At 43.4% G+C, this 72,089-nt stretch overlaps 1 protein-coding gene across 3 annotated transcripts; it reads left to right on the top strand.

Moving 5' to 3' along the window:
• The first annotated feature begins 17,567 nt into the window (after positions 1-17,567).
• On the top strand, positions 17,568-62,847 carry LOC124149365 (ribosome biogenesis protein BMS1 homolog). Of its 3 annotated transcripts, none has more exons than XM_048392715.1 (24): positions 17,568-17,701; positions 20,994-21,165; positions 21,984-22,174; positions 22,949-23,028; positions 25,489-25,677; positions 26,193-26,335; positions 28,439-28,560; positions 30,038-30,237; positions 30,997-31,169; positions 33,542-33,677; positions 35,694-36,633; positions 36,990-37,088; positions 39,632-39,801; positions 40,115-40,196; positions 47,798-47,914; positions 48,560-48,726; positions 49,481-49,669; positions 50,097-50,277; positions 50,804-50,862; positions 51,291-51,413; positions 52,107-52,254; positions 52,803-52,978; positions 54,145-54,297; positions 61,840-62,847. In XM_048392715.1, exons 2-24 carry the CDS (start codon positions 20,999-21,001, stop codon positions 62,047-62,049), a joined length of 4,215 nt encoding a protein of 1,404 aa, XP_048248672.1. In that variant the 5' UTR covers positions 17,568-17,701; positions 20,994-20,998; the 3' UTR covers positions 62,050-62,847. The 3 variants fall into 3 exon arrangements, with proteins under 3 accessions (XP_048248672.1, XP_048248673.1, XP_048248671.1); XM_048392716.1 differs by having other exon boundaries at positions 17,597-17,701; positions 20,997-21,165; positions 47,798-47,893; XM_048392714.1 differs by having other exon boundaries at positions 17,597-17,701; positions 20,997-21,165.
• Positions 62,848-72,089: the final 9,242 nt, after the last annotated feature.

Here is a 72,089-nt window from a genome sequence, read left to right as displayed (position 1 = left end):
TGTCAAAGTATTATTGATGAGAGTATTTCAGCACTGTGTGGCACTTGTGACAACGACATGTCTACAACAGTTTCCGATTCATAGAAAGTCCTGGCCTGGAAAACACTATCGGTGCAATCCAAGACACACAGTCTCCCTTCTCGGCAGAATAGATTGCTGGTCCAGACGTCATCAGTGGTCCAATCCTGGGGTACATTGAAATATATTCAAAGGACAAATAAATATGACATTATCTAGATGAGAGTGTTCAATCCGTGGTAACTATGTGTCTATTAGATGTCAAATCAGTGATACTGAGTTTAAATTATTCTATTACTTCTATCTATTCTTCTATTGATCAGCAGAGTCACTGTTGTCTTTGTACACACTACAAACACAGTCCACACTACCGTCCACGATTTTGGTTTTCAATTTTTTCATAACCCTTTGTGATCCAAGTCGCCTACTACTACTACTACTACTACTACTACTACTACTACTACTACTACTACTACTACTACGGCACCTTAGACGAGTGGGCAACCCGTGCGCCCACATCCCTCCGCCCCCAGCTCTATAGGTGCGTTTTCTGCTGACACTTAAAATGCAGAGGACATACTGAGTGGAACATGGACTATAGAAATGCAGTTTAGTTTAACGCATGGACAGACAAAGGCCAAAACATAGTCGTATAACATAAAACAGGTTGATCTAATACAACTCCACCCCTTTAAAACAGGTCAATATCACAGGAGAAAAGCAAGGGCAATTAGTCCAAATTAATTAATTATGAAAAGTCAACGACCGAGAACAATTTGCCTCGATTATTTGCGGAAGCATATTGCATTGGGCGTAAAAGGCAAAATATTGGTGAAAGTTGTATGAATGGATCATTGATGACACGAGGAGTTCGCGACAAGGGTAAGCATGTCCAGCTCTACCAGTAGTAAAGAAATGTGTGTTCGGAGGTAAATATTGTGACAAACGCCATATTTCCGGTAAGTTATGGAATATGAGCACTTGGATATTTACCCCAGGTAGAACAAATAAGACGAATTAGTCATGTCTGGTGGGCATGGGGACCCCCGCCGTGCAAGTACATCAGCAGCGTGAATCAATTTCTTCCCCACAGCATCCACACCTTTAGTGGATGTATGCCAACCACAAGGGGCGAAGCCCTCTTTGTCGGTATATTGAATTAAAAGTCGGTAACATAGTTAATACTGGTTTACAGCACATCTCTTACAAATATATTTTAGATTCCTCTCTGGCATAAAATTATTATAACATCGCACAGACAAAAGTGAATAGAGTACTACATTATATGAAGATGAGTAAAATGCTGAGATAAGAGCAGATTGATAGAAAGTTTATGTTAATCAACCTAATATTTCTTTTGAAATGTCTACAGATATTACAATTGTTAAATATACATTCGACAAACAAACAAAACCTGTGAAGTGATACAGTAGGCTTCTGTTTGCTGCTTAGGACCAGTCACTTTCCACTCGAAACCGCCAATGTGTGAGTTTGCATCAAAATGTAAATATGAAATGTAGATTATGTACTGAATTTAAGCGACATGATGGAGTGGCTCGAACATTTTATTACCGTCTTCGCCATACTTGTGGTTTTGACTCAGAGGTCCATCCATGCTAAGACGCAGCATATGTAGAGGGCGTCAAGGAATATGACAATTATAAAATTCTTTGGAATAGGCCCGTATACAGCCTCCGACCAATCCAGGCCAAAAAACCCTGATCTTATCCCTTTTGATAAATTAAATAAAATCATTTATATCATTGAAGGTTCTGTTTCCTTTTATCACTAATGTGATTGACAAGATTCAGGAAAAGCAAGGCAAACCTCGCTAACGAAATGTCAGGCTTACATTTCAAGTACCAGGTTGTCCCCATTGTTCTCGATACCTTAGGTTTGGTCCCTCCCAATCTGTTGACTGACATTGGGAGAGTACCGGGTTTGCTGCCAGTAATACAGCCCTTCTGACAATGTGGGTAATGCAGAAGTCTTCAGTGTTGGGGGTCCTTCCCATTCTCCGAAACCTTCTGGGTGGGTTCGACTAGAGAGCGCTTCCTGGGGAGAAGTCCCTTCTCGCTGTCTGCGCTGCGTGTAGAGGGGGCAATGCCCCTGAACTGACCAGCCTGAATGTCGTGAGCCAACTCATATCATTTGATGGCTGCTGCATATTGAAAAGAAATCTTTGCAAATGTGGAGGGTTTTATATGTTTCAACGATTTAGCAGCAGAATCAGTGCTGACAGGATCATACTCCATTTGTCTGAGTAGTTTCTGGTAGTCGATGATGTCAAAAGCAGCTGAAAGAACCAATACGACCAGAGAAGATATTTGTCCTTTGTCAGCATCCAGCAGGAAGTCGTTTCTGACTTGTTGATACAGTTTCTGTGCTTTGGCATTGTCTTATGCAGACTAATGCTTTTCCTGATGAATATTTTTCTTCCAGATGTTTCTATTGAGGTACCACTACCTTCTCAAGTACTTTTGACAAGAAGGAAACTGTGCACTGACTAAGGCTTGTCTGAAAAATGCAGGGACTATCCCACAGTTCTTTGTAGAATTGGTGACTTGCAATTTATTGCGTGTTATCGGTAAAATGATAACAACAAACACTACTACTTTAAAATATGCATTATGAAAGCCATGAACACATAACAAGAATGACAAAGGATACGTCCTGTAATAAGAAAGATATAGATGGAAAGCTGACTTATATTTGTACTTCACATTCCCATCACATATCTATAAAAGCGTAGTACAGTATGTGCCGTTGAAAATTAGAAACAAGGAACGTGATATATGAATCCTTTGACTGCCTTTGTTGAAACTTTGGAGCCATTGCTTCGTGATAGGTACTCAAGACAACTAAACAGGAAATTCCCACTAGACCCATTTGATGAGGGTTCCTCCAGAAGAAAACAATCCTTGGATAAGAAATAACATTTCCCCACAAGACAAAAATTCGTTCCATAGTGCATTGCGCCGGTCATCATACTCATCAAAGCGTGTTCACTATAAAAAATAAGGGATTGTTTTTATGAGAGACGATATGACACCTGAAATTACTTTCCGCCTTGAAAATAGTGTTTTCAAGTAGCTGAGAGAGTGAGTTGGGCTTAACGTCGCTTTGAACAGTATTCCAGTTATATCACGTAGAAGAAATATATTAGATCATGATTTTGAAAACAGGTCAAAATGGCGGCCATCTTGAAATTCAAGATTGGCCACCGTAGATGTTCAGAGAAAAACTTGAAACATCATTTTTATTTTGAGTTTACTATTTTGGTGTTTTTAAGCATTGTTGCAATTATCCCACTCATCCACTACATCAACATAATCTACCACCATATCTCAATAAGCAATTTTCGTCAAAATTGTGTTTTTTGGGGGAGGTGGGGTAACATTGTATACAATATCTCAGCCCCAATGAAATACATTTTTTTATTTTTTTCTGTATAGGATAGTACAATGGTTCAGGCAGATTTTAATACCAGTTATAGTGGTTTTATTGTCACAACTCAATGGAATTAGTGTTTTACCTACTCAAAAGATTTGAAAATGAATTAAAACATGTTTATCAATGTTTCCACGGAGAATTAGAATAACAGTTATCTGAAACAAATATTTGCCTAATTTAGATAACCGAACACATTACCTGTAATCAAAGACATAATTTAGATAGTTTTATGACTTAATAAAAATGTTACAGCATATTTTGTCAAATTATGCATTTTTCCTTCAATTTATGCAATTTCGACCCCCTGAAATTCAAGCACACACTTGCAAGCTTACTACCCAATGAAAATTGTGTACAGATACCTCCTTTATGCAATAGAAAAGGTTTAAGGTGTACAGGAAAATGTGGGAACGAAAATCTAAACTAAGCCTCTTTTCCGCTGGTGGCCAACTGACTAGTACCCGAATAAATGTGACATTTCAGACAACACCCAGCTCTTCAAATATTCAATGCCACCAATATTTGAGCATTGTCATATAGACAGGGTTTCTTTATCCTTGGCGAAAAAAAACTATTTTTAATTTGTTTAGTTAGCTGTTAGGATCGACACAACGCTCAGTGCTAACGATCCATCTGATAGAGTTTGACTTATTCCCTAATCCCGGGGTGACAATGTTTCCAGGCAAACCACAGAAGCATTGATTGCCCGTATTAGATGCTGCCAAAACGTGCATTTGCCATGATATTCAATCAGGTGGAATGGTGATGGTTTGGACAACACACGTTTAAGTAGCAAAAAGGTTTAAATCGACTATCACGTGACACCAAACAGGCATCCTTTGCGTATTGAATGCCTCTTAAGTCTCTACCTCCTTATTTAGAGAGAAAATATTTCGATAGAAATGTTTTGTCTTCCTATTTATGTTTCTTTCATGGCTTGATTTTATCTTAAGGCCATCAAATCCATCTTTGTCAGGGCAGTTATTGCAACAGATATCGATTATTCATGGATGAAGATTACAGCCCTATTCAAAGGATGGACCAGATAACATGGAGGATCCTATACTTCCATGCGACTCCTTAGCCATGTGCATACTCAAACATCAGTCAAATAATGAAATGTCAAAGAACAGGTATACATAGTCGACTAGAAACGATTGCAATACTTTCTAACCGAAATTGCAATCCACACAATTGCGACATTTATTTTATATATATTTGGAAAAACATGCAAGAAAAGTTTTGGCTGTTCGTAAACTAGCAAGAAAAAGTAACTGATATAAGTTTATTACGTTTTTGGTTATAAAATACTGTTGTGTTTATTTGAACAATATAAAAATAATATTTCATTCTATTTATATGACACTTTATGCTGGCACAACCTACAGTCTGCCTCAATGATACTATGATCTTATGAAAAATAACATCAGTAAGATAAAACATTATTAAAAGAACATTTGACTTCTGGGGTGAAGTTGACACCTTCACTGGTAGTGTGTCACTCCTGAATACATCAACTTACTTCAGGTCACGGGATGAGGTAAGACCCGTACATGACATGAGTAGGAAAAAGGTAATGTATTGATGACCTGAAATATAGTCATGTAAAGATTGATTGATAGACTACTCCAACAAGTAAAATAAAAGCGACAAAGCCTTTCCATATTTATAAGAAATACAGTGTTACTGCCGATTCCAAAATTGAAACAATATGTTAACCCAGAAATTTGACGTAAAAGAAGTTAGTGTGAAAACAACAAATGGTCTACACTCAACACTTGTAGTACAAAATTAACAAGGTTTACAGATCAATATTAATTACTGCACAGCAATTACAATGCTTGACCAGTCCATTGTCAGGGCATCATCACAGAATATTCCACATGTTTCTACAATGCTTAACATCCATCCATGCCATGCCGGAAGTTAATTACAGATCATTCGAGCATCTAAATATAATAACTTCCTCACCCCTGCTTACATTAATTAATACTACATTCCTGACAACTAATCATTGTCCAAATACAATGCAATGAGCCTCTACTGAATCTCAATGTAATACAGCTACAATCAATGTTTAACAATAAATTACACTGCCAGATAACATATGAAAAGATAGGATGTTCTTTGACTTCTTCTGGGTACTTTTTATCAACTATGTAAACAACAATCCGCTGGACCAAAAGAAACTTGATCTCTTTTCTTTTCATGTATATTTGGATAATATGGATAATCAAACTCCGTTATCTTCTGTCAACTATAACAGAACACCGCGTGACAAGGAACAGTTATGCGTGACACAAGACAGTGGATTTGCATGATCAAAAATACATTGGACAAATCTCTACACAATTAAGATATCTACAAAGAGCTTCTCCAACACAGCAACCAATGAAACCTAAAACCTTTACATGTACGAGGAGTAATGAAACCGTGTAACACGATATAATAATAAATCACTTAGTATTTTGTCGAGTTATCCAAATCAATGTATACACATTTCATAAATCATAAATATATACGAATGTATACTCTGAGAAATGTGATTCGCATTGTTCAAATAACAGTGCGTGTTCCGCATAATTACGTTTTATATTGACACCCATGATGCAAAATACGCTGACAAATACCTCAGTGGACTCATTTCGGATCCGACATTCCAAAACAACTTTTTCACAAGAACCATGATGGTCCCATGGAAGAAGCTGTATATCTTCCCCTTTGAAAAATCTCAATTGTGTAATTGGCTTCTAGGTTTGGTCACTTGGGAAGCCATGAACTTGATAGGATCATTGGCGGGGATGAACATTTTCAATATCGCACCCTATAATTATGTTATCTGACTGGGTCGGTTTTTCTCGATCTGACTTTTGTGGAGTTGAGAGAAACAAATTGTTCTCCAAAGATGTTTAAACCATGAATTGAATTCTATTTACAGACGTTATAACATTGATATTATATGTCAAAGTTAGTATTAAACACTCAAAGACGCCTCCTTTTTGCTTGAAGCATGTACGCAATTTTCAGCTTACAACTTTTAATCATCCTTAGTGATGGCTCATTGCTTTCGTAGTAAATCAGTTGGACCATTGTAATTTCCAGATCAGCTGTACGTTCACATCAATAACTCATCACTATGCTTGGACACATAACAATAGCGGGTAGGCTAAAATCAGATTTTGTAAAATAAGGATCTGAAATATTGCTTCCGGAAAGAAAAAAAGCTTTGCCCGGAATGAAAAGAAAATGTCTGCCGACAAACATATCAGTTCGTAATCATACTCCAATAAATCATATCCATGCTTTTCGACACACTTCATTTTTCATTTCAGTTACCCGTACCAGTTACAAAATGAAGTATTCATTGATGCCATCTCTGAGCTGACGTTCGCAGTGAATATTCAGTGGTGAGTGTTATTGGCGGTTGTCAGTTTATCACCATTGCCCAACGACGACAGGAAGCAGGCAGCTTGTGATGCATTGGCTTGTAACCAGAGATGAAAGTTGGTAGCAGTTTTTTTATTGGTGAGCAGATTTATTACGCTGAGCACGGTAAAACGATAGCGCTGTGCAAGATTGTTAATAGTATTACAGATCTGTTGGGAAAAATATTGTAACAACATTACTGGTCCTGACGCGGCATGACAGATACATCAGAGTAATATGAAAGAATCATGGCCCTAAACTCTTTTTGAGTAGCATATATGTTATGTCTGAGCTATGATGAAAAAGCAAATTGAGTTCAGGTATGTTTTCTATTTATTAACTTTATGAGAACTCATTATTTTATCATACAATATAGGTATTAGATGTGGACACACAAAATAACCCTATCATGTGTGTGCCACAACATTGTATAAGATAAATTGGTCGTTATTTCAATAGATAAAGGCGACATAACACTTTCTATAAACACGATGTACGCCGACACATTCCATTTGGCGTAATCGACAAAATAGCTGTGGAATTTATATGAATGGCACCACTGAAATCTGTGATGACAAAAGGGGTTCGCGAAAAGAGATCTCTCGAAATACCATGAGATTAAGAATAGGCCTGTGATATGACAATACAAGATATATACCAGTAATTGATAATATCAGGACATTGTTAGCGGGTCCCATCGACAAGGGTCTTTCAAAGGAACTGTATTAAGCCTCTGGTTATCTCATACTGTTGTAATCAGCTGTGGTCTGGTTATCTCACATTCTGTTGTAATCAGCTAGTGGTCTGGATATCTCACGTTCTGTTGTAATATGGTAGTGGTCTGGATATCTCACGTTCAGTTGTAATATGGTAGTGGTCTGGTTATCTCACATTCTGTTGTAATCAGCTGTGGTCTGGTTATCTCACATTCTGTTGTAATCAGCTGTGGTCTGGTTGTCTCACATTCTGTTGTAATCAGCTGTGGCCTGGTTATCTCACATTCTGTTGTAATCAGCTGTGGTGTGGTTATCTCACATTCTGTTGTAATCAGCTGTGGTCTGGTAATCTCACATTCTGTTGCAATCAGCTGTGGTCTGGTTATCTCACATTCTGTTGCAATCAGCTGTGGTCTGGTTGTCTCACATTCTGTTGCAATCAGCTGTGGTCTGGTTATCTCACATTCTGTTGTAATCAGCTGTGGTCTGGTTGTCTCACATTCTGTTGCAATCAGCTGTGGTCTGGTTATCAGCTGAACGTGTTGAGTTTGTGTCAGCCTCCGTTGTTGGAGCATTCATTGTATAGAGGTGCTGAAGCTGCCATTATTCCAACATGTTGTTTTCCAAAAATGATTTGTTTTAAATCTGGCAATCTAATTCGCGGAAATCGATTCCTTGTCGGTGACGTTGATCCATGTTTACCCATCACTCTCCTTTGACGTGTCATCTATTATCTACTGAACTTTTAGGGGCACGCTAAATCTCATCATCATTTCAAGTAAGGCAATGATAGCTGTGCGAAGTAAATACTCCTAAGGCATTTGGGTCACAAACTCTATTTTTAAAAAATTAAATCCTTAGTCCTTTCTCATTAGTCAAGAATTGTTTTAAAATATTACAAAAATAAAAAACATATATATTTTAATATGACATATTCGGACGTATGTCATCTGTGAAATCAATCATTCATAACACAGGTCTTATTCCCATTTAATCATCAATATTTGATAGCCTTACCCTCCTAAACAAAACTGTGCCAATATTTCATCTATTCAATGTTACCTATCGTTATATATGACTCGTGGCCGCTTGACAAAGTCAATGCTATCACAAATGGGATCTCCATATCTCAGACGGTGAAACAGACAACAGAATAGAGACTGGGCCGTCACTTCTATCACGTACATCACTTAAACCGAGGGCTATTGACAAAGTCCGTTGTCTGACAATGATAATAATATAGGTATCGCGTCTCACATCTACGCTGTCTTTTGGGAAAGAGAAATTTTAAAAAGGTTGAATGGCTTTTGTTATCGAGCATGCAAAAACAACATGGAACTGAATACCACGTTGCTTTGGGGGACTTCGCGAAGGTCAAGCGGAAATCAAAGTGATTATTTTCACATTTGTTGTCATTTCAGATAAGAGATTAGACTATTTCGCTTTTGTGCGCCGTTGTGTTGAAGTAAATGCATTAGAAAAGATTACATTTATTTTTAATTGGATAGGATGATGAATTGATTGGATCCGAAAACAACGATGCACAAGAGAAAGAAATAGTTTGTAGCTAAAACGTGTCCAGAAGCACTTGAAGTCAGATCTCTTGGAGCTCGAAGACAGATTACTTCAAACATGATATTTTAAAAGATCTTTTTTTAAATAAGATAAGAATCCACCCAAGACAAAAACACTATTTGAAACCAGTTGTGAAAATAAACCGAGAAATATAAAATTCTCTCTCACATGATCGCGTGGAACTGGTCATCCCATAAAAGCATTATCTTCTTATTGAACTCGTACCAGCACACTAAGAGGCAAATATATCTTTGCGGTTGTTAACCAATAACCTAGGATTGCTAACATTGCACATGACACACGTAAATTGGGATACATATGAAGATCCGGGTGGAGAATAGGTCTTCAGCAAACCACCCGGGCCGAAAGAGGTGACTATGCTTGTCGTAAGAGGCGACTAACAGGATCGGGTGGTCAGGCTCGCTGACTTGGTTGATGCATGTCATCGTATTCCAAATGTGTAGGTCATTGCTCATGATGTCAATCACTGGATTGTCTGGTCCAGATTCAGTTATTTGCAGATCTTCGTCATTTAGCTGGAATACTGCTGTGTGCGGCGTTAAACAACAAACAAACAAACGTATGAATGCACCACAATACTACAACTGACGGGTAGCTGGTACACACGTACATCGGGTCACGGGGAAACCTAGTGGGAGACTACCACACTCACTGTACTCTTATAGGCAGGTATTAATTCCTTTTCTCCTTTTATTAAAATGACTTCGTATACCTTGGGAACTGACCCAGTCGTTCAAGACGCTTTAATTCGCTATGTGAAGTTGCATTCCTTAGTCATGCCAAAAAAGCTAAGATCGTAGGTTCGAATCCTAGAATCACCCTGATTATGTTCCTAGGTTTGTCAGCACCATACCCATATTCGTACGTTTCACCAAAGTGGAACAGACCTGCATCAATTCGGGATTTCCCCAACGTCAAACTAACACGCCGTGCTATAACGAGAATGCTGTTCAAAGCAGCGTACGCCAATGCCCCGCCACACTCCAGCACATGAGGACGAGTGAAGATACTTAAACAGCCGAGTCTGACAGGCAGGTGATACGCATTAGAACTCAACACGTTCTGGACAGATAACTAGGTCAGTAGATCAGGTGTTCCCTTGTCAGGCTAAGTCCTACTTGTTCAGTCCTGTAATTGGACATTTCTGATAGCGAAGTGAGCGAATATTCACTTCAGCATCGCATCCGGCTCCCGAGGACAAATGTAGAGATGCGGGCCAATGCGAGGATGTCGATATCAGAATTCCTCAAACCGTTATCCATGATTACAATCAAGGATCAAATGATGTAATCGATTCACTTGTCTATTCCTTTTGACGTTTTATCAATAAACTATGTTTATATCAATGTAGTCAAGCGAAGATGATCGTTTTACTCTGAAGGTTATCCTTATTCTAACAAACGCTAATCCCCGAACCGATCCCTCTTAATAAGGGCATGTGTAATAACTTCAGGTTACGCAATTAATCCACAGAAACCGAACGCGTTTTCTATTTGCCAAATAATATTACAAGATCTCGAATGACATAACAGCATTAGTCATATTGCAGTTCCCCAATCATTAGATTAAAATGGCAATTGATTAATCCCACCCTCCTGAATATAAACCCGAGAGTACAACGGACGAAGTAAAATGAAATCACTTAAGGCTTATAAGTTGAGTCAATATGGCGTCAGACTCTGGCTGCTTGATTTCAACATTGATCTTCTGTGCCAGTAGCATGTGCTCGGCAGACCCACCAGGAAGATGTTCTCGAAACTCTTTTCCTTTTTATCGATCAAACTTCGTATATTACTTATTATTTCATTAATGTGTATGCATACCACTTTTCCAGTCTAGACCTTTGGCGGCCATGATAGCCAAGTTGCCATATTCAGCGATTAAACCAGGCACGATGTCAGCTGATTAAGGTTTGAGCGGCCAAATGTGAACACGCTTATGAAGGTTGTCTAGTACACCGCGTTTTTTGTAAATATTTCGTAGTTTGGACGATGATTTATGGCAGAACATATGGAAAGTCGTGTTCATAAACACGTCACTTGGGCCTCAGGGTTTAATGTAAATTGATAAATATGACTGCATGCTTCTCGCTGGAGGCTCAACTGTACAGAGAATTAGAAATCCTCCATAGTCGATATGCCTTCTGATTGCGATACAGCTTCCTTTCGAAGAACGTAATCCCATTAACGGGTATTGAAACGATCCTGGTCTTTGGGGACTGGAATCATTTCACTTTCTTAAATTATAGTATTATAACAATATTACATATTTGACTGGTACACAATGAGTTTTGGGAAAAGAATACGTCCCAAAGCTCCAAAATTAGAATCGAGAACTTGGAAAGTACGCGCCGTCGTTATTCCATATCCCCACCAGAACGCTCTGCTATTCCATACCCCCACCAGAACATTTCAGTTATTCCATGACCTCAAAGGGCGTCCTTCCCATGGCAAGCTGCACCTGACACATGCGAGGAAACTGAACTACTGACTGATCAGAGCGGCATTAAACCCAACTCACTTCCTCAACAATGACTCCTTCAGAACAGTTGCTACAATTCATGGCAACATCAAAACGTCTCTGCTATCATGCGTTCCAACCAATCATCCTGGCCAATCTTCATGCCATCAGGGTTTGACTTCATTTACTCCATAAGGATATTTTCCAACCCACAAGGTCATTACCTTCAACATAAGCCTGTTTGTTTGTATGTTTGTTGGTTGGTTAACCCGCACTCAGTAATATTCCAGCTATATGACGACAGTCCGGAAAATAATCAAATCTGGACCAGACAATCCAGTGATTGACATCATGGGCATCGGTCCAGGCAATTGGGATACGATGACATGCATAAACCAAGTCAGCGAGCCTGATCACTCGATCCCGTTAGTCGCCTCTTACGACAAGTATAGTCGCCTTTTACGGCAAGCATGGGTTGCTGAAGACCTATTCTTTCCCGGATATTCACATAAACCTGTATAACAGTTATAATCGCACAACAACACTTTATTATCACATGCTCTTTTGTCAACATCCTTTAATCCCCTCGGGTCTGACTTTTAAGGCCATATGCTCCTAACAGATGGACACGCGTTGACGGAGAAGTTGTTTTTTTCTACTTGTGCAAAACAACAGTCACACGTCATCAGTAAGTGAGTGAGTATGGTTTTACGCCGCTTTAGCAATGTCACGGGGATGGGGGAGGGGGTTGGGGGGCACCAGAAATGAGCTTCACACATTGTACCCATGTTGGGAATCGTACCCGGCGTGAGGAGCGAACACTTTATCCACTAGGCTTCCCCACTGCCCCTAATCAGGACAAACATAAAAAATGACATATTTTCACCAACTTCCCAAGACATACTGACAGGAACATAAAATACGCCATCATGTTAGAGCCGTTCGAAGACATCCGATGTATCCATAGACACGTGTGAATAATTGATACAACAGCGTGTCGCCTTGGCGAAACAAAAACATTTCTTTCCAAGTATAAATATTCCCAAAGTGGCAGATTGCCAAAGAACATTTCTAATTCCATTTAAAAGTTAAAAACTACTCATAATTATCCAGTTGGTACAATTATCCGTAGGATAATGGTTCCTGGTTACTGATGTTTCCCAGCATCCACTGTCCTGTTCCAGACAGTCATTCCTTGAATTCATTCACAGTCGGACATTGTTTCCTCTGATTAGTATTCAAGGTCGGCTGAATGTAGATGGGTTCAAGGAATCTGATATGCTCACACATTAGGCACCATGTCTCAGTGTCTGGTGCTAATCTTGGGATACACTGTGTCAGTAGTGTTCTGGAAGCATAGACGTCAGTATGTTACCCAGGTTCATTGTCTCACAAGTCTACTTGCCGTTTGTTGGTTAAAACACGGCTGTATATCATTGTACCTTGCATGTGGCAGTCAGCTTGTAGCAGTTAAATAAAATAATTTTCTTCTTTCTTCTTCTTTCTGCTTCTTCCTTCTTTTTCCATCTTCCTTTTTCTCCTTCTTCTACTACTTCTGTTATGTTTAGTCGCCGTGATGATGCGGGTTATAATTGATCTTCACAAACCCATGCTTGTCATAGGAGGGGACTATAGGGATCGGAGGGTCAGGCTCGCTGACTTGGTTGATGCATATCATTGTATCTCAGTTGCGAAGATCGATGCTCATGATGTCAATCACTGGGTTGTCTGGTCCAGACTCTATTATTTACAGCTGGAATATTATACAGCTATTATATAGCTGGAATATTTCTTATGTAGAGCGTTAAACAACAAACAAAGTGTTATGTTTAGTCAACGTATGACAGGAGTGGTGGAGTGGCCGAATGCTCGCCTAGACACGGGTTCTATTCCTCACATGGTTGCTCTTTTTTAGTGTACCCCTGCCTTTGTTGGAATACTGCTGACATCAGCGCCATACTCACTCATCCGCTGAACCAGACCGCCTCCGTGGTCTAGTGGATAGACCATCTGCCGGGAGGACGTTCGGTGTTCGATCCCCGGCCGCGTCACTCCAAACGACGTTAAGAGATGATACTTGTTGTTACTCTGCCTGGCAGTGGATAAAACAAGGACTGGTCGGCTCGGGGTCTGTATACTCTGTCTAAGTGGGGTATCCATGTTCAACTGCAGCATGGTATCTCATATCTTCCCGAGGCAAGGGAGTTAACTGACTATAAAAGTCCAGTTTCCACCCTTGCCGAACTAGGCTTGCATTATGGAGTTACATTTTGGCTGGACTATCGAGTCTATGCATAGTCCAATCAAAATCGCGCAACGAAATCGAAATCCGGTTCGTAAACTGTCGTACAGATTTTGGTCGATTGCATGTGCACTGCCAACTCGTTGTCAACAGATATTTTCCAAATGGTTTCATGTTTTTTAATTAAGGTGCTAACGTGATTTGATGCATTTCGCGATGTAAGACCCGTTTTATCACAAAATGGATCTTGATTATCGATCAGATCGTCCTGACTGGGCGCCGCCATTTTGTTTGAAGCAAATGCAAGTGATTCGAGAAGAAGAATCTGATTGGTCCATGGGAGAGAGCTGAGAAGGGACATAACTCGTAAGAGCCACTGGTGGCGCTACGATCGAGCCCAGGAATTCCAGCCAAGTTCGGCAAGGGTGGAAACTGGACTTTTAAAGTCAGTTAACTCTCTTGCCTCGGGAAGATGGGTATGTCAGTGAGCCAGCACTATAAATCGGACACACACACATACACACACGCACGCGCGCGCGCGCACACACACACACACACACAACACGTGCATTCACGTCGCTACTTAACTGCAATATTCTTGAAAGCCACCTTAAACTTCCTTTCACAAAAAAGGTGACACAGGTAACTTATTTAACCAAAACTTTCGTGGTCTGATGGTGTGCATCATACACTGTGTGCTTATTCAGCCATGTATACGGTACGATCTTTCGCAAAGTATTTTCTTCAATAAAGAAATGATAATTGAATTTCATAGGACGAGTCTCAGTAGCAGCAACCACCCTGTCACCTGCATCTTGTCACGGGAGATGCGGAATATAGAGTTGTGTTTCTATAATGACCCCTGAGACTTCCTTCACACCAGCCTCATATTCTTCACATAAAGTATAAAGGAATTATATGCCACAACTGGTCGTGGATGTACATTTTACGAACCATTTTATTTTTACTGTATAACTAATGTAATTGCCTTTAAATGTTCATTGGACAAAATAATATTTATGGTCTGAGAAATAACTCTTTGTTTCGTTTTGTATGGTGGACAAAACTATTTCCATGATAATAAGACGTCTTTACTAAAAGAGTCCATTGTACGATTCAGACCATATCTTAAGCATGTGTTTATGAATCACCATCAAATAGTGATGACACCAGGTTTTATTACATGTGTCTCTGTTCCAAAACTTAAACATCCTATCTGTTGTTGCTGAAGTAAGTTGTGCTTTAGCTGTATTCAACAATACCAAGGGCCATCAGCCGGGTCACAGCTCTGGATTGATCTATCTTTGGGTATAATAAAATAAAGTCGCATTGAACAATGTCGGCATGGTGCTGTACCTGCCTGTAACCGGCGTGGTTATTGTTATAACTAATCAAAACAATTGTATACATGGTAATTAAACAGAAAGTCGTTGTGCAGAGTGCAGATACCTCTGATTGTTGGTTCGAATCCCGGTTCGCCCCGATTATGTTGCCAGGTCTGTCGACATCATAACTGCGTTTGTTGGTTTTGCAAGTGATAAAGGTCTGAGACCTGCATCATTTCGGACTTGCCTAAGCTGACATGCCGTGATATAACAGGAAAACTGTTAAACCCAACTCACTCACTGACTCAAACGTAGCCCCCGGATCTGCATGTCGAGGTATCAGGAAATATTTTACGGGAACTTCTTCTGATGTTTAATTTCGTTCTGTTATTACTGTTGGAGACAGTTGTGTTCATCAAAGTCTCCAGATAATGTACGGGTTACATTGCCAGAACCAATGCCTTAGAAAAAGTCAAGGGCAGGTGTTTCGTCGTTTCCTCTATCGCTCTTTTTTGCTGCAATTAACAGAAACAATCAGTGGTCTCTTGTGTTTCTTTGTTCAGAAATCGCCATTCTGTAATTAAGCTGAAGTGAGGACGTAAATATACGCTGTGCAAATATACTTGAAATTACCAGATCTATGCTAGAAACCGGACCGCGTCAAAACGGCACCAAAGCCGCAGTGCTGCCCGTCGAATACTGCAACGGATCTTACACTGTTTGTTTGTTTGTTTATTTCTTTGTTGTTTAACGCCACACTCAGCAATATTCAAGCTTCATGACGGCGATTTTTAAATAACGTAGTCTGCACCAGACAATCCAGTGATTGACATCATGAACATCGATCAACATGACTGGGATAAGGTAGACACAATTTTGTGGATAACAACTTCTTTAATACTGTAAAAAGCGACGTTTCGGTATAGATCCTTATACCGTTGTCAAGCAAGACTGAATGAGGGACATAGTACAGAATATATATGGTAGGTGGAGGATTAACAGTAACAACAATTGCATACATGAGTCGCTTTTCACAGTATTAAAGAAGTTGTTATCCATAAAATTGTGTCTACCTTGTCATCCGTCAACTTCGAAGTAATGCCTATCAAACAATTTATTACTGGGATACGGTGACATGCATCAACCAAGTCAGCGAGCCTGACCACCCGATCCCGCCAGTCGCCTCTTACTACAAGCATAGTTGTCGCCTGTTACGGCAAGCATTGGTTGCTGAAGACAAATTCTAACCCGGATGTTCACGGCTTTGATCTTACACTGTACTGCCACACAATAAAAACGCAAAATAAACTTTAACTCGAAGGACAAAAACAAAACGATTTCAGCAGTAAATATTTACAAGCATGACAAAGAATAATTACTGTGTGACAAAAATGACATTGTTATGTTTGATTATCTCATGCCTAAATACACGAACAACTTATTTTAATTTGTGTGACCACTTTGGCAAATACTTAAAATATGGATTTTTCGTTTTTCGTTTTTAAAGTGTTTCAGTATATTTTGAAAAAAATATTATTAAACATGAGGTACGTATGACCTAATCTAGATCTACATGTGTGGGGCGGTCGGGTAGCCTAGTGGTTAAAGCGTACGCTCGTCACGCCGAAGACCCGGGTTCGATTCCCGACATGGGTACAATGTGTGAAGCCCATTTCTGGTATCCCCCGACGTGATATTGCTGGAATATTGCTAAAAGCGGCGTAAAACCATACTCACTCACTCACATTCAAGTGTACTCTTCCGTAAAATGGTAAGATATTACTATATTACACACTAAGGCGATAACGAATATGGAGAAGTTGGCTTACACAAGTAAACATTTGTCTAAAACTATTTTGAACATGTACAAACGGACGTTTTTTTTATGTAAGATTTAAAGTTTAATTCACTAAAATTATTTATGTTTATGTTCTTTCACGGACCTACAGAACCCTGGTTCGTTTAAATTTACACTTGGAATTTACATTTGAATATAGGCAGATATTGTCTGTGTCTAATAAATGTATGGTGAATGGTTAATAATGTTTGTTTTTCGCATAAATCAGAATAATATATTTGGTGACGTTTCACAATCGAAACTGGATTGTTCTATCACATGTGGTGCCTGATCCCGTTTAGAGAATCATCCCACTTGCAATGAAATAATTTTCGCCTTAAACTATATTCCAGCAGCTACTGTTAAATAGATTCTCATTACAAAATAATGAAACAAAGTCATCAAAAGAAGAAAGCGGGAATGTTCACATCGTGACATTTTCACGAGAATCGAACATTTGCATGAAACATGTACAATGTCACACGAGGAGAAAACTAGTGTCGCAGGAAGAACGCCGATTATCTCCCTTTCCCAACATGGCCGCCCCCACGTGGTTCTCCAGAAATGTTGTTTACAGTTGGAATATAACTCAGAATTGAGCACAGTCACGACAATCACATCTTTTCAGGTATGTTTTAAGGTCCAACTAAGACTCTGAAGTGTATTCCTGAACGCCCGGTTATCAATGACCGACGAATCATCCACGGCACTACAGTAGTTTCAGTTTTAAGAGTTATACAGCTGTTAAAGACTTACAGTCACAGAGACATATCAGCAGCGCTCCTCTCACACTCGTAGGTTACCCAGTTCTTACACTTTGTTGTACTACGGTTTACATATCGAAAATAGGTTCGCGATGAATAAACGATATGATACATGAAAACTTGTCATTTGCCATCTGCTTTAAAGCCCCAGGGTCAGTGGAATGAACGGAGAGGATGGTGACTACATATTTTGAAAACGTGTTAGTGAAGTGAAAAATATGGTATTTTTTAGGGCTGGGACGGGTAACTCGGGTACTCCAGTCGGGTGGGTACTGTGTAGGACACGGGTACCCACGGGACTACCCGGATCCGTGGTTTGTCATTTGATATATTGTTTTATGACATTAACAATATAATTTCATGGTTACACTTTATAAGTACACGTTGCTAATGTTTGCATTTCTTTCTGACTGTGCACACATTCCTTCTGATTTTTATATGTTTTAGTAAAGACAAAGCTTCTGTCAACTTCAGTATATGCATGATCAGGTCCTTTTATACTATATACAAATGCTTTTTGCCAGTAAAAACTTCCCATTTGACCATTTTGTACCTAACTTGAGATCTAGAGTGGGTAGCCAGGTGGGGTCGGGTAATAGGGGGCTGGGTCCCCGGGTAGTAAATTTAGACTCTTCCCAGCCTTGGTATTTTTACCATTATCGGTACCAGTACTGTTTACCAGGTGCAGCTTATTATACCGCAAAATGGCCCAGGGTTCCAACGGTGGCTTCGCAGAGTAACTCATTAGCCCACCTTAGCTTCAAGCTGGCAATGTGAGTTTGAGCCTCCACCCGACACAAACTAAAATCAGAAAAAATTCGCCCAGTAAAGTGGACTACACCCTTTTTATCTTTACCTGTTTACAGTTCGAATCATGTTCCCGCAAGACTACACACACTGCCATCTGCATTGTACTGGTGCAGCTGTAAAGCACTAGCCTAGGCTGTCTAGGGTTGGATTTAACTGTAGCTCTGTCAGGCTTGCCTGCCTCTTCAATCCTGTGGGTTGGTTGTGTAATGGTGCGGCATGGGGTACCCGGACTGGTTACCCCTTTAGGATCAGTATACACGGTATACATGGTATAGGGTTAACATGGTTAAATAACCTCACTCTTTACAGCGATGTGAACATGCATCATTTGTACAAACTGTCCAATGTGTGTTCAATAACTAATGAGGGATTAACATGCTGAAGGTAAAGTGAAACCAGTAAACCAATTGAAAATAGAATGTACCAGTGAATGAATGTTGTTTTACACCACAGTCGGCTATATTCCAACTTTGATCAATGTGATCTGTAAATGATCCAGTCTTGGCAGATCAGTTGGTTGGGCATGTTGACGTCATACCATCAGTCTCATCATGTCACAAGTTGAAGTCACGTACCTAATCCACATTTCAGTCAACTCTTGTGATAAGCTTTGAGTACTGCAGATTTTCTGGCCCAGAAGCCCCCAGAAGTTACCATTTAATTGCATTTACCCAACATATTGTTTTGTATCATGAAGAAGCCTTTTGTTCCGGTAGTCCAACAGGGATTGTCAAATTCTTAACCAACATCTTACTGATATTCAATATGTGTTACTTATATATGTTATAACACCAGCTGATAACATGATAAGCATGTATTTGTTTACCGTAAGTACTTGTTAAAAGGGCTGGAGATCAAAGCAGAGATGGCTTTAGGTTTCATATCGGAGGTCAGTGCAATACATTCATTGAAGTTTGCAAGATGACACAGAAACAAACAAATGTCCAAATGTTTTGATTGATCAGATTATGTTTAACAAAGTTATGATTCTTTTTTTACTCAAACTTGGCCTAAATTGTTATTTATCACATAGCCCAGGTCGGTTTGTTTATTACATGTACAGTATAAGGGTTTCCTAAGGGCGAGTAGAATTTCAGGCTTTTTAGGAGTGTTGTTATATGTTTTCACTATTCAGGCAAGTAAACTTAACAGGATCAATTGCATCAAAGATTGCATATACTGGTACACAGATGAGCTACGGAGCCTATTTGGAGGCTCTTCACACATATATTCCTATACGTTGAAACACATTCAGTGCTATAACACCTTTGCAATTTTGTAATGATTTGTTCGCTGTGCATGCAGTGGAGAGTTATGTCCCCGAACCATGCCAAGCTATTGGTTTGAAAACGCAGATTCAGCCTGATACAGGTGTGATTGCATGACAGGACTGAAATCCGGCTCACTCACGCATGCATTCATTCATTCACCCAGTAACTCTCTAACTGTTTCCAAGGGGCGGTCGGGTAGCCTAGTGGTCAAAGCATTTGCTCGTCACACCGAAGACCTGGTTCGATTCCTGACATGGGTACAATGTGTGAAGCCCTTTTCTTGTGTCCCCCGCCGTGATATTGCTGGAAGTGGAATATTGCTGAAAGATGCGTAAAACCATACTCACTCACACATTAACTGTTTCCCAAGCTGACACTCATTCACCCAGTAACTCAACCCGTGAAGATTCCGGGGTAAAAAAGGTCTTCAGCAACCCATGCTTGCCGTTAAAGGTGACTATGCTTGTCGTAAAAGGCGACTAATGGGATCGGGGGGTCAGGCTCGCTGACTTGGTTGATGCATGTCATCGATCCCAATTGCATTGATCGATGCTCATGATATTAATCACTGGATTGTCTGGTCCAGGCTTGATTATTTACAGACTGCCGTCACATAGCTGGAATATTGCTGAGTGCGGCGTTAAACAACAAACCAACCAATCACCCAGTAACTCGCTCACCCATGTAAAACAGCGACCCACTCATCCGCTGCAATGGCCTAGGATGTCCTTCATGCCTCAGTGTTCTAGTGGCTAGAGCATCTGTCTGGAGAACAGGAGGCTACTGGTTTCACCCCCAGCCACATCAATCAAAAAGACATTAATAGATGGTGCTGTTGTCACCCAACTTGGCGCTTGGCATTAGTGGATAAAACAAGGACTGTATGCTGTGTCAGAGTGGGTCATCCATGTTAAACTGCGGGATGGTATCCTACTTAGCTAGCACTATAAAATCGACATTAGTCCGGACTGGTAGAAACAGCTACATGCATGCATGTCTCTATGAGTGCAACAATCTTGAATGAGATGTTTAACCCCATTTCCCCTCACCTCACTCAGCCCTGTATTCTTTCCAGTAGTCATGGAAGGTGAGGATAAGAGGAAGGTTCATCGTGTCCGACAGGCTGGGCGCAAGGCGGAGAAGAAAAAAGCCAAAGACAAACATGAACAAGACCTGTCAGCCAAGCAACGGAACCCAAGGGCTTTTGCCATTCAGTCGGCCAACAAGACTGCAAAACGTGTTCAAAGGTGAGATGGTGCTTTGTCTCAACAAATCAAAATGAACTTGTTTAAGCAATGGTAAACATGGTAAATGAATTTGTGAGTAAAGGTTTGAAGTTCTCCAGTGAGAATGTGACATCTATTTATCATCCAAAACAGGCTACCACAGGAGATATCGCTTGGGTGAGATCAAGCGATATCTAAACTGTAGATATCGCTGCAATGAAATTGCATCACAATTCTTTGCAGACCATTGTGATGCATTGGTTACCATGACGTCACAATCAAATGACATCACTAATGGCTCTGCTACTGAAGCTGTTAGCAGTACTTTTTACACTTAAGACACTGCTTATTACTTTCTACAAACTGAAAAAGTTGGAAGAATGATGTTGGATGATAAATAAAATCTCACCCTCGTGTCCTTTGATATCAAATATATCAACACTCGTTGATAAACATGATAAAAGTAGAAAAAAAACCTCGGCAAGCCTCGGAGTTTCCCCACTTTTATCAACTCATGTTGATATATTTGATATCAAAAGACACTCGGGTGAAATTCTCTATATCTCCATAATCTCAGTGGCTTGTAAATGATCACGTCTGGGTCAGGCAAACCATTGGTTTGAATTTAAAGGCAGAGAGGCAAAAGACAAAGTGATAAAGTGATAAACATTATATGAATGGATCAGTGATGACTCCAGGTGTTCGTGAAATGGGTAAGCATGTCCTGCTCTACATGTAGCACATGCCACTCATACAATTTACATAAAAATAAACCCTGGTACGGTGAATGAGAAGTTATTGAAAATTATGTCCTGTTTACACATTTTCCCTTGTGTTAGAACTCTTGATCACAAGACAAAGAAACATCACATCCCTCTGGTCGACCGGACACCCGATGAGCCTCCACCGGTTGTCGTGGGGATTGTTGGGCCACCCAAGGTGGGCAAGTCCACGCTGATGCAGTGCCTGGTGAAGAACTACGCCAAACAGAAGCTGTCTCAGATATCAGGACCAGTCACCGTCGTCTCAGGTGAGTCATTGGTTGCATACAATATTGCCATGGTTACAGGATTTTTTGTTGTTGTTTTACCCCGCACTCAGCAATATTCCTTTTGATGGCAGCCTGAACATTATCGAGTCTGGACCAGACAATCCAGTGATCGATATTGTGATCAACGCCTTCAGGGTATGAAGACACACTAGTACCCAAGTCACCGAGTCTGACCACAGATCTGCTTAGTCCCCTTATGACCGGTATAGGCTGCTGGGGTCCTATTCCAACTGGGAATCCCCACAGAGTTTCTCTCATGTAAGTGGTCTGAAGCCGGCTGTAGTTGCTGCTTGTTCTCAAAGCTAAGACATTGTGCTCATTTTCAGACTTGGATTTCTGTACATTTACATGTTCTGTACCCAGTGGTGATTCCAGGAGAGAATAGATCCCCAGCACCTTATGATAGTTGTAGTAGCTACCGGTAAATGAAATGTGGATCTGGTAGTTACCATGGTTACAATGTGTGACCTGGCTCATTGGGTGTCATCATGTCGTCATGACCAGGGCGGTTGCTCGTCTTTTCAATCACTGGCTGATCTGGCCATGACATGATTATTGACAGGCAGTCTTGGTGAAACGTGACTGGTGCTCAGTGTGGTGCAAAACAACACTCACTTATTTTATTGAAATATTCTTATAGAGATTTTGTGAGAGCTTCCACGATTGCTGATTTCTCACTGTCATAGATGTTTTAGGTTTAATTGCTATGGTGACACTTTCAGAAAGATGGTTAAAATGACTTGTTTGTTACAGGAAAGGACCGGCGCTTAACACTTATTGAGTGTAACAATGACATCAACAGCATGATTGATCTGGCCAAGGTTGCTGACCTGGTAAGAATAAATGATTAAGGGGATTTTTAGTAGGCTGAAATGTTTGCCTTTTTCCTTCTAAAACTATAGCACATCCCAAATTGGAATAGAAAAATTCCCAATTCATGTTAATATAGTTTTTTGTAGAGGTCACTGATAGAGGAAACTGATAGATGTCACTGATAAAGGAGACTGATAGATGTCACTGATAGAAGAGACTGATGGAGGTCACTGATAAAGGAGACTAATAGAGGTCACTGATAGAGGAAACTGATAGATGTCACTGATAAAGGAGACTGATAGATGTCACTGATGGAGGTCACTGATAGAGGAGACTAATAGAGGTCACTGATAGAGGAAACTGATAGATGTCACTGATAAAGGAGACTGATAGATGTCACTGATAGAAGAGACTGATGGAGGTCACTGATAGAGGAGACTAATAGAGGTCACTGATAGAGGAAACTGATAGATGTCACTGATAAAGGAGACTGATAGATGTCACTGATAGAGGAAACTGATGGAGGTCACTGATAGAGGAGACTAATAGAGGTCAGTGATAGAGGAGACTGATAGATGTCACTGATAGAGGAGACTGATAGATGTCACTGATAGAGGAGACTGATGGAGGTCACTGATAGAGGAAACTAATAGAGGTCACTGATAGAGGTCAGTGATAGAGGAGACTGATAGATGTCACTGATAGAAGAGACTGATAGGGGTCACTGATGGAGGAGACTGATAGGGGTCACTGATGGAGGTCACTGACAGAGGAGACTAATAGATGTCACTCATAAAGGAGACTGATAGATGTCACTGATAGAGGAGACTGATAGATGTCACTGATAGAGGAGACTAATAGAGGTCACTGATAGAGGAAACTGATAGGGGTCACTGATAGAGGTCAGTGATAGAGGAAACTGATAGATGTCACTGATAGAAGAGACTGATAGGGGTCACTGATGGAGGAGACTAATAGAGGTCACTGGTAGAGGAAACTGATGGAGGTCACTGATAGAGGAGACTAATAGAGGTCAGTGATAGAGGAGACTGATAGATGTCACTGATAGAGGAGACTGATAGATGTCACTGATAGAGGAGACTGATGGAGGTCACTGATAGAGGAAACTAATAGAGGTCACTGATAGAGGTCAGTGATAGAGGAGACTGATAGATGTCACTGATAGAAGAGACTGATAGAGGAGACTGATAGGGGTCACTGATGGAGGTCACTGATAGAGGAGACTGATAGGGGTCACTGATGGAGGTCACTGACAGAGGAGACTAATAGATGTCACTCATAAAGGAGACTGATAGATGTCACTGATAGAGGAGACTGATAGATGTCACTGATAGAGGAGACTAATAGAGGTCACTGATAGAGGAAACTGATAGGGGTCACTGATAGAGGTCAGTGATAGAGGAAACTGATAGATGTCACTGATAGAAGAGACTGATAGGGGTCACTGATGGAGGAGACTAATAGAGGTCACTGATAGAGGAGACTGATAGATGTCACTGATAGAGGAGACTGATAGATGTCACTGATAGAGGAGACTAATAGAGATCACTGATAGAGGAGACTAATAGGGGTCACTGATAGAGGTCAGTGATAGAGGAGACTGATAGATGTCACTGATAAAGGAGACTGATAGAGGTCACTGATAGAGGAGACTGATAGGGGTCACTGATGGAGGTCACTGACAGAGGAGACTAATAGATGTCACTGATAAAGGAGACTGATAGATGTCACTGATAGATGAGACTGATAGATGTCACTGATAGAGGAGACTAATAGAGGTCACTGATAGAGGAAACTGATAGGGGTCACTGATAGAGGTCAGTGATAGAGGAGACTGATAGATGTCACTGATAGAAGAGACTGATAGAGGAGACTGATAGGGGTCACTTATGGAGGAGACTAATAGAGGTCACTGATAGAGGAGACTGATAGATGTCACTGATAGAGGAGACTGATAGAGGAGACTAATAGAGGTCACTGATAGAGGAAACTAATAGATGTCACTGATAGAAGGGACTGATAGAGGAGACTGATAGGGGTCACTGATGGAGGTCACTGACAGAGGAGACTGATTGAGGTCACTGATAGTGGAAACTGATAGAGGAGACTGATGGAGGTCACTGATAGAAGAGACTGATAGAGGAGACTGATACGGGGTAACTGATTGAGGTCACTGACAAATAAAGAGTTAAATGCTTTGCTGCTTTTTTAAAGTAGCACAGAATTGAGCAAAATATGAACTATAAAAAATCCAAAAGGTGAACCAAATAATGCCAGTTTGCCTACCATTGGCACTTAGTTTGGAATCCTAGATAAATCCCTGAAATGGCCGAGTCCAGGGACAGGTAGTACTGTGCAGCATGTCATGATGTAGCTGTAGTGTTGCTGCCTGGTGTACACTCACCCACTGCTGTGTTCACTCTTTGATGAGAGGTGTGACATTGTTATAAATGTTGCAGGTCCTGCTGCTAGTGGATGCTAGTTTTGGGTTTGAGATGGAAACATTTGAGTTCCTCAACATTTGCCAAGTCCACGGGTTTCCTCGCATCATGGGTGTGCTCACTCACCTCGACATGTTCAAGGACAGCAAGAAGATCAGGAAGACGAAAAAGAGGATGAAGCACAGGTTTTGGACAGAAATTTACCAGGTGAGCTAATTTAGTATTTCTCCCGTAGATCAGGAGTAGACAAAAAGGAGTGAACAATCTATGTTTGACAAAGTAGACACAATTTATCAACTTCTTTAATTGCTGTAAAGGCAACATTTGGGTATGGATCCTTATACCATTGTCAAGCAAGACAACGGTAAAAGGATCTATACCTAAACATCGCCTTCACAGTAATTAAAGAAGTCGTAATCCGTAAATTGTGTCTACTTTGTCATCCGTCAACTTCTAAGTAATGCCTATGAAACAATTAATCAATGTTTGCTGGCTATCAAATGGATATTTGTAATGCAAATCACTGTGCAGAGTATTTTTCTGTTGGCTCTCCCCTCCCTTCCCTCCACCTTCTCCTTGCATAATAGTCTCACTCCTGGCAGACAGTACAACATGATTTATTCAGCTAGATACAGAAGGGGGAATGATGAAAACGCCTCATCTGTCGCTATTTTATGTAAAACCTCATAGTTTGACCTTGACATTGTATTATTGCTTTGTAGGGAGCCAAGTTGTTTTACCTGTCTGGTACAATCAATGGAGAGTATCAGCGAACCGAGGTCCATAATCTCTGTCGCTTCATCTCAGTGATGAAGTTCCGCCCCCTGCAGTGGAGGATGACGCATCCATATGTGCTAGCTGACAGGTAGATACCGTATTTCGCCATGTGTAAGGCAAGTTTTTCATACCTAGAATTTGGGAGTTTCAAGGGGGATACCCCGGTACAGCTGTGTGATAGGGTTAGCCACACAACCAGTTGGAACAACTTCTTCTTCAGTAAGACCTCACAGCTATTTCTCTGTCAAGAACAAGCAGAAAATGCATTAAGGAGTAATGCAGGATAAGTATACATATATCAAAGATATCTTGGATTTTACTAGTTTTATTTATTACTTGTCATTTTTTTCAATATTTCAATGTCATGTGTAAATAGGCAGACATCTACATGATCCACAGCATAATCCAATTGAGTTCACAATACTTCAAACACATTAAAAGTCAACATGTATTGATTTATAACCATACAACAGCTCCCCTTTAGAATTCAGGGGTCCAGTCCACATAGCAATCATAGCGCTAAGGTGACCTTTACTTCCACACAGACTTAAGACTGTCGTTGCGCTACGATCGCTTTGTGGAACAGGACCCTGCCTGGGTTAGACAAAAGTTTAAAAACACGTCACAATACCATATGATACAATTTATAAAATTTTGTTGCAAGACACACCGGTGAAATAATGCCATGTGACGTCAACCTAGCAACAGGGTTGCTGGGGTCATTGAGTGTGCATGAGTTCCTCTCAGTGATCTATCATCTCTACATGCAATGTCGTTGAATAAGCCCAGGGATGTTGGGAATTTTCACTATTTGTCAGTGAAACTAGTACCTGCAGTAATAAGCGCAAGTCTGGTATTAAACACTGTGTAATACCAGCTTATTGTTCTTAAACACTGGTCACTTCAAAGGGCGAGTAATGAATACAGATTACTAAACAAGTCCCCTTTAGATATCATTTTTCATACGAGTGCAAATGTTGCTAATATTGGATCCTAAGCAAGTCTATGTGTTTCTTGTTACAACAGTTCAACAGTAGTCACATGGTAAACGGGTCCAGCTTCATGAAAATCACATATGAATAATTAGTTTTCTCACGATGTTGAGAAGGATGGGTTGCTGAAGACGTATTCTACCCCGGATCTTCACGGGTCGACACACTATATCACACTGTAAGACACTGTAGGACACACTGCATGACACACTGTATGACGCTGTATGACACTGCATGACTAACTGTAGGACACTGTATGACACTGGCACACTGTATGACAGACTTTATGACACTGTATGACACACTGTATGACACACTGTATGGAACACTGTAGGACACTTTATGACACTGTAGGACACACTGTGTTATACACTGAGCTGACACTGGTCGACACACTATATCACACTGTCGGACACACTGTATGACACTGACACACTGTATGACACTGACACACTGTATGACACATTGCATGACACTGTATGACACTGACACACTGACACACTGTATGACACATTGCATGACACTGACACACTGTATGGCACACTGTATGACACTGACACACTGTATGGCACTGTATGACACTGACACATTGTATGACACTGACACATTGTATGACACTGACACATTGTATGACACTGACACATTGTATGACACACTGTATGGCAGACTGTATGACACACCATGACACTGGTCGACACACTATATCACACTGTAGGACAAACTGTAGGACACTGTATGACACATTGCATGACACACTGTATGACACATTGCATGACACTGTATGACACTGACACACTGTATGACACTGACACACTGTATGACACTGACACACTGTATGACACATTGCATGACACTGTATGACACTGACACACTGTATGACACTATGGCACACCATATGACACAATGCATGACACTGTATGACACTGACACACTGTATGGCACACTGCATGACACTGTATGACACTGACACACTGTATGACACACTGTATGACACATTGCATGACACTGTATGACACTTTATGACACTGTAGGGCACACTGTGTTATACACTGAGCCAACACTGGTCGACACACTATATCACACTGTAGGACACACTGTAGGACACCATGACACTGTAGGACACACTGTATGGCACTTTATGACACACTGTAGGACACTGTACGACACACTGTTTAGAACTAATGTTCCCATATTTGCAGGATGGAGGACATCACCAACCCCGAGTCTGTGCGTTGCAACTCCAAGTGTGACCGCAAGGTGTGTCTGTACGGCTATGTGCGGGGGACGCACTTGAAGAACCAGCAGATGGTGCACATCGCAGGTACTTGGTGGCCGCGTCTAGTGATAGGCATTATTTGCCAAGTGTGTTTCTGTATCATGTTTATCATTTATTAAGCCTATGGAAGTCATGATACACAGCTGAATTTCGGGGGTTTGATCCCTGGCCGCGTCATACCAAAAGATGTTAAAAGATGGTACTTGTTGTTACGCTTTCTGCCGCTCGGCATTAAGCGGCTAAAATAAGGACCGGTCAGCTTGAGTCAGTAGAGTCAGTAGACTGTGTCTGAGTTGGGTATTCATGTTAAACTGCAGCATGGTATCTCAGTGGACAAGCACGTTAAAATCAGCGTTAGTCTGGACTAATACAAGCAGCCACATGCACATACACATGCATGCATGTCACTTTATAAGTTAACCCCATTTCACCTCACTTTGGGTTCAGAAACATCAACACATTGAAAAACACCCATTTACACTTATGAGGGCGTCAGGCAACAGTTTATTGAGCAAGCAGACATTGCATTAATGAATGGAGCCAGGTGACCTCATTTGCATATTTATCGGATTGTGACATAAGTTAGTTATACCAAGGAATTTCATCCATCCTTCCGAGAACATATTTTTGTGAAATCTATTACTTGAAAACTGCTTAGATTATTTTCGTTCTTGGTGAACACTTTCTATACCAGTCGTGGAGGTGAAGTGCAAATTTTTTATTTCAATATTTGGATTTTCTGAAAAAACACTGCTTTTATTCATTGTTTAGCTTTGACTTTTTTACTTCAACATTTGTACAATCTATTGCTTGAAGACATCTTCATGGATCCTTTCCCTATTAAAAGGAACAGTTGCTATACCAATTAGGAGAGGTGCAGTGCAGAGTTTGATTTTGATAAGTGGATTTTCTGAGAAAATAGTTGTTGTTTTTCATGTCAAGTGTACTGTATCCAGCAAAGCCTGCTGCTGATGCACCAGTACATCTTTGAATCATGCCGTTACTGTGTTATTTTATTGTGCTTTTTAAGAGAAACCGACACAAACATTAAGGCATCAATATATCTCCAATATCAAAATTGTTCTTCAGCTGATGTTGGTAGTCGAGGTCAGGGTTATTAGTGAGCCTTGCTCATTTTTTTGCCTTTTTCATCACAGTTTTTAGTGCCTGAACAATTACAATGACCTGTTCTCATGACGTGTTTATGCCACCCTGTATCATTTGGGAATGTGTATTGCCCTCTAACTGCTCAGGCCCTCCAGTTGGGATTCCGAGTAAGATTATTTTCTAGGTCCCCAGCTACCTATGATTTAAGAGGCGCCCAGATGGATTGGTTGGTCAGGCTCGTGGTCTTGTTTGATTGTGTCCTCTTACTCAGACGGTGTGGATTAATGTATAGGTGCCAATCAAGGGAATGTCTGGTCAAGACTTGTTTGTTTTCAGCCCGCTGTCATATAACTGGAATATTACTGAGTGAGGAGTTAAGCAACAAACAAACAAATCCTGCTTGAAATGTTTACAGGGTGTGGAGATTTCAACATTCACAACATGCAGTTTCTGCCAGACCCCTGCCCTACTCCCAGCAGAGAGAAGAGGCGGTCCTTGAATGAGAAGGAGAGGTTCATCTATGCCCCCATGTCCGGAGTGGGGGGGATTGTGTATGACAAGGATGCTGTATACATTGATCTGGGGGGCAGCCACTCTCACAGTAGGAAGGAAGAGGTGGGTAGTTTCTATTGCATCTACATTAGACACAGGTGTTGAGAATGAAGTTATTGACAGGCCGCCATCATATAGTGAGTGAGTGATTTAGTTGGGTTTAACGCCGCTTTTAACAGTATTCCAGTCATATTGCGGCGTGTCAGCTTAATGTGGGAGGAAAGCCCGAAGTGATGCAGGTCTCAGACGTTTACCACTTTGGTGAAACCCACGAGCACGGGTAAGGTGATGACAAACCTACAAACATAATTGGGGCGAACCGGGATTCGAACCCGTAATCATAGGTTTCTGGCGTGCACAGCGAATCGCGGCGCCTTAGACGAGTGGGCCACCCGTGCCCCCCGTCATCATATAGCTGGAATATTGCAGAGTGTGGAGCTAAACAACAAACACACACACCTAATATGCATCTGCTGATAACTGTGGATAACTCAGAGACAATGTTAATCACTCCATATGTCTTTCGGTTGGGATTCCAGGGTAGAATAAGTCCCACTTGTCCTCATACATGTCCTAAGAGCAGACCAGCTATGGATTGGGTGGTATTATGTTTAATATGTGACCTGGCTAATCATGTATATTTACACCTGAATGTCATGGAACATCGTTCATGCCATCGACCTCTGGTTTACCTGGGCTTTGTAATACAGCAGAAATATTGCGGACTAGGGCATAAAACAATATTCACTCATCCCCTTAAATTTGATGACACTCAAAATGAATCTCGGTGTTTTCCACATGGTGTGGTTACCATGGTTACAGGACAAGCAGCCGGGCAGTGAGATGGTGGCTCAGCTTATTGGCATGATCAACCCTATCGACAAAAAACTGACGGCAAGTGAAATGAGCATGTTTACAAACACAGCCCCGATCCGCTCAGCTGATGCAGATAACAACAGTAGCGAAGAGGAGGATGTAGATGAGGATGAGGACAAGTGAGTGGGACGTGACTTAGTTAATGAAGAGAAGTTAGGCTAAGAAAATAATAGTCTTGGTTCCCAGGCACTGTATTCCAGTATTTTACTCATCAAGGAATACATATATGAAGGGAGGCCCATTCCCAGGTTGATTGTGCGCACTGTTTGTTTGGTAACACAACTGTTTATTTGGATACATACCAGTTTGACCGTGAAGATATCGGGTTACAATAGGTCTTCAGCAATCCGTGCTTGCCATAAAAAGTGACTATGCTTGTCATAAGAGGCAACTAACGGCATAGGGTGGTCAGGCTCACTGACTTGGTTGATGCATGTCATCATATCCCATTTGCCTCGATCGATGCTCATGATGTCAATCACTGGATTGTCTGGTCCAGACTCGATTGCCGTCATACAGCTGGAATATTGCTGAGTGTGGTGTTGAACAACAAACACACAGACGCAAAACATATTACTTTGAAAGAAAAAAAAACCTTTAAAAAATCCCACCAGTGCCAACTCTATTTTCAACAGCCATTGCCTGAGAACCAAGTCTTATAGTTTTTTAAGCCTAACATTACAAGGACCTAGACCTCCTTTAGAGGCCAATATTCGGCCCCAATTCTGCAGCAAATGTCAGTTTTTATTCCCAAATTGGAATTATATATTTGCCCATTCATGCTATTATAGTTGTAACTGCTGATATGGTTTCGATGAGATTTGTATTTACCGTATTCGATGTAATAAGCACCCAGGGCGCTCTCAAAATTAGAAATAGGGGGCGCTTATTAGAATATTATTTTGGTGAAAAAAAACAGAGTTGAAAGATAAATTTTGTGGTTTATGCTGACAGCCTGAAATGTTTATATTCGACAGATATATTTTTCCAGAATTTGATTGCCCATAATTAAGGGTGCATAAATAAGTCTTGTGCACATTGATCAATCGGAAGGGGTGCTAACTTGGATTGTTCACTAGCCAATATATTAGCTAATATCGCCGTGGGCGCTTATTAGAGCATGGCACTTATTACGTCGAATACGGTAACTGATGGTCGGAGCAATAGGTAAAGGTTTCAATGCTTTGTTTTCCATGGTCACTTGAAAGCTAGGTAAATCCCTGCATTTAGGCCTGCATGCTTTAGACTAAATAAAATAATAGTCTTAGTTCTCAGGCACTGCGAGGCATCATCATGAAGTCAGCTGCTCATTTCGTTTTGTTTCCATTTTAAACAAAAAAAAATCCTTAAATATTTTGCAACTCAAACAAACGACCCTGTTAGTGAAATGCTACAATACCTAAAAACAATGCAAGCCCGCAGTTGCACTGTTTTACTGTGCATCTTGTGTTATGGTCATTGCGACAATAAGGGTTTGATAAAACATCCCAAAATAGATGATTTACTAATTCAATGATACTTGTTCACTGTTTGCCGGACAATGTTTCATATGCAGAGATTGAGATTACATGTGTATTTGCCTCGTAAAGTAAGCCGAAAATAGCAATCAGCTGTTCACACATCTTTTCCCCTATCTTTGGGTGATTTAGTTTAAAAAATACTTAATGCTTAGCCAATATCATAACTGAAAAGTAATGTCAATACAGCAATAGGGAGACCAAAGACTTTGTATCTCTAACGACTCATGTTTGTTTCAATGCTCATGTTCATGGTAAGTTGATGTGTTTTGCCAATCACTTCATACACGATTTTGCTGAAATTAATGTAAACCAAATTGAACGACATCTATATGTCGGCTCAGAGTCAGTATACTGTGTCTGAGTAGGGTAAATACGCATCAGTCCAGAGTAGTACACGCAGCCACACACACACATGCATGCACGGCACTTTATAAGTGCAATAATCTTGGACGCCGCGTTAAAGCCATTTCACCTTCACCTTACTTCACGAAGTGCATGATTTTCACAAAAACTGCACATCAATGTATAAATCCGTAATAACGATTTCCACTTTCAAGTTATTTTCAAGATATCAGTAATCAGCAAGAAGATTCTTTGACAACGAGGAAGTAGTGTAGGGAACTTAGCTCAGGACTAATACAATTAGCAAAATGAGAATTTGGAAAATAATTTTAATAATCAAGGCCCCTCCTCCTGCTGTTAACATGGTTAAGGCTCTTAATCTCTCCTTGAGGACCAATCCTGTGGCATAGTTAGTTGTTATTACAAAACATGCCCACCAAACACAATCAGTTACTGAAATGGCATTCCCTAAGAACTAAACATATTTTTGGTTTGAGTCATTTTAGCAGTTTCAATTTCAGTTTGATGGAGCTAAAATTAGTATATTTATAAAAATGTCAGCACATGGTTTTAATTGAAATAACACTTTTGACTTTAATAATAATAGTTTTTTGTTTGTTTTCTCGCAGACAGATGAAATTTTTACCAGAGGAAGAATCTGTGGAGGCAAGTGATGGCCGCACAAGGAGGCGAGCTGTGTTTAGTGAAGATGAAGACGAGGATGATGAAGACAGTGATGAAGAAGAGGCTGAGAGTGATGAAGAGGTAAAATTTTCACCTGGTTATTGAGACTGATACCTGAGTCATGTGGCCAAAAGAGCATACTTTATCTTCTGTTTAGGGGTATCAGATACATTGTTTGAGGCATAAAAAAATAAAATAATTGGTTCTCCAGCAATGTCTTTTGAAATTATAGTGCAGACAGGCAGTGTGGTTTTTTTTTATGTACAGTTGTGCAAAATCATCCTTGGAAAGGGCCTCCCAACATAAATGGTTTCCTTGATGAGTAAAATACTGGAATACAATATTTGAATACCTTTGACGACCAGTGTGTGCATAATTCACCCATACAAAGATTTTTTATCATGAGCACACAACACTGAAAGCAGCATGTCGTCAAATCTGTACTGAAGTACGCAAGATACTCCTGTTATTACACTGTCTGACTATAAAAGAGTTCATTGTATGTCTGGACTTATGTTTGTAATCCATGATATTACTCTTATCTAAGATTTCATTCAATTTTGTTTACATTCATTTCGGCGAAATCGTGTAAGAAGTGATTGGCAAATCACATCAACTCGCCATGAACTTGGGCCTTGAAACAAACAATAGTCGTTAGAGATACAAAGTCTTTGGTCTCTCTATTGCTGTATTGACATTACTTTTCAGTTATGATATTGGCTAGGCATTAAGTATTTTTTAAACTAAATCACCCAAAGATAGGGGGAAAAATGTGTGAACAGCTGATTGCTATTTCCAGCTTACCAATGCTTACTTTATGAGGCAAATACACAGTAATCTTAATCTCTGCACATGAAACATTGTCCGGCAAACAGTGAACAAATATCATTGAATTTGTAAATCATCTATTTTGGGATGTTTTATCGTAAATATCATGTTTTCATTGACCAAATTTGCAAACTGCAAAACAAACACACCAACTCCATTGACCATAACACAAGATGCTCAGTAAAGCAGTATGCATGTAAAGGGAAGTAACTGCACGCTATATTGGATCACATTGTTTTTTAGTATTGTAGCATTTCACTACGGGGGTCGTATGTTCGAGACAATGAAAATTTGAGGATTAATTTGGAAAAAAAACTGAAAAATGAGGCGGACTTTATGATGATGTGGGTGTTGCCTGAGAAGCATGACAAACTTTTTGAGCCTATGATTGCATGTTATATCATTCATCTTTCAGCAGCAATTGTTAGTTGTCAATATTTCATTTTTAAAGTTATGATGTCTTTGTAACCATGGTAACATAGGAACTGCATAGTTTTGTAAACATGTCCCTACTGGTCACTATTCCTGTTTGCCACCAAATTGGTGACTTGGCAACTTAAATATTTCATGTATAGAAACTGACAGTAACACACAAGATTGGTTGTCTGCAACAATATCCTCACTTCCATCTTCCTTGTTTACCATGTAATGCAACTCATTACACCCGTGAAGATCCGGGGTAGAATAGGTCTTCAGCAACCCATGCTGGCCGTAAAAGGCGACTATGCTTTCCGTAAGAGGCGACAAACGGGATCGGATGTTCAGGCTCGCTGACTTGGTTGATGCATGTCATCGTATCCCAGTTGCGTAGATCGACGCTCATGAGGTCAATCACTGGATTGTCTTGTCCAGACTTGATTATTTACAGACCGCCGTCACATAGCTGGAATATTGCCCTAACAGGCGACTATGTTTAAGTTTATTAAGAGGCGACTAACGAGATAGGGCGGTCAGGCTCACTGACTTGGTTGATGCATGTCTTTGTATCCCAATTGCGTGGGAGGTGGAATTGGAGAATTCATCATTGGGAGGCCAGACAACCTAGATTGCTGTGTCTGCGATGAATATACTGATGGTTTTGAATCAATCGGGAAAACCCACTGATCATGCTTAATGCACCAAAAGATCTGAAAAATATGAAAAGGCAGCAGTGGAGAAAAAGTTTCAAGAATATAGGCTCAGCAGAGTCCAGTGGTGGTCAGTGTTGTTGGTAAGATGAGTGGGGCATGTTCAGTAATATTTCTCATTGATTCCTTCCCATTTACACAGGCTGTGAGTAGTAAACAGAGAGAGAAGACTGTTGTGTTTGCTGACAGTGACGATGAGATACAACTCTTCAAAAATACATCAGTGTCAAAACTGGGACAGACGCACCAACAGAACGGGAGTCAACCTCAGGAACAGAGGAAGCTGGTGCCGCCGAAAGACAACGATGTCTGGTTGGACTTTAATGTTGGAAGTGATGATGAGGTGGATGAAGTAGTTGAAGATAAAGATGATAGGGACGATGAAAGTGATGATGATGATGATGATGATGATGATGAGAGTGAGGAGGATGAAAGTGAGGAGGCAGATGAAAGTGATGACAGTGACAATAAAGATGAGGATGATGTTGATGAGGAAGAGGAAAGTGAAAGTGATGACGAAAGTGATAGTGGTGATGAAGGTAGTGATGCGGACCAAATGAATACAGATGCCGTTCAGAGTGTCAGGAAGGTAAAGAAGAAAGACTTAAACAATGTTGTCAATGTAACAGAAAAAACAGATCCACCTAAATCTATTTCTAAAAAGGAAGCTTCTGACATTTCTAAATCATCCTTTCGTTCAAAACAGTATAAAGACAATGAAAATATGTTAAAAAAGAAACAAAAGACGGACAAATTGTTGAATGATATTGTTGAAGATTCATCTCAACATGTGAAGGTGAAAAGTGGAAAAAAGGTAGACAAGCAGTCCAAACTAGTCCAAGATTCCAAAGGATTAGAGTTCTTAGAGCCTGAGTTTGATGACGTGGAGATGAACTCGGCATCGAGTGAGGATGACATGTCAGCTTCAGAAACTGATTCTTCATCGGACTCGGATGAAGAGATGAAACTGTTGAAGAAGATTGGTAAAAACAAGGGTATTAATCCGAAGGAAGATCAAGGTAGTGATGAAGATGTGACAGAAGAGGAAGAACTGGATGACATCAAAGAAGAACCTGAAGATGGTGAGAATAATATTTAAGTTATGATAATCTGTATTCTGTGACTGTGACAGCGTGTGTGTTTACAAATCGGGTATATATTTTACTGTACGGAGAATTGGTAAACGCAATTCAATGATTGAATGGTATGTATTGATTGATTGTATTTCTTTTGTAAGTGTAAAATGTTTTTCTAAAGGTTCAATTAAACTTTAAAGTTTTCCGAGGCAAAGATACAGATAGTTTAAGTCCTTGTGTACAAAATCCATCTTCCCGAGGCAAGGGAGTTAACTGACTATAAAAATCTGACCTTGTTAAATATGATCATAACAAAGTAGATACAGATGGTATACCTGTAATAATCCTGGGTATACTTGCAGGCCTGCAGTGGAAGACCAACCTTGCCGCGAAGGCCTCGGAAGCCTTCAGGCGGCGACAGAAACAGAAGATGAACTACCAGAAACTCATCTATGGAGCAGGTGAGAACAGAGGGGCTGTTCCTGGTTCTTCTCTGGTGTCTTCACGCCCTTGCAGCGCCAGTACTTCCTGAGTTTGTAGAAACTATGTTCCTCTCCCTTATACATACAACTGCTACGCAGTGTAATGGTGATGCCTATCTAGTTTGGACCGCCTCCGTGGTCTAATGGTAGAGCGTCCGCCCAGAGAGTGGAAGGTCCGGGGCTCGATCCCTGGCCGCGTCATACCAAAAGACGTTAAAAGATGGTACTTGTTGTTACCCTGTCTGGTGCTCGGCATTAAGGGGCTAAAACAAGGACTGGTCGGCTCGGAGTCAGTATACTGTGTCTGAGTGGGGTATTCATGTTAAACTGCGGCATGGTATCTCAGTGAGCTTGCACTATAAATCGGCATCAGTCTGTAGTAGTACAAGCAGCCACACACACACATACACGTGCATGCACATCGCTATATAAGTGCAATAATCTTGGACGCGACGTTAAACCCCATTTCACCTCACCTCACCTCGCATTTCTAGTTTGCGTCAAGTATTGAGACAAGCTCTTTTATGACACACCGAAGTCAAATGAGCCCTACTCCGTGCATGAAACTTGTGCAAACGTTGCCTGAAATACTATCAGTGTAATCTGTGTGCTCTTTGGTCTGGGCTCTCGCTGGTGTCAGGACATGATTTCATTCATTGGTAAGAATAGCGGGTTCACTGGAAAGCAGACTTCTGTATTCAAGGGTGGTATGTAGTGCATCCCTGGGAGGTACCGATGAGGATTCCTGGGTAAGGCCTGTTGTTTTTGGCCTATATGTGTTGATCCAGGAGAGAACCAATTTGTCAGTGTAGACTATTTTGGCTGCAAAACTACAATATATGTTGCTGCAGGATCACGAGGGGTACATGGGGTTTTAGCATCCTGAGTTTTATACCACGAGTCTCCACCTCTGGCTAGGGATATATAACCTAACAAGGGACGCATTAAACCCCATGTACTCCTCATGATCCTGCTACAACAAATTTATCTTACCGACATGTTTTAATGTGACATTGTAAAAGAACTAAAACAAATTCAAAATTGATAGAAAACAGCTTTTCGACTGAGCTGAGGTTCGCTTGCGCTATGTCATGTGACTTTCATTGACTCGTGAAATACTTGCGGCTTTTTACTTTGAAGTTGGGTATAAGTGATTTATTCTGTCTCTCAGAATTCCACGGGCAGCCTGTATTGCACGTGGGTATAAGAGATTTATTCCCCAGCTGAGAAATGTATTCCCCTCCAAGGTGGGATACACAGTATTTTATCAAGATCACATGGACCAATCAAATCTAATCATTCTGACATGGAGGTATGATAAACAAGAATGTCTTCAAATTAATTTGACTCCGAATAGAACACTGCATGCTAAACAGTTTTTCTGTCCTGAATGATTTGTACAGATATAGTGTGAGATATATTGTTCATATCGGAGACAATTTTGGTGTAAAATGAGCTCTAATCTGTCTCCTGTTTTCATTGGACACTTATTAAGTTCTATTATGTTCCCATGACTCAAGCTGCTTCCCTACAAACCATGTGGGTCAACTAGATTGGTATATGGTCACAGGTTTCAACATTTGCAGTGATGTCTGTCATGTTGTGCTCATACTCAGTTTCACTAGTACAGATATTGGAATGTGTACAGAAATATAGCAGAGCTCCAGATAAGCTGCGTATCTGCGTAAAATACGCATCAGAAATTGAGAAATACGCAGTGAAATAAACTCCAAGCGCATCAAATACGCAACGGACATTACAGATAAGCTACAAAAATAAAACTTGTGCGTATCATCAAAATATTGTGAAGTAACCCTGCATATTTGATCAGCAACTTATTTTGAACTTATAAATGGGCATTCCGTCAACCTTGCCAAACTCCACGATGACAGTTACATCATCATCATTTGCCATCACACTTTCTTGTGGAAGTATCGTGGTATTTTTTAGTCCTATAAAGCTCTAGAACCCACACGACCCCAGTTTGCAGGGACTAGATGAATAGTGAATATTTAACTTAAATACCCACATGTGTAAAAACTAGTGGGTAACAGAAATTTGAATACCCAGATAGAATTACTGATACCCAATGATTTTAAAATGCATAGGTAAAATACCCACAACACCAAAAGCTTATCTGGAGCTCTGTATGTACAGAGCATGGAGTAACACAAGTCAATCCAAATCAGACCCATGAAGATCCTGGATAGAATAGGTCTTCAGCAACCCATGCTTGCCGTAAAAGGTGACTATGCGTTGTAAGAGGCAACTAATGGGATCGGGGGGTCAGGCTCGCTGACATGGTTGAAGCATGTCATTGTTTCCCAATTGCGTGGATTGATGCTCATGATGTCAATCACTGGATTGTCTGGTCCAGACTCGATTATTTACAGACCGCCGTCATATAGCTGGTATATTGCTGAGTGCGGCGTCAAACAACAAACAAACAATCCAAATCATGTGTTGTTTTGTTACAAATACTGTCACTCAAGTTCACTTCTATGACATGTATGTTGCCATAGTAACAGCAGCAGAGACGGAGAAGGACGAAGTGGATGAGGATGAGGTGGGAGGACTGTTCAAAGTGCTCAAGCAGAAGAAGGACAAAGGGAGGATGGGCAAGTCCAAATCAAATGACATGGACTGTTCCAAGTTTTGGGAGGACAGCATGCATGACTGGGATCTGGAGGAGGTTGGTACCACAAGTGTTTGAAAGAAAGAAATATGTTGTTTTTTTAACTGAAGAGCTCACTGTAGAATGTAACCAAAATATCATCACTAATATCTTTATTTCGCAATCATATTATTATTTTTAATCATTCATTTCTGATTTTGGTGTCTTCCGGTGATAATGACTTGTCTTGTATTTATCAGTAGTGCAGTTTAATCCTTGTGGTTATTAATAATATGAGAAAATATACAATTATCATATTTTCATCAGATGATTATTTTTTAGTTGAGTGGTAAATGTGTACGGCTGGTAAGCTATATACATACTGTTGTAGGTACGCCTGTTGATACGAGATTGTTTTGTGACTGGGAAATGGGACAAGAGTGAAGATGCAGCTGCTAGACTCCAGGAAGATGGTGAGTGCTGCAGCTCATAACATTCCCCCAACACACACATGGTAACATTCCCCCACACACATGGTAACAGTCCCACACACACATGGTAACATTCCCCCACACACATGGTAACAGTCCCACACACACATGGTAACATTCCCACACACACATGGTAACATTCCCACACACACATGGTAACATTCCCACACACACATGGTAACATTCCCCCACACACATGGTAACATTCCCCCACACACATGGTAACATTCCCACACACACATGGTAACATTCCCACACACACATGGTAACATTCCCACACACACATGGAAACATTCCCACACACACATGGTAAAATCCCCCCCACACATGGTAACATTCCCACACACACATGGTAACATTCCCACACACACATGGAAACATTCCCACACACACACGGTAACATTCCCCCCACACATGGTAACATTCCCACACACACATGGTAACATTCCCCCCCCACACACACGGTAACATTCCAGGGGAAGCAGGCACACAAGGTAACATTCCAGTGAAGCAGGTACACGTGGTAATATTCCGGGGGAAGCAGGTTCACAAGGTAACATTCAGGGGAAGCAGGTACACAAGGTAACATTACAGGGAAGCAGGTACACATGGTAACATTCTGGGGAAGCAGGTACACCAGGTAACATTTTGGGGGAAGCAGGTACAAATTGGTAACATTCCCGGTGAAGCAGGTACACATGGCAACATTCCCGGTGAAGCAAGTACACAAGGTAACATTCCTGGTGAAGCAGGTACACATGGTAACATTCCGGGGGAAGCAGGTACACATGGTAACATTCCCGGTGAAGCAGGTACACATGGTAACATTCCGGGGGAAGCAGGTTCACATGGTAAATTACATTAAGTAATACGTTACCACTGTTATACCGAGGCTGTTGTCTCCCACAACTGCTGCTATAGCGAAATCTACCACAGAGATCTCAATTACCTCATGCAGCACGTGCGTAGCCACCTAGCTGCCATGTGACACCCTTCACTCTTGTCTCCTTCGTCTGCTTAGCAAGACGTGTTTTCTCCTGCTGAAGCGTTCCTTGAAGATTTGGTGATATTTATTATAGTTTATTCTCTAATAAACTGTGCTTTTATGGGGCGTTGCGGTAGCTACGCTTGGTTATAATTTTCCCGCCAAACGGAAAATTTTTCCCGCCCTTTTTTCTATATACTTGCGGGGTTCGCGTATGCACGTTGTGTTTTACGTTTCCCCTGTTCTTGTATGTTTTGGGGGTTAACATGACTTATTTCTTTAATAAAAGTTATATGTGTATGTTATATGTTCACATTGCTCGTTTATTTTCTTGTGAAAATGTTCGTTTGTGAATCATTGTGGTGCGTGCGTTGTAACCATGTTTTGTTCTTTGTTTATAGCAAACAATCAATGTCTGACATGGATATGTCCCCAGTATCCACCCCCTCTACCCCTGCTCCTCGGAGTTATGGGGTGTGCAGAAAGTTTTTGTCGTCCCGGGATCCCCACGATCGTTGCCCGCGGTGCAGGGTTCCTTGCGGGGACACCCGGTGCATCCTGTGCGAAGGTCTGGGGCCTGCGGATTTTGAGCGGTACCGGCTGTACGTACAGTCCGTCTCCACCCCTGTGGTGGCCGGTTCGTCCGGTCGGGGTCCCCGTGCGGGTACCACCTCCTCGGCTGCGGCGGATCCCCTTGCGGCCCTCGGGCTGTCCGGGATTCCGTCGCCGCATTGTTGTCGAAACTTGTGGATTCCAAGCTGGCGGCCTTATCGCAAGATAGGCCGCTGGCTGTTCCGTCCCCGGCCTCTTCGGTGGCCGCGGGGTCGGACGCGGGGTCCACCGGTAAAGCGGCGGATCTCTTGGCGGCCCGTGTGCTGTCCGGGGATTCCGTCGCTGCATTACTTGCATAACTTGTGGACTCCAAGCTGGCGGCCTTATCTCAGGATAGGCCGCTGGCTGTTCCGTCCCCGGCCACTTCGGTGGCCGCGGGGTCGGACGCGGGGTCCACCGGTACGGCGGCGGCTCCCGTGGTCACCGGTCCTTCCCCCGAACCGTTGCTCCCGCTATCGGTTTAGGACCGCGTGGCCATGGTTTATGACCTCTTTGAGGACATGCCCCGGCCGGTACCGCGGGGAATCCACGATTGTGGGTTCCTCCGAGGTATACGATGAGTCTTCCGACACGGCTTTCCCCGCATCAACCTTGCTGCGTGGTTTCAAGCCTTCCTTGGAGAACGCCTTCGCGGCGGCCTCCGGTCGGGGTCTCCCGTTGCCTCCGACGTCGTGGAGAAAGGGTTTATTCCCGGTACATGACCTTGCCTTTCCCGAGGCTGGTCCTACCGTGGAGGCCCATGTTGAGCGGTTGGGTGTCCGTGCCCCACCGGCTGCTACGGTAACGCAAGCTACCTTGCACCAGCTGGACGCCCTCGCTCGGCACTCCATGTCTCACGGAGACACTTACTTGGCTGCAGCGGCCCGTCTGGTCGAAGGTTCTCCCACGGACCGTGACCAGCGCATTTACAACTGCCTGCTCAGTTTAAATGCTTCCCTGGAGTACGTTGCCGAGGACTCTCGGCACACACTTGCTCTTGTTGGGTCCCTGCATAGGCGCCTGGGTGCCGCTCCTAACCGGAGCACGCCCCAGGCTGCTGCGGCCTGTAGGTCTAAGGGGTCGGGTTCTTCTTCCTCTGGGAAGTAGCCCCGCCCTGAGGGCTTCGGTATGGGCAATCAGCTGCCCTTTCGCGGGAAGACGGGGAACTGGGGGAAGCCCAAGTCGTCGACGGACGGCAAGGGCTCCTCCAGGTGACTCTCATTGGAGGGGTTCGTATGCCGACAGCGCCAACTTCGGTTGGCCCTTAGGCGAACCCGAGTCACTTGGCCCTGGACAGTTGCGCCTGTCGCAACCTGTCAGGGCCCCCTCTCCTTCCCCAGTGGGAGCCAGACTCCAGACTTACTGGGAGAATTGGGAACAAGTGTTCGACGACCCGTGGGTGGTCAACACGATTCGGTACGGCTATCGGCTTGATCTCAAAGCGAATCCGCCGCTCACCGTTGCCCCGTTGGCAGGTTTCGATTCGGAAACCGATCTTCCCATCCTCGCCGATGCCATCGGCAGGTTGGTGGAGAAGGGGCAGTACGGGAGTTAGCTCTACCAGAAATAACACCGGGGTTTTACTCCAGGATATTTCTCGTTCCCAAGTAGGACAGTGCCGAACTCAGAATGATTCACACGTCCGCTCCCTGGCTGTTCACCCGGTTAACCACCCCCATAGTGGGGTTCCTCCACAGGAGGGGTGTCCGGTACTTCGCGTACCTGGACGACTCGCTAGTAGCAAATCGAATGACAGACACCCTGTCACGCCATCTCGATTTCGCACGTCGGCTCTTGGAGCAATTTGGGTGGATTATCAATCTCCCCAAGAGCGAGTTAACCCCTTCTCAGAACTTGCTGTTCATCGGAGGTCGGTTCAACACGGTGTCCCATCGCCTCTTTGTCCCCCCAGACCGGTGGCACAAAATTCAGGCGATGATTGCCAAAGTCTTAGCGGTGCAACAGACTGTTCACTTTTGGGAACAGCTGTTAGGGCTACTTGTATCAGCCCAGGACTGCACCGCACGGGGTCGTCTCCAACTCCGCCCGCTGCAACGGTTTTTAATCCAGTTGTTAGCAACGGAGGTGCACAGTGCGACCGTCGCCCTCCCGGATCGGCTCCGACCGCATCTGGAGTGGTGGACGGTCCCTTACATTGTCTTATCAGGAGTCTCTATGCGGCCCTACCGGGCCACGTTGACCCTGTATACAGACGCCTCTCTAGTGGGCTGGGGCGCCCGTCTAAAGGGGGAGGTGAGCTCGGGGCTGTGGTGCTTAGACGAACTAGGTCTTCACATCACTTGTCTCGAGTTCAAGGCAGTGATCAACGCAGTCAATCACTGGAAGCATCGTCTCGTCAACGCCCGGCTCATGCTGGCGACCGACAACACGACGGTAGTGTCCTATGTGAACAAACTGGGGGGAACCCACAGTCACTCGCTACTCGATCTCACGTTCGAGTTTTACGCTCTGGTGGACAGTGTCCCGTGCCAGATACGCGCCCGTCACATCCCAGGTGTGCGGAACGTACTGGCCGATGCTCTATCGAGGCCTCAGGATCCGAGCCCCACAGAGTGGATGCTGAACCCAGTAGTGTTTCAGTGGCTGTGCGAACGTTTGGGTCGTCCGATGGTCGACCTGTTCGCAACGCGGTTCAACAATCAACTCCCGTTGTTTGTATCACCAGTCCCGGTCCCGAGGGCCATCGATCACGATGCTCTCGCGTTAGACTGGACGGGCTTGGTCGCTTATGCTTACCCGCCGACAGCGTTGATACCACACATTCTAAGCCGGCTCCGAGGAGTTCGCTGTCGAATGTTACTGATCGCGCCCATGTGGCCGAACAGATCGTGGTACCCCGACTTGCTGACCCAGGTCACGCAGTCGCCACTTCCACTGCCTGTGAGACCGGATCTCTTGATCCACCCTCACACCCGTCAGCTTCGTCCAAACGCAGGGCAGTTCAATCTGCACGCGTGGATGTTGTCACCGAGCGTCTGAGGAGTAAAGTTTTTTCTCGCCGGGCGTCTCGGGCATACGTTAGTATGCATCGTGATTCTACCCAGAAGGTGTATAATGCACGTTGGGTTATTTTCACGAAGTGGTGTTGTAAACATCACATTCATTCGCCAGATAAGGTATCTGTGCAGGATATTGCTCGTTTCATGTCTCACTTGCGAGAGACCTGGAAACTCTCCGGGGGTTCCATTGCCAACTATGTCTCGTCCGTTGCTACGGTACGGGACGTTGCTATGGGTACCAGTCTCTCCAAAGAGCCGGTGATACGGGGTATTATCAAGGGTTTCAAACAGCACGATCTTAAGAAGGGCCGCCTTCGGGCACCGGCCTGGGATCTTTCCCTAGTGTTGCAATCACTTACGGAAGCTCCGTATGAACCCTTGCATAGTGCTTCGTTCCGGCATGTGACTTGGAAAACAGCATTTCTCCTCTCCTTTGCCACGGCGGCACGTGTATCCAAAATTCATGCACTCGATGTCGCCAAGGTACGATTCGATAGGGGTGACGAAGGAGCGGTCCGCCTGGGCCTGCTCATGGGCTTCGTCGCCAAGAATCAGAGAGTCGGGCAAACGGAGAGAGAATTCACTGTAAGATCACTCAAAGAAATCTTACATCCTGCTGATACTGAGGACAGAGCGCTGTGTCCGGTTAGGGCCCTTAAGTATTATCTTAAGGCTTCGAATGAACGTAGACAAGGGCCTGACCGTCTGTTCATATCGTGTAACCCTAATCGCACGGTTGCCATACCTCGCAACTCGATTGCGTTGTGGCTTCGTTCTGTCATCAATCTGGCGTACCGGTCTCGGGGGTTACCGGTAGCGGGGTCAAACCCGCACGAGATCAGGGCGCTAGCGGCAACATTTGCCCTACACTCGAATATCTCTGTTCGCAGAATATTACGAGGTTGTTACTGGCGTTCTGACTCGGTTTTTGCCAATCATTACCTCAAACAGGTCGCTGATGCCGTCGTGGAGAGTGTGCACCGTCTTGGCCCGCGGATCGCGGCGCAAGCGGGCACCTAAGGGGTGTGCCCAGCGCAATTCCGAACTCCTCAGGCGTCTGACCTTGCACGGTGGTCAATCTGGGTCTACTCCAATGTTCCCACTGCCGTGGGTACAGGAGTTGGGGTCCCGCAAACCAGCGCACTCACACCACAGGTGAGGGCGGCTTTTTGTGTGCTTTGTCCTTATTTGTATTTTGACAATTATGTCTTTAATTGTCTGTCGTGTATCCCAACCTTGTGATGCATGCTTACAAATACTGGAATTAGGTCACGCGCCTAATGCATACTTTAAGTAGGCTTGCTCTGGGATATACGGTCTGAATGAAATTAATTTCCCTCTTTTCGACTGTTTAACCTGATCTAAGATTAAGCTCACGCGGATACAGTGTTCTCATCCGCTGCGGCGATGAAATACCTATCCAGTGGGGCCGTTTGGAGTCACCAATCGTTTTGGCAATGACGATTGAGCCTTACGGTATGCGCTTGACAGTGCTTTGGTATTCCTATAGGGTAACGCCTAGCTAGGTGCATGCGCATCGAGTGCTTCCGCCTTGGTGTTTACTTCCGCTGGTCGGAAGGAACGCTAGCAGTCAGGATTCGGGTTGTAGGTGCTCCCCACCGCCTACTGTGGTAGTCAGCCTCGGTATAACAGTGGTAACGTATTACTTAATGTAATTTGTAGAATTTTCCTATTCGGAATATTCTATAAGTAATACGTTACCACTGGGCTGCTGCCCGCCCGTCCGTCCCCCGAGCACTTGCTCTCGCAGGAGACAAGAGTGAAGGGTGTCACATGGCAGCTAGGTGGCTACGCACGTGCTGCATGAGGTAATTGAGATCTCTGTGGTAGATTTCGCTATAGCAGCAGTTGTGGGAGACAACAGCCTCGGTATAACAGTGGTAACGTATTACTTATAGAATATTCCGAATAGGAAAATTCTACAACATTCTTGGGGAAGCAGGTACACATGGTAACATTCCGGGGGAAGCAGGTACATGTGGTAACATTCCGGGGGAAGCAGGTTCACATGGTAACATTCTGGGGAAGCAGGTACACATGGTAACATTCCGGGGGAAGCAGGTTCACATGGTAACATTCTTGGGGAAGCAGATACACATGGTAACATTCCGGGGGAAGCAGGTACACATGGTAACATTTTGGGGGAAGCAGGTACACATGGTAACATTCCAGGGGAAGCAGGTACACATGGTAACATTCTTGGGGAAGCAGATACACATGGTAACATTCCAGGGAAGCAGGTACACATGGTAACATTCCAGGGGAAGCAGGTACACATGGGAACATTCCGGGGGAAGCAGATACACATGGTAACATTCTGGGGAAGCAGGTACACATGGTAACATTCCGGGGGAAGCAGGTTCACATGGTAACATTCTTGGGGAAGCAGATACACATGGTAACATTCTTGGGGAAGCAGGTACACATGGTAACATTTTGGGGGAAGCAGGTACACATGGTAACATTCCAGGGGAAGCAGGTACACATGGTAACATTCTTGGGGAAGCAGATACACATGGTAACATTCCAGGGAAGCAGGTACACATGGTAACATTCCAGGGGAAGCAGGTACACATGGGAACATTCCGGGGGAAGCAGATACACATGGTAACATTCCAGGGGAAGCAGGTACACATGGTAACATTCCAGGGAAGCAGGTACACATGGTAACATTCTTGGGGAAGCAGGTACACAAGGTAACATTCCAGGGAAGCAGGTACACATGGTAACATTCTTGGGGAAGCAGGTACACATGGTAACATTCTTGGGGAAGCAGGTACACATGGTAACATTCAGGAGGAGGAGGAACATTCTGGGAAAGCGGGTACATGTGGTAACAATCTATAGTTGCAAATTCACATCATTACATCATTTCTTCTTATTTGGTCTCCGAATACACTCCGTCATTTTCCAAAAAGCTCTGTCCACACTTGCCCTATCAATATGCCATGCCTGCTGTGCTGCAGATGACCTGTACGGAGACTTTGAGGACCTGGAGACCGGGGAAGTCCATAAGGGGAAGACCGATGGAGAGGAGGAGGAGGAGGACAAAGATCTTGAAGGTGAAGGAGAGAAGAAAGAAGGTAGGTGAAAAGAGATGGATCATTGCAGGAGTGAAACATGAGATGCTTATGAACTTTGGTGGGTGTTGAAGTACACTGACAAAGATAAAGATTGTACGAACATGAATGAGAGGTGTCACATTTGCTAAGTGAGCTTCCATTGCCATTCCAGTGTGAACTAGGTTCCAAAGTACCTAATGCTTTTCATGAATGGTTAAGGGGCGGTCGGGTAGCCCTGTGGTCAAAGCGTTCGCTCGTCACGCCGAAGACGGGGGTTTGATTCCCGACATGGGTACAATGTGTGAAGCCTATTTCTTGTGTCCCCCGCCGTGATATTGCTGGAATACTGCTAAAAGCAGCGTAAAACCATACTCACTCACTCACTCATGAATGGTTAATGACTTTGTTAGGTCCTAACTTAACACACTCTCAGTAACAACCATCAGTTTGTCACATCAAGACCAGATATGTCCTCTTTCAACCACTTGTCATTACCAGACCCACTCTCACCACAGGCTTGTTCTTTCATGACCAAATTTACTCTGTAGCCTCCGTGATGTGTCCTAGATATTGAAGCCATGATATTCACCCTACCTGTCTACAGTCAAACAGGTGAGGCCAGGTGCTGTTGTCAGTTCTTGATCCTATTTATCTTCCTGTCTTCAGGTGAGGGAGAGGAGACTAAGAAGAAGATTAAAGCAGAAATGACGGCAGCTGAGCGTCGAGTAGAGAAGAAGAGAAAACTCAAGGAGATGTTCGACCAGGAGTATGACATGAAAGGAGACTCTGAGTTCTATGATACGTGGAAGGCAGACCTGCAGAAACAGTCCGAGGTAAGGAGACTCTGAGTTCTATGATATGTGGAAGGCAGACCTGCAGAAACAGTCCGAGGTAAGGAGACTCTGAGTTCTATGATACGTGGAAGGCAGACCTGCAGAAACAGTCCGAGGTAATCATGGCATGACTGTCACGTCTTTGAATCAATTACCACTTGATGCCTACATGGTGTAGTAGAGCGGTTGCTTGCAGAGCGGAAAGTCCGTTCCATCCCTGTCTGCGTCATATAAGACATTAAAAGATGGTCCTTGTTGTTGCCCTGCCTCGCTCTGGGCATTTAAGGGAATAAAACAAGGTGGACTCGCGGGCAGTATGATGTGTCTGAGTGGGGTATCCCTGTTAAACTCTGGCATCGCTATGTGAGTGCAATAATTTTACACGCAATGGTTTGAACCCCATTTCACATCCCAATCACCTGTCATGGAAATCTGCTCATGATGTGAATCACTGGATTGTCTGGTCCAGACTCGATTATTTACATACCCCTGTCATATGGCTGGAATATTGCTGAGTGTTGCATTATACAAGAAACAAACAAACAAAAACTTGGTTCTGGTATGTTTAACAAACAAGCTCTCTCTCTCTCTCTCTCTCTCTCTCTCTCTCTTCTCTCTCTCTCTCTCTCTCTTCTCTCTCTCTCTCCCTCTCTCTCTCTCTCTCTCCCTCTCTCTCTCTCTCTCTCTCTCTCTCTCTGTCTCTCATTTTGAGAAGTGTTCTGAATTCACTTGCATTCCTCCTGCTTCTTTACAGCTAAATAGAGCCGAGTTTGAGGGCCTTGGAGACGAGCAGAGGGTTCATTTTGAAGGCTTCCGTCCTGGGATGTACGTCCGGATGGAGATTAACAACATGCCATGCGAGTTTGTGGAGAACTTTGACCCTTCCTATCCTGTGGTGCTGGGTGGTCTGCAGAATGTAGAGGTCAACATTGGATATGTACAGGTAGGGGGGAGGGGTTTACTGGGTGGATGAGTGGCGGCTTGGGAGAGAGAGAGAGAGAGTGAGTGAGAGCGAGAGAGAGTGTGTGAGGGAGAGAGGGAGTGTGAGAGAGAGGAAAGAGTGTTAGAGAGAGTGAGGAGAGAGAGAGTGTGAGAGAGAGATGGTGTGTGAATAAGAGAATTATTGGGAAGGCGAGTGTTGTTGTGACACATAGTGATTGATTTGGTGAGTGAGAAAGATGGGAATGAGTGAGCGAGTGCGTTTTATAAGTTGTAGCAGGATCACGAGGAGTACATGGGATTTTATCTGTCCTGCTTGTGGTTTTCTACCACAAGCCAGACACTACCATGGGTAAGGTGTAAGGTATAAGTGTAAAGTTTAAAGTGTGAAGTATGTGCTGCGTAGCTATCATGCTGTCCCCTGTTTCCAGGCTAGGGTCAAGAAGCACAGATGGTACAAGAAGATTTTGAAGACCAGAAATCCTCTGATTGTCTCCCTTGGGTGGCGGAGATTCCAAACTATGCCACTGTATTCGATCCAGGATCACAACCTCCGCAACAGATTGCTGAAATATACGCCAGAACATCTTCACTGTCATGCATCGTTCTGGGGTGAGTTCCATCATGAGGGAGCCATCATGTTTTCAACAAGTTGTAAGGAAAACATCAACTCATGCTTTGTTTTATGACTTTTCTACTGAGATATACTACTAAAGAGAAGTTAAGGAACACCAGATTCTTTCACATTGTAATAGTTAATCTGTGCCATGATATGAAAGAATCATGTGTCTTTAACTTCTTTTGAGTAGTATATTTCATATAGTTCTTATGACTCATGAAGATCCAGGGTAGAATATGTTTTTAGCGACCCATGCTTGCCGTAAAAGGCGACTTTGCTTGTCGTAAGAGGTAACTAACGGGATCGGATGGTCAGGCTGGCTTACTTGGTAGATGCATGTCATCGTATCCCAATTGTGTGGATCAATGCTCATGATGTTAACCACTGGATTGGCTGGTCCAGACTTGATTATTTGGAGACCCCCATCATATAGCTGGAATATTGCAGAGTGTTGCATTATACAAGAAACAAACAAACAAAAACTTGGTTCTGGAATGTTAATCCTGCTGTGTGTTTCAGGGCCTATAACCCCCCAGGGATCCGGCATCCTGGCTGTGGAGAGTGTCTCCGATGTCACTGTGAGTAATCTCAGTGTAGAAAATATTTTATATATATTTGTAAGGGTGTTTACCTCAAGAATGTGGCATATGATATTCATATCACTAATGATGTTTTGTAGACTGTCAACTTTTGCTAAGGTTTTTAAGACACTAATACCTTGAACAATTTGCTTTGTTTCCTCAAAGTTCAAGAAGGAAAAAGGATGCAATTGTCTTGAGATGCCAAGAATTATGGGAATGTTTGATCTAGTTTGGGAAATGGTTAACTTGAAGATGATCTCTTTTTCAAGATAACAGGGGCATTGGGGTAGCCTTGTGGTTAATGTGTTTGCTTATCACGCCAAATGCCTGGGTTCAATTCTCCACAAGGGGTACATTGTGTGAAGCCTTTTTTTTCCTCATCTTCCAAAGGCAAGCATGTCCACTAGTCTATATTGTATTTGCAGGCCAAGTTCCGTATAGCTGCTACTGGGGTGATCCTGGAACTGGACAAATCGATGCAAATTGTGAAGAAACTGAAGCTGACTGGCACTCCCAATAAGGTCTTCAAGAAGACAGCATTTATTGAGGTTGGTATATAACGGAATTAAGATAAACTGTACCGGCATTGTACCATTAACTCAGAGCACATCTTCCTGAGGTAAGGGAATTACCTGACTATGAATGTCCAGTTGCCACCCTTGCCAAACGAGGCTGGAATTCCGGAGTTACATTTTGGTTGGACTAACGAGTCTATGCAAAGTCCAATCAAAATTGCTTAACGAACTAGACACCCTGTTCGTAAACAACATGCAGTTTTCGGTCGACTGAAGGATTTGCAAAGCATGTGTACCGCCAGCTGGGCGTCGACAGATATTTTGCAAATCTTTTCAAATATTTATTGAAGGTGTTCAAGTGATTTGATCCACTTTGCAAGGTAAGGCCCGTTGTTCAGATCGCCTTGACTGGGTGCCGCCATTTTGTTTGAAACAAATGCACTTAATATGAGTGATGGAATCTGATTGGTCAATAGGAGGAACATAGAAGGGACATAACCCATAATAGCCACTGGTGGCGCTACGATCAAACCTTGAATTTCGAGCCTATTTCGGCAAGGGTGGAAACTGGACTTTTATAGTCAGTTAACGCCCTTGCCTCAGGAAGATGCTCATAGCAGTGATACTAGATGCTTATTCGACTGCAGTCCCGGGAATAGCTCCTTTATGTGCCTCCTAGTGCCAATTTCTGTTCCTGTTTTACCAAAAGCTGCATGGTTTTTACAGGGAATGTTCAACTCGGCGCTAGAGGTGGCCAAGTTCGAGGGTGCCAGTATTCGGTCAGTCAGTGGCATCAGAGGTCAGATCAAGAAAGCTCTCAAGACACCCGAGGGGGCATTCAGGGCGACCTTCGAGGACAAGATCTTGATGAGTGGTCAGTTCAGGTCACATACAAATAGTTCAGGTCACATACAAATAACGCAATATATTTACGATGACCCTTAGCATCCTTGGGTTGTAATTGGTCCCCGGCAACCTATGCTGCTCGTAAGAGTCCACCAGATGGATCGGATGGACAGACTAAGTGTCTGGGTTGATTGCATGCATTCGTACCCTGATGGTGTTGATTGATGCTCACAATATTGATCACTGGATTTTCTGGCCCAGATTCAATTATTTACAGACCACCATCATAGCTGGAATATTGCTGAGTGCGGCGTTAAACAAACGTCTTCGTACCCATGTCAGACCTAGAGACTGGTTTCTTATTTTGCAGTGATACTATTAACTGTTTTGTTTTTTTTTAAATTAGGTAAAAAAGGTAGATTTTAGAGACATTGTTTTGACAAAAACATGACTTCTAAGTTAAGCAGTAAATACTGTAAAGCTCAGTCAGTCACTCAAATCACACAACCACGCACTCAGAGAGTCGCATGTAGCTATTATCTCCCCTGACTGTTCAACATCTCCGTTATTCCCCAGACATCGTGTTTGTGAGGACGTGGTTCCAGGTTGAGGTACCCAAGTTCTTCAACCCTGTCACATCACTCCTCCTTCCCAAGGCAGACAAGAGTCGGTGGGAGGGCATGAAGACCGTCGGACAGCTACGCTATGAGTTGGGGGTGTCGGTGCCACAGAAAGGGGACTCCCGGTACAAGGTAGGCAGTGAAATAGCAAGCATTTGGGAGCATATCTAATCCTGATGTTAATACTCCAGGTTTAGTGTCGGGACAAACACCAATTGTATGTAATTAATGCTCAGTTGACAGGATTTGTATGTAATTAATGCTCAGTTGACAGGATTTGTATGTAATTAATGCTCAGTAGACAGGATTTGTATGTAATTAATGCTCAGTAGACAGGATTTGTATGTAATTAATGCTCAATCGACAGGATTTGTATGTAATTAATGCTCAGTTGACAGGATTTGTATGTAATTAATGCTCAGTTGACAGGATTTGTATGTAATTAATGCTCAATAGACAGGATTTGTATGTAATTAATGCTCAGTTGACAGGATTTGTATGTAATTAATGCTCAGTTGACAGGATTTGTATGTAATTAATGCTCAGTAGACAGGATTTGTATGTAATTAATGCTCAATAGACAGGATTTGTATGTAATTAATGCTCATTAGACAGGATTTTTATGTAATTAATGCTCAATAGACAGGATTTGTATGTAATTAATGCTCAGTAGACAGGATTTGTATGTAATTAATGCTCAGTAGACAGGATTTGTATGTAATTAATGCTCATTAGACAGGATTTGTATGTAATTAATGCTCAATAGACAGGATTTGCATGCTGGGATAGCCTGGATGTTAAAGCATGCTTTCATCAAATAGAAAACTGGGTTTGGTTCTTCATGTGTGCAGCCTATTCATTCCTCTGTGATATTAACTGTTTAATTGGCAGTCTAGAAGTTGGCAAATAATTATGAAAAATGTACAACTCTATGGATAACAACTTCTGGTTTATTGCGTTTACCCACACTGTATCACGTTGTAAGAATCTACATCGAAACATCGCTAAATGCAATTAAGGAGAAGTTGTTATCCATAAAGTTGTACGTTTCTCTTAACTCTCTGATATTGTTAGAATATTGTTAAAGTGGCATCAAACCAAACACGCTCACTCGGTCAGTCCTACACTGTCCATGTTAAGAAATACACAGCCTTTGAAATTCACGCTGGTCTGCTGGCCTACTTAATGGTGATGAGGACAAGTGACTATTCAATGGTGGTAGTTCAAGTAACGTTTGTGGGATGTATATAGAAACTGAGAGACCATCCAAATAAAGATGAATGTTTTATTTTTCACAGAAAATAGAGCGAATGCCGAAGAGACTGAAGCCGCTGATCATCCCCCGGGACCTTCAGCAGCGGCTGCCGTTCAAGGACACGCCGAAAGAGTTGCTGAGTCTGCCGGACCCTGTCAAGCGAGTGTCCATCATCAGGGAGCCTAAAGAAGCCAAGGTAGGATGATGGTAGAATAGGTACTCTGAGCACACTTGAATCAGGCATCTTACAGTACTCAGACTACTTGGAGTGCCGATACATATAAACATGTCCAGCTTACGTATTCCTGGGACCCATGTCACAAAGGGAGTGGCACTAGGACTGTCGTAACTCCCATCGTTTCATCTCCCCAAGGCAAGGGAGTGAACTGAGTATAGAAGTCCAGTTTCCACCCTTGCCAAACTAGGTGGAATTTCTGGGCTCGATTGTAGTGCCACCAGTGGCTATTGTGAGTTATGTCCCTTCTATGTCCCTCCTATTGACCAATCAGATTCCACCTCTCACATCACTTGCATTTGCTTTAAACAAAATGGTGGCATCCAGTCAAGCTGATCTGATCGATGATCAAGATCTCTATAGTGTAATATAACGAGACTTACCTCAATAAGTGCATGATATCACCTGAGCACCTTGATTAAAAACATGCAACGATTTGGCAAATATCTGTCGATGCCCAATTGGTGATAATCCTGACACAGGTGTAAAATGTATGTGGTCCAGGGTGTTGCTGAAGTCATTTTCAATTTCAGGGACAACTGAGTTGTTTGCTCTGATGGGATGATTTCCCACTTTAGAATGGGGAGCTTTGCTGTTCTGAACCAATCAAAAAGTTTTTTACTGATTCGGATGCGAGAGAATTGATCATATAACTGCGAAAACAGAAATAAATAAGAAGGACAATGTAGGATACCAGCCCTTTTTTATCCAAAAGATCTGCATAGTTTAAACGTTCAGAAACAGTTATGCCTTTTTCACACAGTTTGGCCATATGTCTATTTTACCATGTCAGTGTCCGCCCGGAGAACGTAAGGTTCAGGGTAAGATCCCTGGCCGCGTCGTACCAAAAGAGATTTAAAGGTGGTACTTGTTGTTACTCTGGCTGATGCTCGTCATTAAGGGCCTAAAACAAGGACTGGTCTCCTCGGAGTCAGTATACTGTGTCTGAGTGGGTTATTCATGTGGCACGATATCTCAGTGGGCTAGCACTATGAAATCGATGTTAGTCCAGACTAGTACAATAAGTGCAATAATCTTGGAAACCCCATTTCACCTCATCTCACCTCCATGTATAAGAAAGGGGCAGTCGGGTAGCCTAGTGGTTAAAGCGTTTGCTCGTCACGCGAAAGACCCTGGTTCGATTCCCGACATTGGTACAATGTGTGAAGCCCATGTCTGGTGTCCCCCGCCGTGATATTGCTGGAATATAGCTGAAAGCGGCGTAAAACTATACTCACTCACTCACTCACTCCAAGTATAAGAAAGAAAATCGGTTATTGGTAAACCTTTTGAACATGTCTGATAATTTTCACAGAAGTATTTCAGATTTTAATGTTTGACATTTCTGGTGGGCCAAAGATGGTCCTTATGCTACCCCTTCTTTTTGGATGTAGCCATCCTTTCAGTTTTTTGAATGAGGTGATTTGTACTGTTTATTGTGTATAGTTTTGGGGTTATATTACATTAAGTAATACGTTACCACTGTTATACCGAGGCTGTTGTCTCCCACAACTGCTGCTATAGCGAAATCTACCACAGAGATCTCAATTACCTCATGCAGCACGTGCGTAGCCACCTAGCTGCCATGTGACACCCTTCACTCTTGTCTCCTTCGTCTGCTTAGCAAGACGTGTTTTCTCCTGCTGAAGCGTTCCTGGAAGATTTGGTGATATTTATTATAGTTTATTCTCTAATAAACTGTGCTTTTATGGGGCGTTGCGGTAGCTACGCTTGGTTATAATTTTCCCGCCAAACGGAAAATTTTTCCCGCCCTTTTTTCTCTATACTTGCGGGGTTCGCGTATGCACGTTGTGTTTTACGTTTCCCCTGTTCTTGTATGTTTTGGGGGTTAACATAACTTATTTCTTTAATAATTATTTCTTTAATAAAAGTTATATGTGTATGTTATATGTTCACATTGCTCGTTTATTTTCTTGTGAAAATGCTCGTTTGTGAATCGTTGTGGTGCGTGCGTTGTAACCATGTTTTGTTCTTTGTTTATAGAAAACAATGTCTGACATGGATATGTCCCCAGTATCCACCCCCTCTACCCCTGCTCCTCGGAGTTGTGGGGTGTGCAGAAAGTTTTTGTCATCCCGGGATCCCCACGATCGTTGCCCGCGGTGCAGGGTTCCTTGCGGGGACACCCGGTGTACCCTGTGCGAAGGTCTGGGGCCTGCGGAGATTGAGCGGTACCGGCTGTACGTACAGTCCGTCTCCACCCCTGTGGTGGCCGGTTCGTCCGGTCGGGGTCCCCGTGCGGGTACCACCTCCTCGGCTGCGGCGGATCCCCTTGCGGCCCTCGGGCTGTCTGGGGCTTCCGTCGCCGCATTATTGTCGAAACTTGTGGACTCCAAGCTGGCGGCCTTATCGCAAGATAGGCCGCTGGCTGTTCCGTCCCCGGCCTCTTCGGTGGCCGCGGGTTCGGACGCGGGGTCCACCGGTACGGCGGCGGCTGCCGTGGTTACCGGTCCTTCCCCCGAACCGTTGCTTCCGCTATCGGTTAAGGACCGCGTTGCCATGGTGTATGACCTCTTCGAGGACATGCCAAAGCCCCTGCCGATACCGCGGGGAATCCACGGTTCCGTGGGTTCCTCCGAGGTATACGACGAGACGTCCGACAAGGCTTTCCCGGCATCAACCTTGCTGCGCGGGATTAAGCCTTCTTTGGAGAAGGCCTTCACGGCTGCCTCCGGTCGGGGTCTCCCGTTACCTCCCCCGTCGTGGAGAAAAGGGTCTTTCCCAGTACATGACCTTGCCTTTCCCGAGGCTGGTCCTTCTGCGGAAGCCCATGTGGAGCGTTTGGGGGTCCGTGCCCCACCGGTTGCCACGGTACCACAAGGTACCTTGCAACAGCTGGACACCCTCGCTCGACACTCCATGCTGGCAATGTCTCACGGAGACACATACCTGGCTGCAGCGGCCAGTCTGGTCGAAGGTTCTCCCACGGACCGAGACCAGCGCATTTACAACTGCTTGCTCGGTTTGAATGCTTCCCTGGAGTACGTTGCCGGGGCTTCGGCCTTTGTTTCCGGCACGTGCCATTTTCTTCGGCGCCAGTCGTATCTGGTTGCTTCAGGGTTGGACGCTGCTAATCAGGAGGTGCTCCTTTCGCAGCCTTGGTCTGCTCGGACCCTGTTTAATAACAAGATCCCTGGGGTTCTGAAGGAACAACAGGCCGCTGTGTCTGCCGAGGCCTCTCGGCACACACTGGATCTTGTGGGGTCCTTGCATAGGCGCCTGGGTGCCGCTCCGAAGCGGAGCGCGCCCCAGGATGCTGCATCCGGCAGGCCTAAGGGGTCGGGTCCTTCTTCCTCCGGGAAGAAGCCCCGCTCTGAGGGCTCCGGTAAGGGTTCTCAGCAGCCCTTTCGCGGGAAGAAGGGGAACTGGGGGAAGCCCAAGTCGTCTAAGGACGGCAAGGGCCCCTCCAGGTGACTCTCATTGGAGGGGTTCGTATGCCGACAGCGCCAACTTCGGTTGGCCCGTAGGCGAACCCGAGTCACTTGGCCCTGGACAGTTGCGCCTGCCGCAGCCCGTCCGGCCCCCCTCTCTTTCCCCAGTGGGAGCCAGACTCCAGACTTACTGGGAGAATTGGGAACAAGTGTTTGACGACCCGTGGGTGGTCAACACGATTCGGTACGGCTATCGGCTCGATCTCATAGCGAATCCGCCGCTCACCGTTGCCCCGTCGGCAGGTTTCTATTCGGAAACCGATCTTCCCTTCCTCGCCGATGCCATCGGCAGGTTGGTGGAGAAGAGGGCAGTTCGGGAGTTAGCTCTACCAGAAATAACACCGGGGTTTTACTCCAGGATATTTCTCGTTCCCAAGAAGGACAGTGCCGAACTCAGAATGATTCACAACTTGAAATCGTTCAACGAGTTCTACCTGCGCAAACCGCCCAAGTTCAGAATGTTGAGCTTGACGGACCTGAAAGCACTGATCATGCCGGCCGACTGGCTAGCTTCGATCGACCTGAAGGATGCTTATCTGCATGTTCCGATTCACTCGGATCATCAGAAGTATCTCAGGTTTGTCTTTCAAGGCAGGCACTACGAGTGGGTTGTACTCCCATTCGGTCTTTCATCCGCTCCCTGGCTGTTCACCCGGTTAACCACCCCCATAGTGGGGTTCCTCCACCGGAGGGGTGTCCGGTACTTCGCGTACCTGGACGACTCGCTAGTAGCAAATCGAATGTCGGACACCCTGTCACGCCATCTCGTTTTCGCACGTCGGCTCTTGGAGCAATTGGGGTGGATTGTCAATCTCCCCAAGAGCGAGTTATCCCCTTCTCAGAACTTGCAGTTCATCGGAGGTCGGTTCAACACGGTGTCCCATCGCCTATTTGTCCCCCCAGACCGGTGGCACAAAATTCAGGCGATGATTGCCAAAGTCTTAGCGGTGCAACAGACTGTTCACTTTTGGGAACAGCTGTTAGGGCTACTTGTATCAGCCCAGGACTGCACCGAACGGGGTCGTCTCCAACTCCGCCCGCTGCAACGGTTTTTAATCCAGTTGTTAGCAACGGAGGTGAACAGTGCGACCGTCGCCCTCCCGGATCGGCTCCGACCGCATCTGGAGTGGTGGACGCTCCCTTACAATGTCTTATCAGGAGTCTCTATGCGGCCCTACCGGGCCACGTTGAACCTGTATACAGACGCCTCTCTAGTGGGCTGGGGCGCCCATCTAGAGGGGGAGGTGAGCTCGGGGCTGTGGTGCGTAGACGAACTAGGTCTTCACATCAATTGTCTCGAGTTCAAGGCAGTGATCAACGCAGTCAATCACTGGAAGCATCGTCTCGTCGACGCCCGGCTCATGCTGGCGACCGACAACACGACGGTAGTGTCCTATGTGAACAAACTGGGGGGAACCCACAGTCACTCGCTACTCGATCTCACGTTCGAGTTTTACGCTCTGGTGGACAGTGTCCCGTGCCAGATACGCGCCCGTCACATCCCAGGTGTGCGGAACGTACTGGCCGATGCTCTATCGAGGCCTCAGGATCCGAGCCCCACAGAGTGGATGCTGAACCCAGTGGTGTTTCAGTGGCTGTGCGAACGTTTGGGTCGTCCGATGGTCGACCTGTTCGCACCACGGTTCAACAATCAACTCCCGTTGTTTGTATCACCAGTCCCGGACCCGAGGGCCATCGATCACGATGCTCTCGCGTTAGACTGGACGGGCTTGGACGCTTATGCTTACCCGCCGACAGCGTTGATACCACACATTCTAAGCCGGCTTCGAGGAGTTCGCTGTCGAATGTTACTGATCGCGCCCATGTGGCCGAACAGATCGTGGTACCCCGACTTGCTGACCCAGGTCACGCAGTCGCCACTCCCACTGCCTGTGAGACCGGATCTCTTGATCCACCCTCACACCCGTCAGCTTCATCCAAACGCAGGGCTGTTCAATCTGCACGCGTGGATGTTGTCACCGAGCGTCTGAGGAGTAAAGGTTTTTCTCGCCGGGCGTCTCGGGCATACGTTAGTATGCATCGTGATTCTACCCAGAAGGTGTATAATGCACGTTGGGTTATTTTCACGAAGTGGTGTTGTAAACATCACATTCATTCGCCAGATAAGGTATCTGTGCAGGATATTGCTCGTTTCATGTCTCACTTGCGAGAGACCCGGAAACTCTCCGGGGGTTCCATTGCCAACTATGTCTCGTCCGTTGCTACGGTACGGGACGTTGCTATGGGTACCAGTCTCTCCAAAGAGCCGGTGATACGGGGTATTATCAAGGGTTTCAAACAGCACGATCTTAAGAAGGGCCGCCTTCGGGCACCGGCCTGGGATCTTTCCCTAGTGTTGCAATCACTCACGGAAGCTCCGTATGAACCCTTGCATAGTGCTTCGTTCCGGCATGTGACTTGGAAAACAGCATTTCTCCTCTCCTTTGCCACGGCGGCACGTGTATCCGAAATTCATGCACTCGATGTCGCCAAGGTACGATTCGATAGGGGTGACGAAGGAGCGGTCCGCCTGGGCCTGCTCATGGGCTTCGTCGCCAAGAATCAGAGAGTCGGGCAAACGGAGAGAGAATTCACTGTAAGATCCCTCAAAGAAATCTTACATCCTGCTGATACTGAGGACAGAGCGCTGTGTCCAGTTAGGGCCCTTAAGTATTATCTTAAGGCTTCGAATGAACGTAGACAAGGGCGTGACCGTCTGTTCATATCGTGTAACCCTAATCGCACGGTTGACATAACTCGCAACTCGATTGCGTTGTGGCTTCGTTCTGTCATCAATCTGGCGTACCGGTCTCGGGGGTTACCGGTAGCGGGGTCAAACCCGCACGAGATCAGGGCGCTAGCGGCAACATTTGCCCTACACTCGAATATCTCTGTTCACAGAATATTACGAGGTTGTTACTGGCGTTCTGACTTGGTTTTTGCCAATCATTACCTCAGAAAGGTTTCTGATGAAGACGTGGAGGGGGTGCACCGTCTTGGGCCGCTGATCGCGGCACAAGCGGTCATCTAGGGGGTGTGTCCAGCGCAATTCCAAACTCCGCAGTCGTCAGTCCTTGCACGGTGGTCAATCTGGGTCGTCTCCAATGTTCCCACGCCGTGGGTACAGGAGTGGGGGTCCTGCAAACCAGCGCACTCACACCACAGGTGAGGCGGCTTTTTGTGTGTTTTGTCCTTATTTGTATTTTGACAATTATGCATTTAATTGTCTGTCGTGTATTCCAACCTTGCGATACATGCTTACGAATACTGGAATTAGGTCACGCGCCTAATGCATACTTTAAGTAGGCTTGCTCTGGGATATACGGTCTGAAGGAAATTAATTTCCCTCTTTTCGACTGTTTAACCTGATCTAAGATTTAGCTCACGCGGATACAGTGTTCTCATCCGCTGCGGCGATGAAATACCTATCCAGTGGGGCCGTTTGGAGTCACCAATCGTTTTGGCATTGACGATTGAGCCTTACGGTATGCGCTTGACAGTGCTTTGGTATTCCTATAGGGTAACGCCTAGCTAGGTGCATGCGCATCGAGTGCTTCCGCCTTGGTGTTTACTTCCGCTGGTCGGAAGGAACGCTAGCAGTCAGGATTCGGGTTGTAGGTGCTCCCCACCACCTACTGTGGTAGTCAGCCTCGGTATAACAGTGGTAACGTATTACTTAATGTAATTTGTAGAATTTTCCTATTCGGAATATTCTATAAGTAATACGTTACCACTGGGCTGCTGCCCGCCCGTCCGTCCCCCGAGCACTTGCTCTCGCAGGAGACAAGAGTGAAGGGTGTCACATGGCAGCTAGGTGGCTACGCACGTGCTGCATGAGGTAATTGAGATCTCTGTGGTAGATTTCGCTATAGCAGCAGTTGTGGGAGACAACAGCCTCGGTATAACAGTGGTAACGTATTACTTATAGAATATTCCGAATAGGAAAATTCTACAAAATTACAGCATGATTCTCTGCTTTAATGTTTCTTACCACTGTGATGTTGTGCATTCAAACATACTTCTCAACATGTAGACAATTGCCTCTCTTCAGGTTGCCAAGGTGATGAAGATGATGAAGACGCTGTATGAACACAAGCGCCGCTCAACGCACGTACAGATGAGGAGGCGGGCAGAGAAACACCAGCAGAACCAGGCTAAGATTGATGCGCTCAAGGACCAGAAACACCGCCAGGTGAAGAAAGACATCTACAGAATCCTTGGCAGGCTGGATGGCAGGAAGAAGCATAAGAAAGCTGGCTAATGAGCTCCACTACTTGTGGGGTAACAGCAGGATCACAGCACATAGATAGCCAGGGGCCCTTGGGGTTTCCAGGTTAACCTATGCTGGTCGTACAAGGTGAACAAATGGATCTGCTGGTCAGACTCGATGACTTGGTGCGTGTCTTTGTACCCTGAAGCATGGATTGCTGCTCACAATATCAATCACTTGTCCAGACTTGATTCTTTGCTGGCTGCTATCATATAGTTGGAATATTGCTGAGTATGGCATTAAACAACAAACACACGCTCACTCACTCAAACACACAGAGATAGATAGCCAGAGAGGTTTGTGGTCACTGCAAGGTCTCCATGGATGCAGAGTGTGAATAGGTGGATTTGTATGCCAAGATGTTGAAGGAAATTGACAAGAATGTGAATTAAACCATGCTTCGACATTTATGAAAGGATTTACATGAAATTAGAACTGTGAAACTATTACATACAGCCTTGACTGATTTATGATGGATTTGTCAATTGATTGATTTGGTTTTCCTTTATAGCTTTCCTGTGTAATAGTAAACTGAAATCATTCACACGTCACACAGAAGATGAAGGTTTCATTCCCATTGTGGACTTCATCTGTGACGCCTCTTTTGGGTGTGATCTGCCACGACTTGCTGCTGCAGTGCTCAAGTAGTGTTAAATGTCACTAAGGGTGCAAACAAGCACCTGATGAGATTTCCTTCAGGACTGAAGAGCATTTGGTATATCTTGTACATTAAGATCAAAGCTTATTTGTACATAATTCAAAATAAGAAAATAAACTATGAAGAATTCATTAGATGTTTGTTTATCCTTATTTTCTGTTTTGGGTAAATGTGAACCAATATCTCCCCTTTGGTCTATCAAAGTGGGAAATGTTTATACACTAGGCTTTCCTCCCACAATATGCTGATATATTCTTGACACAACTGACCACCTCCATGGCAAAGTGGGTAGAGCATCTGCTCAGAGGGAGGAAGGGCGGCAGTTCACTTGACGAATGCATGATACCAAAAGATGGCTTGGCATGACTAGCTGATTGATAGAACCCGGCACATTCTACCACCTGTCTAGGTGAAGTCAGAGTCGAAGTGGTGTATTGGGCAAAGGAACGCTATTCCTGGAACCCTGATCTCTCACCAATCGAGCACATGTGGGATGAGATGGATCGGCGCCTCCGACGTCAACCACGTGTTCCACAGACACTCCAGGAACTTCGAAACATGCTCCAGCAGATATGGACAGATATCCCACAGGACTTTGTGCGATGCCTGGTCCATTCCATGAGACGAAGATGTGTTGCTTGCATCGCAACCAGAGGTGGACACACACGCTATTGATTTGTAAATTGACATTTTGGCATGTTCATGGTTTTTTTTAATGAAATCACGCATTTTCTGAAGTCAGTATGGCAAATTAAACCATTTGAACCCTTACAGGAGTCTTTTATCTGTAGCAACCGAAATTGTTTCAGATTTGGTAAAAAACATAACTTTGAATTAAATCTTATTCAATGTCATAGGAAATTTTGTTCAGTATATATCTATGGTCACCGCCTTTAGTGGCAAATGCCTCGTGAATCAACCAACGGAGTTTTACCTTTTGTTTGTCGAGTGGGATAGTAGTGTACAAAGTTGAAAATCAAATGTTTTGACAAACTTGTCATACGTTCTTCTGATATCGAAAAAATGCAGGCAGATCCTTTGAGTTTTGAGAATCCTCACGGTACTAATTCCACTTGTCTCACATACGTTCTGTAAATATAGTTAAACCTTTCCTTGTATTGAAGACTATGATTAAACCTAGGGACAATAATTTGGTGGTTCGTACATTTGTTACACCCGTATTGTGTGCGTTTTTTATGGTGCTTTGGAATTCAGTAGAAGAGGAAAGGACATATCTTCAGTTTTTAGAGTCTTGTCAAAAGATGATAGTTCAGATGCCTGGTTTTTGCAGAATTCTACCTCACTTCACCCACTTGGCTGATAGGTGGCATTGAAGACAGCTGGCTGGGACAGACTGGGTTTATTCCAATTCTGTTTCAGTTTTTGCATTCTACCAATAGCATCACCCACCGACTTCAACCACTCTAAAAGTCATTCAACAGCTTCATCTTCTGTTTTGGTCCATTTGTGGGCGTCTGCTTCGACAGCTTCCTTAATGTTGTGGTCCCAACTGGTAGTAGGCTGTTGGCGATAGTTTTGTCCTTATATGAATAACTGACGAAGGTTGCCATTCAGCAATGGAGAAGTCACCTGTGATTATATGACCAACAGGTCATGATGAGTCTGTACAGCTACCAGGAGTTCAGTTTACATCATGAGCTGTCAAGGCCATGTTCTGCAATACGTCCCTACAATTGGAATGAAATGGATGAAATGGTGTTCGTATAGAAAAATAAAAGCGTCGGTGGTTCCTACAAAATGAAATATCGTGGTTCATTTTGGGAAAAATTATTTCTGTTTGAGATTGTTACTTGGGATTAAAGAAACCAAGTCCTTTTTCGCAAATTTCTAATTCATGAATGTGTAATAGTTTTCTGCTTTAGTGGAGTCTGTTTCTGGTTTGACCAAATGTTTCACAGAAATATCTATAACTATTCTTTGTAGTGGATATTGTGAGTGAGAGAGTTATATTTAACGCCGCTTTTAACAGTATTCCAGTTATATCACGGCGTGTCAGCTTAATGTGTGAGGAAAGCCCGGAGTGATGCATGTCTGGGGCGTTTACCACTTCGATGAAACCCACGTGCATGGGTATGGTGCTTACAAACCTAGAAACATAATCGGGGCGAACCGGGATTCGAACCCACAATCATAGTGGATATTGCGAGCTCTTGCAGTTAGATATGATTAATTTGTTCATGTCAATAAATTAATAACCAAACATTTTACATATAAATAAACTTTTTGGCAAGGGGCGTGAAATATAAACGTGTATTACCATGTGAGTTTTCGTGGTGTGAAATGGAAAAACGTATTCCTACCATTATCCCAGTAGCGACAAGGCACAGAGAGCTAGAATATGAAGTATTATTCTAAACGGAAAACAGTAACTGTGCTTCATATGTCGTTGTATTCTGAAGTTAAAGTATACATGTTTCAATACATATTCATGAAGACATCTGCACTTTAAGGTCGTGATTCACAATTTGCACGTGCATGTTAATGCACGGCGCACTATTTGAATGTTTGCCTGTATGTTGGGATCATGATACTTATACACGTGTTTTTTATGTGAAAATCATTATACTGATTGTTTTGTTATCGGATGCTCAAAAACACACTTTTGTTTGAACGTAAATAACGTGAAGTTGAAAGACATTTTAATGTTCATCGAAACAATATTATCTCTTTGGAGAGGGTATCTGCACTCACGACTTGCCACGGGTTGGACGTCCACCTGTGACGTCACGTCAACAAGCCAGACATATTGGTTTGGTGCATCTACGGAACATTAACATCTCGGATAATTTCTGGGTTGAGACCAATTTGTGGCTGAAAACATCCGGCCCCGACGTCCAGCGATACGCCTTATATTGCTGCCACGTCAGCGTCAAGCTGGAACCGTATACCGAGTCCAGGATTCATCTTGCAGCTCGGATTGACGTTTTAGCGACGCTTGTGTTGCTCAACCTTGTCAGTTTTGGGGTGGAAGTAAAATGGTATCGGGTGGCATCACAACTCATGAGAGACCACAACTAATATTTGTTTCTTGAATAGCGGATGCTACATTGCATCATTCGAGACCATGTTCTAACATTTGTAACATCCAGTTGCAGCAGGATAGTGCCCGCCCACATGTAACAAACTGCCATGGCCGGCTGTGTCACCAGACCTCACCCTCATGTTTGGGGGGGGGGGGGGCGGTCGGGTAGCCCAGTGGTTAAAGCGTTCGCTCGTCACGCCGAGACATGGGTACAATGTGTGAAGCCCATTTCTGGTGTCCCCCTCCGTGATATTGCTGGAATATTGCTTAAAGCGGCGTAAAACCATACTCACTCACTCACTCACTCATGTCTGGGATGTAATGAAACGACGCCAACGACAGGACCAGAACCAGCCCGTAACGCTAGCTAAGCTGGCCAATCTTTGGTTGAAATTTAAAACTGCCTGTATCAACGCAAATGGAGGCCACACCCGATATTGACATTGCTAATTGAGTTACACCACCACCCTTATAGACCTTGTCGCCCTGTCTCCTGCTACATGCATACACAGACGCACCTAATAACATTGATGTCATAGATGTCCTGAATTATCGTACCTGTACCCCAGTAATTCCATGAAGCACAGATTTCATGTAAATCAATGGAAAACATATTAATAGTCTATTTTCTCCAACTCACAATATCTTGTTGTGGTGTTGAAATAGCACTACAAAGGTTAATCGGCATTCAAGGCCAGCTGTGAATCCGTCTCATTTGCTAACGTGTTACATTACACTATACGCATGTGTGAATGATTAATTACATCTAGACTGACTGCTGACAAACATTGTGAAATAATCTACAGAAGGTGCATGCAATTGTTGTTAGATGAGTGACTGCGGGTGAAACAAATACTGTTCTGGTTAATTAGCACTAATTAGCTACAAAGATCAATCGATGTCGGATTGAGGGTGGAGGTGGGACACGCCCCACTCGCCATACACATGACATACATAGAATCCATACCGGTATAATAATTACAAGACAGATCTCCCCACAACTTATCTAACGATCGCATATATTCTGTACCCGGCTGGTGATAATATCCAATCAGCTTTCCGGCCGTGAATATTTAGGCTCCTCGTTAATATAATAACGCTTTTATGCGTTGTGACAAATACATAGTTACCATAACATCCGTAGTTTTAATTAAGCGCAACAGCGCGAAGTTGACATTTTCACACTGATTTCCCTCAGTCTTCGTATTGTACATCATACTGGCTAAATAATGATGTAAGAAACAAATGTGTAAGTTTGTCGGTTTCTTGGCAACATATGACAATAGTATGAGAGTATATAACTAATCACCCATAAGGATCAAGCAATGTGTATGTCCGCGGGGATAGCGTTTACGTTTCTTCAACGCTACATCGACTCTGATGAAAACGTCTGATATCAAGGTTCCTTTTCTGTGGCTGTTACCGGTTATTATGAATATGAATTCTTCAAGCAATGGCACATCGTCAGGAGACAACTTATTTCTGGGAATGTCATACCTCATTGTGTCCGTTTTAGTAATAACGTCAAATAGTGTGGTCGTCATCGTCATTTTCAAGTCAAGGGAACTACATATGCCAACACTGTGGATGATTGCATTCATGGCCAGCTGGGACTTGGCCTTGGGTGTCTTCTGTCTTGTGTTTGCAGCACCATCAACATTTCTGAACTATTTCCCATACCCGGATAGCCTTATTCCAGTAGCTGCGTGTATGCTGGTGTTGATAGCGTGTCAGAACGGCTTCAATATCTGTATGGTTACTGTGGATCGTTACCTAGCGATCCGTTTTCCAATGAAGTATTCAAGAATTGCCGTTACACGGAATTATCTTCTATTAGTTATTCTTTCTTTGATGCTCAACGTCTCTCACCTCCTCATTATGATGTTCACGGTGACAAAGTTCTACTTGAACACTCTAATCTGGCTCCCATATGTTGATCAAGAATCTGCTGCGGTTACATTTATAACTGGTTGTGTTCTCATCATTCCGTTTGGTACTGTGATAGGATGTTCTGTGCCGGTGTATAAAAACATCAAACACGCCAGTAAACGGATCACGTCGCAAGGCGAACAGTCGGCATCCAGCAAGGATGTCCTCAGATTTCCACTCATGGTGCTTCTGTGCGCTGCGGCATACTGTCTATCCTATATCCCAGTGATAGTGAACATATTCTGGAAGTTAATATATGGTCATGAAAATGTGAATGTCTTCAGATTTGCAATTTTTTCTTTGGTTAGTAATAGCCTGTGGAACGTATTCATCTATGTGGGAACCTATAAACCTTTCAAGGTGGCACTGACGCGCCTATTCTGCAAAGCGTACTACAGGCGTCAGAGACGAGCATCTATGTTCAACATGATCCAAACTAGACCTCCTCTTCGGGAACCTGCATTGTAACAAGACCTATTGGACAGCTTGTTTGTATGTTGGAAATTTATCAACGATGGCCTTGTGCCTTACTGCATATCAAGATACTGCAAACGTACATGTAGTCCGGGGACGGATAATATGGCCTTTCATTTTCACTAAATTCATGGACATATTTGAAAAATGTTTCGACCGATGATAATGTGCTGTCCTGCAACAAATCTTTCTATTGCATAAACTGTTTCCGGTTTAACAGACTATAGCATGTTGAGATATTTAGAGAAGAACAAGTTCATTGAGGCGTTCTCCCTGGATATCATTTCGGGACATTAAGCTCATTATATAATTTTTCTTGTATGAGTAAATCATTTCAAACCACTTGTCATAAAAGTCAACCAGAAAATGTCACTTTGCCCATTTTCGAGTACAAGTGTTTGTTCACATACCATCTGGAAGTTAATATATACCCAATGTTAAGGTTTTCACTTGTTTATTTCATGTGCGTTTATTTGTTTCAGTAATATACAGCTTAAGGGTGATCGTTCGTCTACATAAAGAGTATTAATCATCTTCCCCACAATTTGAATGCCTAAACGAAATAAGAACGGGTTCGTTGTGTATTCTATTCAATTCATCAGTACGAGATAACTTATATTTATTACTTCAATGAAAATGCAAGGGGAATAATATAATATTTCAGCACTCAATAACAGATAATGTTTGCATGTAGCACAAATGAAGTACTATAATATCAAGTCTCAAAATTAATATTACTTATGTACCTTATGTATATGGTGGATTCATTACGAGTGGTTTATTAATATAGTTTATTAATATTTGAAATATCAACCGATTCTAAGGGTACCGTACATTTTTGCATCAGTGTCGACCATTTGATCATATGGATAGGGTTGGATGAGGTGCTATCGAAAAACATGTATCATACCAGAAAATGCTTGAATAAAAATGCTTCAGGCTGTTGAAAAAAAGAAGAATACAGAGTCACAAGATGTTTAGCCTAAAACAATATCAAATGGGAGGTCCCACATAAAAAATTAGAATACTATGTCAACACTAACCAGTACAAATATGGGTATTGCTGAGTGCAATGAATTTATTCAACATAATATAACAGACTGAGTGCGTTCCTCACGTACACAGCCACTCCGCCGGAAAATCTTCCAGAGTTTTTCAATCTCCTGGCAGGTGATACAGAACAAATGAAGTCTGGGAAAATATTTCTAACCCTGTCAGTGACAGGTTGCATATTTCTGACAAAAGTTAAAAAAGTCTGTGTCTTGAATGTGTGAATGAATGCCTTGCCCATTCCAAGCGCAGACATTTATGTTAAATGTCGAGCTGAGAGGCGTTGTCTGTTGACGGGGCAGTTGACGTGACTCGGGCTGGTACTTCAGTGGTCTTCGTAGTCTGAAGGAGAAGAAAGAGAAGGGCGAGAAGAAGAGCCTTCGGCGCGTCTCCCTTCACCCCTCCCCTGGGGGCCGGGTGGGCTATCCGCCCTGTCCGCAGGAGAATGGTGACGGGGTCTGCTACGGGCCGGGTGGGCTATCCGCCCTGTCTGCAGGAGAATGGTGACGGGGTCTGCTACGGGTCGATGAGTTTTTATCTCGTTTACTGCCCACCCGTTGTAATCCCCCATTACTGTTTAATATAAAAATATCATCACCTATGATGAGCTTGTCATAAGATAAGTAGGCTGTCTTGTCGTCACCTCTAGCGTCCAGCATGGGGTGGGTGAGTCCGGCTCTGGTCTGTCGTGTCTTCACCTCTAGCCTCCAGCATGTGGTGGATGAGTCCGGCTCTGGTCTGTCGTGTCTTCACCTCTAGCCTCCAGCATGTGGTTGATGAGTCCGGCTCTGGTCTGTCGTGTCTTCACCTCTAGCCTCCAGCATGTGGTGGATGAGTCCGGCTCTGGTCTGTCGTGTCTTCACCTCTAGCCTCCAGCATGTGGTGGATGAGTCCGGCTCTAGTCTGTCTTGTCTTCACCTCTAGCCTCCAGCATGTGGTGGATGAGTCCGGCTCTAGTCTGTCTTGTCTTCACCTCTAGCCTCCAGCATGTGGTGGATGAGTCCGGCTCTAGTCTGTCTTGTCTTCACCTCTAGCCTCCAGCATGTGGTGGATGAGTCCGGCTCTGGTCTGTCGTGTCTTCACCTCTAGCGTCTAGCATGTGGTGGATGAGTCCGGCTCTGGTCTGTCGTGTCTTCACCTCTAGCGTCCAGCATGGGGTGGGTGAGTCCGGCTCTGGTCTGTCGTGTCTTCACCTCTAGCGTCCAGCATGTGGTGGATGAGTCCGGCTCTGGTCTGTCGTGTCTTCACCTCTAGCGTCCAGCATGTGAAGGGTGAGTCCGGCTCTAGTCTGTCGTGTCTTCACCTCTAGCCTCCAGCATGTGGTGGATGAGTCCGGCTCTAGTCTGTCGTGTCTTCACCTCTAGCGTCCAGCATGTGGTGGATGAGTCCGGCTCTGGTCTGTCGTGTCTTCAATGTGTAGGCTTCTCCAACTCGTAGGGTCTCATTCTTCTTGAACTTATCTCTAACACTCTGAATTTGTCTTTGTAAGAGAGGAATTTGCATATAATAGGTTTTGATTTATTTTTGCTTTTTAAACGGTGTGCGCCTGCATAAGGAATTCAATCAAAAGGAATTGAACCTGCATCCTCGATTAATATGGGAAGTATCAACCGATTCTAAGGAAAGTCTTTGCATCAGTGTCGACCATTTGATAATGGAGATAGGGGTGGATGAGGTGCTATCGAAAAACATGTATTATACCAGAAAATGCTTGAATAAAAATGCTTCAGGCTGTTGAAAAAAAAGGATTAGTCTGCCCCGAGTCGCAATAAACAATTTCAAATGGCCGGTACCACATAAGAAATTAGATTACTATGTCAACACTTACCAGTACAAATATGGGTATTGCTGAGTGCGGCGTTAAACAACAAACAAAACAAAACTATCGGGGGCGAGCTAACGTTTGAAGATGGACGGAGCGATACGCAACGACATTGTTGTTATTTTCACGTTTAGTTCAAAATACTCCCAGAAATAAATAATGGTTCACGGTAAACGCGATTGTATCGGTTCCAATTCCGCCTGTCGTTTGTGAGATACACAGATGTTTTTGATGCACTAATGTACTGAAAATACTGACCCTCCCCATTGCTTGGCATATTTTTTGTTGACCCTCCCCATGACCTTGAAATGAAAATAAGCAACCAATATTTAACATTATGTCAAACAATTTACATGTCATTTTAATTGGGGATTTTAATACAAAGACAAATAACCTATGTGATACGAAATTCTTGACGAACACATACTAGTAATTGAAGAATTTGATTTGGATATTGATGAAATGAGATCAAAACTTAATCCTGAATCTGTGCTCGATGAACTTGGGTTGCCACGTGTGAGAGCAATACGGGACAAAACAAGAATATATAACTTTGACTTTAAACTTATTGAAATCTGTAAAATTTTAGATCTGTTTATCGGTAATGTCAGTCTAGGAAATAATAAAATGATAGGTAAAACAGCATGTAAAGCTAAAAGTGTTCTCGATTATGTTATTGTTTCGCAAATGTGCCTTCCGCTCTTTTCTGATTTAAATGATATTGAGCACCCACCCCTCTACTCATACGTGCCCACTCACCTTTACATTTAGCGCTGTTATACCTCTTGTAAGTAATCCATGTAAAGGCGTATAAATGCCGATAACCAACCTAAAAGTTACAACCTTGATAAATCGGATATATACGTAAAGAATATAAATGTTGAACAGATAATAGAATCTTGAAGACACGATCAGGTCACGATCAGGTCACGGCGACCCGCCGAGTGTAAACAGATTTGTTTTCGCTGCACGAGCAACATTCGGAGTATCCAGTGTTAAATACAGGCAACTTAAGAAAGAATACCCATTGGTTCGGACGATCTAAAACCAAGGAG

This window comes from Haliotis rufescens, unplaced genomic scaffold (genome assembly GCF_023055435.1).
Source record: "Haliotis rufescens isolate VD_foot unplaced genomic scaffold, xgHalRufe1.0.p SCAF_11, whole genome shotgun sequence".
Taxonomy (NCBI): Eukaryota; Metazoa; Mollusca; class Gastropoda; order Lepetellida; family Haliotidae; genus Haliotis; species Haliotis rufescens.
Note: the sequence above shows the minus strand (reverse complement) of the source record. Positions and strands in the feature narration are given on the sequence as shown.

Bases quoted from the DNA above. Each gene is read 5' to 3' on its own strand.
- LOC124149365 (XM_048392715.1), top strand. From the start codon at position 20,999: ATGGAAGGTGAGGATAAGAGGAAGGTTCATCGTGTCCGACAGGCTGGG. The intron at 23,029-25,488 runs GTAAGAATAAAT...TAAATGTTGCAG, and splicing joins TGGCCAAGGTTGCTGACCTG to GTCCTGCTGCTAGTGGATGC. The intron at 50,278-50,803 runs GTGAGTTCCATC...TGTGTGTTTCAG, and splicing joins CTGTCATGCATCGTTCTGGG to GGCCTATAACCCCCCAGGGA.